Source organism: Melampsora larici-populina, assembly GCF_000204055.1.
Source record: "Melampsora larici-populina 98AG31 unplaced genomic scaffold MELLAscaffold_8, whole genome shotgun sequence".
In the NCBI taxonomy this organism is placed as follows: domain Eukaryota; kingdom Fungi; phylum Basidiomycota; class Pucciniomycetes; order Pucciniales; family Melampsoraceae; genus Melampsora; species Melampsora laricis-populina.
Genome location: NW_006768772.1, coordinates 1,635,000 through 1,705,920, shown reverse-complemented (window position 1 = coordinate 1,705,920; position 70,921 = coordinate 1,635,000). Strand labels below are relative to the sequence as shown.

Below are 70,921 nucleotides of genomic sequence, written 5' to 3'. Positions count from 1 at the left end.
AGTAACACTTTCCTGCGTAATTTCTCCAATCTCTCATCCTCATCCTCGCTTTTATCTTCGCTACCTCCAACAACCTAATAGGGATTGGGCGAAAGTTCGACTGAGTTGTAGCCAGCGGTTCTGGTGCCACAGAACTTGTAGGAATCCAGCTGAATTCCGCTGAATCATATCAACAAGATGTCACAGATTCTCTTTGCTGAGCTACCCGGGGCCAAAATAATGATTTATGGTGTGTCGGGAATTGTTGGAACCAGGAATCCAACACCTCAGACCACCGTTCATCACCTTCAACAATCAAAACCCCCCAGATCACCCCAATTCACTCTCACCGCATAACTCCAACACCCTTCATATACAGTAAGTAATACGCTATGATTGATCATAATACAAACTGACATTTCAAGTGTTCCTGTTGTTGATCTAGGTGTCTAGCAGTGTTATCGAAGTGGTTCCACTTCATTGTATTTGAAGATCACATATGTATGTATTCAAAACCTATCACAAGCAAATGAATTGTGTGAACTGAAGTTTTGTTTTAAAAAATCTCAGGACCTTCCAGCGTTTATCCCGTAAAGGCATTTTTCGAACCACTGGAAACCCCGCCAACCCTCTCCCAAGGCTTTCCAAATGGCTTTCAATGTTGGTTATGGCTCAGGCATTTCTGACCCATCAACTCGAGAAGGATGCCTTGCAACAACGCATCTCCTATGATGGTTGTATCCCAATTGATGTTCACAATTGGTCGCCGCGTGTCTGTTACCTGACGACTAGATTCTGGCCAACCGAGATTGTTGAAATGCACCAGCTTCTAGGGTTCCCCGATAGAATTCGACTGGACAATGGATGTGTAGAAGTCGGCCTCACTGCACTTGCCATCCTCCTGGCACGTCTGGCTGTACCAAGTCAACATTTTGACTTAGCTGGGGTTTTTGGGCGCGATCGGAGCATCATCGGCCGTATTGTTAGGTTTACTCAACGTTGGATCAAATTACATTGGTGTCATCTACTCAAATGGAGCCCCCAGCGATTGACTGCTCTTCGTCTCGAGGAACACGCGGCTTCTTTAATGGACTCACGAGGGTGTCAGTTGAACAACTGTGTGGGCTATATCGATGGCGAGTTCAAATACATCTATTCAAAAAGATTGGAACTTACACACTTATGACTTTATTTATATTGTAGGGACTGTCTGGAAGATCTCACGGCCACAACACAATCAGAGACTATTTTACAATGGACATAAGCACTGTCATGCTTTGAAATTTCAGGCAGTGACTACCCCCAAGTAAGTTCTTTATTTGCTTTCATTTGCAGTACATAGACCTGATATTTTGATTGTCTTCTGTTGTTTCAGTGGGATCACTGTGGACCTCAGTGAGGCTTATGTAGGCTCGCGTCATGACCAGGCAATGCTCAAAGATTCACAGCTTGAAGCGACACTCAGAATGCATGCCAAAGGTAATGGTGGTCGCCAAATGATCCTCTATGGTGATAAAGGATACTCAGCCAACGATGTAATTATGACACCATACCCTGGAAACAAAGACCGAATGCCAGAAGAACATGTTGAATTCAACAAAATTATGAGTCGCTGCCGAATAGGCGTTGAGCACGAGTTCGGTCGAGTGCGAAATGTATTTAGACTGACACAGTATGAGGGTAAGCTAGCCTTTTCTGCCTTTTCTGCCTTCTCACCGATCTCTGACTTTTTGATCTTATTGATTATAGACAACCTCATGTTCTATAAGAACGAACTCAATGAAACTTACCATGTAGCTGTATTTGTGAAGAATTGTTTGATATGTCTCGGTCGAGGCCCAGGAAATTCCCCCCTTCCTCCCCCCTCTTTAGCACAATATCTTGACCGAGCACATTTGTAACTAGATTTTTGGCTGAGAGATGTGATTATGCCTGCTTAGACTCAAGTTGTTGATTGGAAGCTTTGTGATAGGAGACTCAGTCTGATTCCACGGTCATACACTTGATGAAATCAAAGGCTCTAGAAAGTGTTGTTGGTTCATAAACGATCAAAAAATCGTAATTTACATTGAGTTAAAAGGATGGAAGATTTCACTAATCTTCACTCGTATCCGAAGCTTTCAAGCATCATTGATCTAATGGATCAATCATTAGATCGATGTTTCTCTTACTCTAGAGTCTCTACAAAACGCTGATAAGCTTCATTCATTCCAAAGCGTCAAACACCTCCAGTCTTTGATTTGCAACTGTTTCAATATCTCAAACGATTTGAACTTCTCAAGGTTTTTGTTACAAAGAGTCAAACACCTCCACAGTCTTCAATTTGGAATTGTTTGAAGATGAATTTTTCAAGGTTTTTGTTTTAAAAATGATCGATCGTTCCAAAGACTTGTGAGAATGGGAAGACTGTTATTCTCATCAAGCAATGAATCCTCAAGATTTGCGAAGATCTTTAAATTTGTGAAATGGTAAAAAAGAAAAGTTTTCATTTCTAATAAAGGATCAAAGATTGTAAATCAAACTCGAGCCTGAGGATCAAAGATAGGGATGATTGTAAGATCAGGCAATTGTTTTGTATGTGAGTATGTCTTTTAAAGATTGACCGAAGATAGTTAAAAATAGACCAGGCAGGAATGAGAGAAATTACAAAAAAAGAGAACATCATTGCACACACGAGGAAAGTTGAGTCATGATTGCTGCCAAGGCGTCATTGATTGAGGTCATTTTTGAGTCTACTTTAGCGTCAAGAGCTTCTAAGGTGAGGTTTGTGGTTTTTGATTGCTCAGATGCCAACTCGAATTTTTTTTGTTCAAGGGCCAGTTCTGCCTTGCAATGTGCTTCTAGAGATCTAGCCGCCGCGGCAGCTATGGTGAGCTCACGTTCGTAAAGGAGGTTTATTTTGTTGTTTTGCTCTGCTTGAGCGGTCAAAGCGGCTTCATTCATCTTACTCATCTCGCCACTAAAAGCACTCAGCTCCTCCATGACCGCGTTTGCATGGGATGCAGCTGAGTTGCGGGCCTTCTTGGGTTTCCTGCTAATCAATCTGCCATTGTCGTCGGTTTCTGAGGGGGTTTCTGAGCGCTTACGTACTTCCCCTCTTGCAGCCCGATCACGGTAATCCTCTGCCAGCATAGATTGGTTCTTGAGTGTCTCACGTTCCTCCTTGGAAGCTAGTTTGAGAGCTAGGCCGTTCTGGGTTAAAGGAGTGTTCAGGGTATCAGCAAAAGATTACAGGGAAGAAAGAAGCCAGATTGAGTGATCTGGATTTGGGGAAAGGAAAAATCACATACCTCTTCCTCATGCTCGACTGTGTGGATCAATTCACGCAGCTCCTTGTCATCTTCGACGGTCCCACTGTCCATCTTACTCCACCCTTCAGCGGCTTTAAGCCAAGTCTTCAATTGGCAGTATCGTGTTGTAAGGACTTTGCTGTGGGTACTATCTGAAAGTTCTCGAAAATATCTTTGAGTTCCAGGTTCGGTCTGGAGAGAAGTGTATCAGTTAGTAAAAGCAGTGAAAAAAGTAGAAAATTATTTACAGACCTTCAACAACGTTGCACACTGTTTGAATACTTTCAACTTTTTACCCGGTGTACCAAAAGGACTGAGTTCTGCAAGGCATCGCATGAACAAGAGATTGAGTTGGCTGGGACAGGTGCCGTTGAATTTGAATTTCGCTGAGTCACTACCATCAAAGTCCGGCTCATCCAAGTCGTCTTCTGCTTTTTTCAACGCTTGATTGAAGTAATCCTGGACACTATGATCCTGAATATCTACCATCCTTTGCCATTCATACAAGTGACTAACCGGGAGGTTCCAAAAGTCTGGGCATTGATCGACACGAGTGATTACTTTCTTGCAACCCTGTGCCAGCAACGCAACGCGCCGCAGCACACCCGTTTTTTGATGCGTTGCTCCGCAACACGCAACACCAACAAGCAGCAGACGCTGTGTTAAGTACCGCAACAACAAAAGTCAAGGCTAGGCTGCGCGGCGCCTCGACAGTTGCACAACGCAACAGGCGCAACAGCCCCAAAAAAACGGCAATTTGTAAGTTTTTGAGGGCAGCAACGCAACAAACGTTGTTGCGGCCCAAAAAAAACACCAATCTGAGTGATCTTGTTGCACTGCGGGTCAGGCCGCAACCTAAAAATTTATTCTACGGTGCGGTGCGGTCAGAAAAACCGCAACGCAACCGCAGCGCAGCACGCAACACCTGCGTTGCTGGCTCAGGGTTGTTTCTTGTTGGTTGAAGAGACGGCTCCATTGGAAAGGGAAGATAGGCCAGGTGTACCAATATCCCTAATAATACAGATCATACAACTCAGGATCAAATCTCCAGATAAAGAAGAAAACTACATACCAGATTTGAGCCGACCTATTTGAGTGAACAAAAAAGATCAGACCCAACTGTATGTCATCAAAGAAACAAGGAGAGACTTCTCACGAATTTGGAATAAGGTTAGAACCTGAGTTCACCGCAGAACCAAGAATTGATCCAGACATTGGACCGGTTGATCTGACCTCGCATGTCTGAGTTGGTGGGAGACGTGGAAGACCGGTTGCTGGAAAGGACTGCTGAGGTGGCCATCGGGATTGCTGAACATTGTTAGTCATATCATAACCATTTTGTTGAATGTTTCCCACAGTGTAATAGGTTTCTGACCCAATCCGAACAACTACAAGCCATGAAAAGATTAGATCATAAAAAGGATAAAACATAAACTACTACACGTACTATTGTTTTCTGGATGACGCAAACCAGGAGTGAAGGATGATGATGAGTTTTCCAACTACAATCAAAAACAAATCTATATATCAGTGCTTATGGACCAAGTTTGGCTGATCAACTGATTGACTCACCCGACCTCCAGTTGGATTAAAGCTACCACTGTGATGTGCAAGAAAGTTATTGGCTTGATGTTGATTCATTGTAAGAGTTTGAAAATAAATCCAAGTGAGAGGATTTGACTGTTATCAGGGGAATCTAACTGCCGTAATCCGAGGAGAGAGACCCTTATAAGCAATTGAATCTGTCAGCCAAGATGGGCATAACAGACCAAAAAGTGAAAACTCAACTGCAAGCTGCCAATCCAAACACAGGTGTCCACGCGTGCTGTGCAGAGTACCATACCTGAACCCAATGGAGGCTAAAATTGATTGATGCCAAACAGGATATGACCGGTGAGGATCTTGTTCAGGATAAATGCACCATGAGAGCCAATGTAATGATCCTTATATTGAGAACTATGCTTATAGGGGAGGAAGGGGCTTTTCATCCCTCTCGTTGTATTACTGTTGACCTCACACTGCAATCTCGTTAGCATTAGGACAGCACCTTGTCATCCCATTCCGTGTCCCCGCTGTGTTCTGGATCATAACATATTGCAGTGTCTCACTACCTGCAGCGGACGACTAAACCAAATCTCGAATCGGAATACGGGATCGAACTAGAAACTTAAAATTAGAACTGAAAGCTTAAATTGATTGATTGAAACTTTATCTGAAGAAATAGCAAGAAGACCAGAAATATATTATATCACCGCAAAAACGGCGAACTTTATAGCTCCTGCAGAAGGACAAGAATCGGATAACTCAACTGAATTTGAAACTGTATCAGCGCAAGAATTAACTTTAGAAGAATCCGAAGCTATGGACGATCTAGCATCCAATATAGCCAATATACTCCAGCAGCTTACAAACTTAAACTCTAAGCTGGAAGAAGAAACTGCTCAGCGTAAGGCCACTCAAGAAGAATTAGCCGCCGTACAACAGCAATTGAAAAATATCCCCCAGACGTCATCGCAAACCACTCCTACCACCCAGCAACCACCATCTCACATCGACAACCTCATGGCTAGCGACGCTAAGGAACCTCTCACGGCCGCGGACTTTAAATCGCTTATTGGTTCAACCCGAGGTCCGAAAGTGGGAACGCCAGACAAATTTGACGGAACCAAGGGCGATCTCGCCGAAGCTTTTGTCAATCAGGTTGGCCTGTACTTACTAGCGAACTCGCACGCCTTCCCGGACGACAAAACAAAAGTCATCTTTACATTATCGTACTTGACAGGAGAAGCGAACCAATGGGCGGCTCCGTTCTACAAACGACTGTTACGTCCCGACAACGATGCACCACTTAGTTGGGAAGAATTCGCAGCTACGTTTGAGGCCACGTATTTCGACTCAGACCGTCAAAGCAGAGCACAACGCGATCTTCGAGCACTGCAACAAACAGGATCTGTGGCAGAATATACAACAAAATTCATGTCTTTGGCAGCTAGGACTGGTTGGGGTGAGATGGAACACGTTAGTCACTACAAGTTAGGTTTAAAGCAAGAAGTTCGAGTCAATATGATATTAAAAACTTTTACATCATTGCCTGAGATAACGGCTTATGCGCTGGCAATCGATAACGAGCTTCATCCGGGTGCAAATCGCACAGTTAATCGCAGCACTTCAATCACACCAACCCCGGCTCGAGACCCTGACGCAATGGATTTATCTAGCGCTAGATTCTCAGTCTCAAAGGAGGAGATGGCAAGACGTAGTGAACGGGGATTGTGTTTTAAATGTGGCAGAGGTAGACATAGGGCAGCTGATTGTGGAAGGAAAGATGAGAGGGGTAATTGGGTTAGAAGTGGAGGAGGAAATGCAAGAATTGCAGAATTAGAAGCTCAATTAGCGGAATTGAAAGGAAAGGGGAGAGCTGATGAATCAAAAAATGGAGGGACTCGGGATTGATAGATGTGCCTATCCCGAGTAATGAGGAGGAGATTATTGGATTTGGAGCTGTCAATTATTTGAAACGCAATGCACGCGATCCGCGCCTTTTTATAAGGTTACCATTGTCCCAGTCCCAAATCCTACCCTCCCTTGCCACATCAGACTCACCAATCGCGCTTTGCCTCCTTGACTGTGGAGCTACGCACGAGGCAATTAGTGAAGCCTTTGTCAGAAAGCACGGAATTCACACAAGCAAGATGAACACTCCTTGCACTGTTAGTGCTTTCGACGGTCAAACCAAACAACTCACTGAAGAAGCTCATCTCATCATCAACGACGACACGACACCGACCCGATTCATTGTAACACAACTGAAGAACTCGTACGACGCTCTGTTAGGCATGCCGTGGTTTCAGAAGCATGGTAATCAGATCGATTGGACAAATGGAACCTTCACCTCAAGTTCACCCACTGATATTGCAACCGTAGAGACGGTTTCGCTGCTACCGACAACACCCTCAACACCCAAGGAGGACCAGAGGGACGCTAGGAATAGTAGCGAGGGGGTATGTATTGGCGCTGATGTCAGCAATAATACACTAATACCCCCGCAATGTGAGTTTGTTAATGTATTAAATCCTACTCACCCCGAGACAGCTGGCAAGTGTGATCTTTTTCAGAACAGATTTTCACCAACGGCAATCCTACCCGAATTATGTACGGCAAAGGCTGCTTGGTCAACAGCAGCGAGGATAGCAGCTGAAGGACACAAGGACGTTAGCAAAACACCGGTCAAGGAACTCGTGCCAACTAGATACCACAAGTATATCAACATGTTCACCAAATCCAAAGCTCAGGGACTTCCACCAAGAAGGAAATACGATTTCCGAGTCAACCTTATACCCGGAGCTACTCCACAGGCAAGTAAGATAATACCACTATCTCCAGCTGAGAACGAGGTACTCGACGCTATGGTGGAGGAAGGACTGGCAAACGGAACCATCCGCCGCACTAAATCTCCGTGGGCGGCTCCTGTATTATTCACAGGCAAAAAGGATGGTAAACTTCGGCCATGTTTTGATTATAGAAGACTTAACGCTCTCACCGTCAAGAATAAATATCCTCTACCCCTTACTATGGACCTTATTGATAGTTTACTTAATTCTGAAAGGTACACTAAATTAGATCTAAGGAACGCCTATGGTAACATACGAGTGGCGGAGGAGGACGAGGACATATTAGCGTTCATATGCCGAGCTGGTCAATTCGCTCCATTAACTATGCCCTTTGGACCAACAGGCGCGCCAGGATGTTTCCAATATTTCATTCAGGATATCTTACTGGGTAGAATAGGAAAAGATGTGGAAGCTTTCATTGACGACATCATGATTCACACCAAGGAAGGAGTTGACCACGAGCAAGCGGTAGAAAGTGTACTCGAAATCCTTAGCAAGCACTCACTATGGTTGAAGCCGGAGAAGTGTGAGTTTTCACGACCTGAAGTCGAATACTTGGGACTTATTATATCGAAAAACAAGATCAGAATGGACCCAGCTAAAGTACAAGCTGTGACGGATTGGCCAACACCAAAGAACACGTCTGACGTATTACGTTTTATTGGATTCTCAAACTTTTATCGACGGTTTATCGGACAGTTTTCAAAAATGGCAAGACCTCTTCATGATTTAACGCGAAAGGATGTCAATTTCACTTGGAACGAAGAGCGGCAGAAGGCATTTGACGACCTGAAACAAGCCTTTACATCGGCGCCGGTACTCAAAATTGCTGATCCATACCAGCCATTCATTCTTGAATGTGACTGTTCTGATTTTGCTCTGGGCGCTGTATTGTCACAGAAAGGTAGCGATGGGGAAATCCACCCGGTAGCCTATTTGTCACGATCACTCATCCCTGCCGAGCGAAATTACGAAATATTCGACAAAGAGCTCCTGGCACTCGTAGCTTCGTTCAAAGAATGGCGTCAGTACTTAGAGGGAAACCCAAATCGATTAGATGTAGTGGTTTACACTGACCATAAGAACCTTGAAAGTTTTATGACGACCAAACAACTTACTAGACGACAGGCACGTTGGGCCGAAACACTTGGGTGTTTCGATTTCGTAATCAAATTCCGTCCAGGCCGTCATTCGACACAACCAGACGCATTATCTAGACGGCCCGATCTCCAACCTTCACAGGAGGACAAACTGACGTTTGGTCAGCTGTTGAGGCCTTCGAACATCACTCACGACACTTTCTCTGAGATCGACGCATTCGACGCCCAGTTTGATCTCGAAGAGACGGTAGAGCACCCACAAGCTTCTGAGTGGTTTCAATTGGACGTGCTAGGCATGGAGGCTACTGACGAGCAGGATGATCAAATGGAATTTAAATCAGACCAGCAATTGATGAATGACATCCGTACAGCCATGAAAGAAGACTTGGACCTACAAGAATTGAAAACAGCGGTCTTAAACCCGGTCTCGTCAAAGGTAAAGGCAGCATTAACCGAATACCAGATTGTCGATGGTTTACTGTACAAAGGTGGAAGGGTAGTAGTGCCAGAAAATGAGTCCTTACGAGCTGATATCCTTCGCACCTACCATGATAGCAAGCTAGCCGGACACCCAGGGAGGACCAAGACCTTAAACCTTGTGAAAAGAAATTACACCTGGCCAAGCATGAAGAACTTCGTGAACAGATATGTTGAAGGTTGCACGTCATGTCAAAGAGTCAAACCATCGCTAATGAAACCCTTTGGCGCACTCGAGCCGTTACCAATTCCAGCAGGTCCATGGACCGATATTAGTTACGATTTAATCACTGGACTACCGGTATCGCAAGGGAAGGATAGCATATTGACAATCATCGACCGACTCACGAAGATGGCCCATTTTGTACCATGTAAGGAGACGGATGGCGCCGAGCAACTGGCCGACATTATGATGAGAGAGGTGTGGAGGCTTCACGGCACACCAAAGACTATCATATCAGATAGAGGTAGTATTTTTGTATCAAAGATTACATCTCAGCTGAACAAACGCCTAGGCATCAAATTACTTCCTTCGACAGCATATCATCCACGAACGGATGGGCAGTCTGAGATAGCAAATAAAGTAGTGGAACAATACTTACGTCACTTTGTCTCGTACCACCAGGATGATTGGGCTGCATTACTCCCACCGGCCGAGTTCGCGTACAACAACAGCACACACACCTCAACAGGTGTATCACCATTTAAGGCAAATTACGGCTATGATCTCAACCTCGGACCAATACCTTCAGAGGAGCAGTGCGTACCAGCCGTGGAAGAGCGACTGCAACGATTAGCTGAAGTACAGATGGAGCTACAATGTTGCATAGCGGGAGCGCAGGAGTCCATGAAACTTCAATTCGACAAACACGTAAGGGCAACACCGACATGGCAAGTTGGGGATAAGGTGTGGCTCAGTAGCCGCAACATCTCGACAACACGGCCAAGCCCGAAGTTGGACCATCGTTGGCTAGGACCTTTCAGTATCGTTAAACAAATTTCCAAGTCTGCTTATAAGCTAAAACTACCGCTGACAATGAAGGGAGTCCACCCTGTTTTCCATGTCTCTGTTTTAAGGAAGTTCGAGCAAGACACCATTCAATCACGGAAGACCGTACCACCACCTCCAATTGAGATACAAGGAGAAGAAGAATGGGAGGTAGATACAATTTTAGATTCTAGAAAACGCTACAACAAATTGGAGTATTTAGTGAGCTGGAAGGGGTATGGGAAGGAAGATGATTCGTGGGAACCGGCAAGTAATTTAAGCAACGCACAAGACATGATTACTGAATTTAATCACAGATTTCCGAACGCCTCAAGTAAGCACAAAAGGTCGAGGAGAAGATAAGTGTGGGTCAAGCTTTTTCCCACTGGGTTTTTTAACGCTGACCCAGGGAAAGAAGGCAGGACGACAAGAGGAGTCTGGGCCTTAAAGGGGGAGTACTGTAATGATCCTTATATTGAGAACTATGCTTATAGGGGAGGAAGGGGCTTTTCATCCCTCTCGTTGTATTACTGTTGACCTCACACTGCAATCTCGTTAGCATTAGGACAGCACCTTGTCATCCCATTCCGTGTCCCCGCTGTGTTCTGGATCATAACAGCCAAACAAACTCACCCGGACACATCCTAGCATCTAACACCCGGAGAGGATGGAGGTCGAGGGCCAACGGATACCTGTGACAGGGATCAAGCCAGCCAAACAAAGAGGCTTTCAAAAAGCCTGTTTGTTTGGTCAGACAGGTGTTTTTGAGCTGGTAGGCGGGTACGTTCCAGAAAGATGCTGGCCTTAGTGTCACGCCACACAGTTTTTTTTTCTTCCATTTTTTTCTAAAAAAAAAATGCTGGCTTTGATACTGTTTGAACAGTGGCTGATATTCAGTCACTTTTGAATTGAATTACATTTGAACTGCGGCTTGGGTCACCATCAAGCAGAGTCCGCCCAATCCCTATTGACTCTTCTTAAGAGAAGTTTAAATTCAAGGATAAACTTGGTTATGCGCCGGCTCTGAGCGTACTTGACTCATTTCGAATCATGCATCTATGCAAGCCTCTTTGAATTCGGCAATAGCTCGGATATGCTCATTTCCCAAATGTCCTCAGCTCGAAGCGCGTAATCCAACTCATACGTGATCAAAGACTCCTCAACAACATACGTTGTGATTGTATGGCAAGCAAATTGTATGCTTTCGGTGGACGTCTGCTTCCAGCCGGCTCGGAGAGATTTATCAGGAAATGATAAGAACTTGATGATGATTGGATGCAATTCAGTTGATGGAATTCCTAGAATCTCTAATGTTCTTCTGAGAATATATCTTTTTGTTGAATTCTCTTTATTGAGATATGTAACCATAAATTCATTTGGCTCCTTTAGCGTAAGACTGGGTGGTTGGACTTGGCACGAGGGAATAAAACTTCCTATAGGTAGGACATCAATCTAGTGTTCTCAGGGCAATACGAGAGTGAGCGCAATCAATCCTTGCATATATATTGAGGTACAATGCAACAACTCGCCTGTGACTTCAAGGGTTGTTTCCCTCTTGTCTTTCTGATTGAGCTCTCATTTTCATCATCGTTCAACAAAACCACACATGTGGTCATCAGAAAATCTACCAGGAATCCAGGATGAATGCATTGTCAATTGAGCATACAATTTTACGCCCCTCTCTGTTCTCTACGGTTGTTATCTCCCCACCGAATAAAGTGATACAGAAGACTATGTAATTTGGGTCTGTGCCTTTTGTTGTTGCGGTAAACGCAGCGTCTGCTGCTGGGTATTGTTGCGTGTTGCGGACCGATACACCAAAAAACACACTTGCTGGGGCGCGGTGCGTTGCTGGCACAGAGTTGGTCTCACTTGACCCAATTAACAGATGTTAATTGCGAGTTGGCTATGAGGCTGAAGAGGTTGCTAAGTTAGCAACTGAAGAGATTACTATCTCTGTGACCGATGAGAGCAGTATGACAATACCTGCTCGAAATAAAGGTAGAAATTGGTGAAGAAAAAGAGACAACAAGTAGTCAAGAGTTAACACCAATTTATACCAATGAGAGTAGCAGAACAATCACAGCAATACACAGCACATATCAATGACATCATATGATTAGTAAAAGGATGATATCATAGATATCAGACGAGAAACAAAATAAGAAAGGAATAGATCTTTAGATTAGATAACCCCAAATAGTAATACTTCAATTATGTGGACATGTCACCACCTGTTCAGTTGAATGTTGCCTCATCCTGTTGCATTGTTCGGACCCACACCCACATAATTTTTCATTTTGGCAAACTTTGGTGTGATTGATGGTGCTGGCATCTTCCATATCAGACATTTTGGTTCCACAGTGAAAGCTTCACAACATCTTGAATTTACTTTTAATGGGTTTTGGAATTCTTGTGGAAGTGATAACTTCGCTAGATTATAAGACACAAAACCAATGGACAATTTCATGACATGGTGGAAGAATGAGGGTTGATTGAAAAAGTGAGGTGAATTGATTGATTTGGAACATTGGCAAAAGTGGATCTGTATACTCAACTGATCAACAAGTTGGTAGCAAACCTTTATTGGAAGGGCAAGGTGTCAAGGGTTGTGAAATGTTCTAAATCTAATGTTTGTGAATGTTTCTCAATCTCATGCGCGTATGATGAGTTCAAGTGTTTGAGCATTTACATGATTGGATGAACCGAGGTCAGGCAATGTGTGGCCAACACTGGGTGAGCGTATCAGCTATGTGCGGAAGATGTCTTTGTGTTGCATGTTTTTGGAAATATAAGCTGGGAGCGGCGATCAAGTCCCTTGAGCCTTTGTGATTCTCACGTTCATCTGATGATGTGCTCTTTGCTGTGTCAGACCCGACAAATGTAATGTTTAGCCCCTGGGGTGTGGAATAGTCCGTTGTGCACGTGCATTCGCCCAAAAACCCTTTAAGTGAAAATCCATATCATTCTGAATGGTACAAGTTGTTTCGGATAGCTTTTTTGATTCTGGCTGATCCTCTGAATCGCATGACACTGTGTTTAGCTGTCCACAAGAGGAGCGCTCGCGGTGCTGAACTGGTGGGGCTGTGCTTTTGTCCATGTTATACATCATGAAATAACATATGACATACAGTTCAATCAGGTTCAATCCAACAAGCTCAAACAAGCTTACGGTCCGGCAAAACTGAAGCAAATCAGCTCGGAATTGTGGTCAAGCTTTAGAAAGCCTTTTGTATTCTTGTCCACAGTGACCGACCCATGTGAGCTGTTGCCCTCAGAAGATCGAACCAATTAGTGGGGATTTTGAGTTAAGCCATATGAAACCTGCTGTTTCGAAAAGAAACATTTCTGATAGCTCCCAGTTTGCCAGCCTGACGCGCTCTTCATACAAATCAAATCTTTGTCGATTCTCCAATCTCAACAAAGTGATTCAGGATTTCGGTTCATTAAAATAATCCACATCACATCAAAGGACACTCGGAACTCATCTCATCAAAACTACTGATTTTTAACAATGATCTTAATCAAATCTATGCTCCTTGTAGCGATCGAGATTTTTCTCGTTAGCCAAGTTACTGCATATATGGGATGGGGAGATCCAGTTTGCTATGGATCTTCTGAGGTAAAAGGAGAAGATTGTTTCAAGTAAGTACATTTCAATCTGACAATCACTCCACACCAATAAGAAAACTCAATTATACGCCTTCTTTCAACAAACAGCGCACTGAGTCAATTCTTTGATACGTCGGACGTTTATACTTCTGAGAAAAACTTTACTGATTCTGAAGCAAAAAGTTGCGGTACTTGTACTGTAAGTCATAAGAACAAAAGGGAAACTCGCACCCTTGAAGTCAAGATGGAAATAAACTCAATATCTCATTTCATCATAATCCTAAATAGGTCGTTCTTCGAACAAATACTGAGAATTGTAAAGTGTAAGTTCTATAACAAGACAGGAATAAAATGCTTCTTGAATACGTAGTACTTACACCAATTTTTTTGGATCTTTTGTATTACAAAAATGTAGACATCAAGCTCATTTGATCGATGGTATGAGTCCGCGAATGGAGGAACTATCACCACCCAGAGGTGGAATGGACTATTTGGTACAAAAATGTGCTTCTCACGGAAAGGTAAAGTTCAACCAACCTATCAGTCCAATCATTTTTGAAACTTGCACAATGTCTCTCCAGCAAGAATACTGTTTTTGATTTGTAATTGCTTTGTTTTCATTCGTGTATAGAATGGAGATGTACTGATATTTGAAGACCCGGAGTTTACCAACCCTACTGCTATCTCGTGCAACTGGAAAATCAAAATATCAGAAAACAAGCAACAGAATTCAACCCCATAATTTGATTTTTCCGCCTATTTAGTTCCATTTCCTTCAATCCTTCATTCAACGAAATCCTTCTGATACGATGTCCTTTAACTCATTTGATTGCTTGATTTATAATCCAACGGACATGTAATTTCTTTCAATTTTTCTCTTACAGACACTCCTCCCTTGTATTTCCATATATACAGGCTTGTTGCAGTCAATGCATTAAAAGACTTTTTATCCATTTCAATGCTTCAAGTGTCATCAGAGCTTTGAGGCTGTTTGATACTTTGCATACAATACCTTGCTCCATTTTGTTGCATGTTATGATAAGCGTTTACGTCCACATATAGCCCTCTTGAACTGCAACATACATTGATTCCATTGAAGTGTGCCAGATCAACAACAACCGGTCCCGTCATCACATGGGCGGCACTTTGGGTTTCTAGGTGCAGGACCAGGTCCAGGACCAGAGTCACGAGTTTTGAGGAGTCTTGAGTTAGTGAGATTGGTTTTGTGCAGGCAGGTATCGTATCAATCAGTCAAACGATGTACAAGGGTAGAGTAACAAGAGTTGATGGTCGTGACGTTCACTTACGATCTCTTTTCGATGAAGGGACTAAACTCTACAAATCGTCGTTGTAGGACGTCACGAGTGACACTGAGATCAAGCAAATCATGTGTTAGGTAAAGTTTCTGAGAGCACTTGCAGCAACACAAAGAAAGTCATTAAGGCTTTGCTCACGGTTGGTCAACTTGAACAAGGGTGGCGGAGATTGTGGCTATAAGAATAAATAGAGGATTGAGTAAGATTGAGTATGAATAGAGATATGAATTAGTGTGGATTCACTGACCAGCTAGAACAGCAGCAATGACAACTTTTAAGAACAGCATAGCAAATTCTTTGATTCTTGAGGCAGGTCTGATGGGATAGTCCAAGATGTAAGGTCTGGAGGATATCTAGTAAGTTTTGGTGTGAGAGGGAATGAACGACAGTACAGCGAGCGACAGCGTGGGACTCTGATGAGTTTATAGAAAATCACTCAACCAACCATAACACAAATCTCTCCGTGATGGAAATATCATCCAACAGCTCAACTACAGTGTGACCAAGTGGACCCTCACCCCCCTCAATCCGTCTCCCACCTCCCTCCCTCTTTCATCAGTCGATGTTGGATTTTTTTCATTTCCCAATTAGCCAATTCCTCTTTATTTTTCTGGATGCCTCAAACTGATCATTTCATCAATTGCACGTAAGTCATCTTATCAGACTTCTATTGCATCTATTTAATATTGATTTTGAATCTTTTTCTTTTTCTTTTTTTGACTTGATCTTGATTTTTCTTCTTTTTTTTGACCGTATAGATCAAAGACTACCCCAATTCAAACTGAGACCGTCACATGACCAGATTTACTATACCAATGCCAATGCCACAATCCTTAAGAAGAGATGGGCATTTGATTGAGATTCATCTGATTCAATTGAATTTTTTATTATCCAGTTATAGAAAATGATTTCTGTTGATTGGATTGATATTACCATTTCTTCTATAACCAATGTATCTTTGTAATTGAGTTCCTTTGATACTCTTACAGCCATTCCTAGAATCATCGGTGGCTTTTTAATTTCTTGTGTTGTGTCGGGATTTAATCCAAAACCGGCAAAAACTAAAAAAAAAGGATTTTGACCAAATGTACCGTGGGATACAGTTCTGACGTTTGACATTTCCCCGAGTCGACCTATTTCTTGGCTCTCACGCTTAGCCTGATACAGCCTGGAAAAAAGGGTGGTATTGTCACCCTCCTCTCTCTCTCTCTCTCTCTCTCGCCCTCTTGCTTACTTCCTCACCTCTTCCACCCCCGTTTTCCTCTTTTCATTTTCTCTCATTACCACGAAGAAAAGATTCGTGATTTCTCAAATCATTTTTTCCTCCATTATTTCGCATTATTTCGTTCACCGAAGGCCAACAAGCTCTCCATTCCCATAATCATCATGCCCAAAAATCTTTACAGCTCCGATATCAAGTTGGTCGTGGTCCGCATGGTTTTACGAGGAATGACCTTTCCTGAGATTGTACGGTCAACCGGAGTCGATCTCTCTCTCACCACCGTTTGCCGTTGGTTCAATCTTTACCGCGCCACTCGAGCTGTGGTCACCAATCCTTTGGATCACATGCAAGCTGGCGCGCCAACAGCTCTAGGAGAACCCGAGAAAGAATTCATATTGCAAGCGCTCGAGGTAGATCCAACTCTTTATCTTGATGAACTCCAAGCAAAGATTCAAGATGCCTTTGGAAGAACTGTCTCGGTGAATACTCTGTCAAGCAAACTTCGAACTCGCCTTGGTTGGACTCGAAAAAAACCCCAAACAGTGCATCCAAACCAGTCAGCTATTGCGCGGGGTGCTTATATAGCGGAGATCTCGGAAATTGATCCACGATGTCTTGTATTTGTTGGTATGTGTGGTTTTCGCTGGTCTTGTGTCTGCTCAAAAGTTACACAAAGACTAACATGCTGCATTTCAGATGAAAGTGCAATCTCAGAACGTCGATTGTTTCGGACCCATGCGCGGGCACCTATTGGGCAACGTACTCCTCGCCTCCAGCGCGCCACTCAGGCCTTCCGATGGTCAGTGTTGCCTGCGATATCCATGGATGGGATCGTGGCCGTGTCCGTTCAGCCGGGTGGCTATTCCCAGCTGGATTTTGAGTCGTACTTGGAACACGGCCTGGTACATCAAATTTTTGTTTTTCTACTCCTTGAGATTGGTATCTGAAAATCTAATTACTTCTTTGTCTGGTCTGGTCTGGTTCAGCTTCCAGCCATGAACCCTTTTCCAGCTCGAAACAGCGTCCTCGTGATGGATAACGCTCCTATCCACCACGGGGGCCGAGTTGAGGAGCTATGCGCTGCGCGAGGGGTTAGGTTAGTCTATCTACCGGCCTACAGTCCAGACTTCAACCCTATCGAAAAGGGCTTCTCTGTATTAAAGTCCAGACTCAGGCAATCTCAAGCCTTGCAGCACGCTTTGGATGCGGATGATGAAAGAGCAAGTATTTTTGTGGCTTGTATGGAGTTGTTTACGGAAGAGGTCTGTCAAGGTTTTTATAGAGGGAGTGGTTATTTATAATCTCAATTTGCAAGTTATTTGAAGTTTGTTTTGGAAGAGTCTGAATTATTACAATTGCCGTATATTTCTTTACTTACAAAGAAGATAATAAATCAAGCGATAAAATCCAATGTGTAGATGCAAATACAAAAAAATTTCACCCTTTAGTTACATCTCAGAGGATATTTGTTACAGTTTTTCGGTTATTACAAATTAAAATCTTTTTTTTTTAGGGGATTGTCTTTGAAATGAATATTATCAGTGTGGTTATTATTTTTTATTTATGTTTGAGTGAGCAAAAACATAAAAGCGAGTCATGAAAGAAAAGGCACATATAGCTAACCTTTCAAAAATGGTTAGGCCTAAAAATTTCTCTATAACGAAATTTGATAGAGACCAAATTTCTTAGTGATGAACCCCTTGAGATCAATTCAATTGAAAAAAACATTAATGATATATTAATTATATTTCATTAAAGATTAAACTTTTGATCTAATCAAAACATTAAAAACTACTCATCAAGAGTCGTGATGAGTACTTAAAAGTTAAACAAACTTTGGATTTGGACCAGTTGGATGATCACTGGGTCTTACTTCTCAGGTTTCAGGAGGTGGCTCAAATGTCATCACGAGACAGAAGAATCAGAGGCTGAAATTGCGTCACCAAACAAATAAGGAGGAAAAAATTGAAAACAGTTGAAGCACGAGTCACATATAAGGTGGAAACCTTTCATTCACAAGAAGCACGAGTCACAAGCAAGGTCACGAGACGGAACAATCCAAGGCGGTATTTGCGTCGCCATACAAAAAAACAGGAGGAAATATTGGAATCACGAGAAGCACGAGTCACAAACAAGTGGGAAACATTTGAGTGCCGAGTCAAAAAAATGATTTTGGGAAATAAGGAGGGATCTTTTGATAGATCTGCAAGGCAAGAGCAATCTTTGCGCGATGGGGATAGTAACAATTCTGATAGGTGGAAAATAACGTCGGATTCATGTCCGGAAGTCAATACTCTGGGGAAGGAGCCACTTGTTGGACAGATGAGGCAGGGCTGGAGGCCTGAACTAGATCGTGAAGAACTTTGTCATCATCTTTGAGCTCGTCAATGTCGATCTTGAGATCATTGGCACGATCCATCGCTTCAAACATCGAGGCCATACTAGGGTGCATGCCTCGCGCAGTGAGAGAACTCTCGGTGAATTGGACACTGGGAATGAGGTCGGTCCAAGATTTGACGCCGGCACAGTTGAGGATAGTTCTGGTGGTGTGGTCGTCTTTTGGAACATTGCAGTGGAGCAAAAATTGTTCTAGAGCTTCTGCATGAGCACGGACATCTTTGTCTGAGTTGACTGGGGCAAGGTCCATCGTACCAGCTGATAATCAAAGAATGACATCAAAGAACGTGTAAGTGATTCGTCAGTGACACAAACCACAATAAAAATATGTACCTGGCTCATTTTGAATGTTGTTCTTAACCGTAACTTGAGACGAGAAGATTTTGGGTTTAGGTGAGTCCGATGACAGCATAATGGCCATGCCATTTCCATATCCGGAGGGCGAGCCTACCAAATGACGGTGAATTAAACAATGAGGAGGAAAGGAAGATGACATGTTGATCTCAGAATAGGTTCAATAGATGATGACGAGAACATGTGACATACCTGGCTCTCGTTTGATGATAGGTGAAGGAGAGGGTGGATCGGAGGACAACACGATGGTGATCCTTTTGGCTACCCAAGTGAGAGATTAGAATGAAACAAATGATCGGTGGTCAAATAAGGAAAAGGGTAACAAAATATCGGTGGTCAAATAAGGAAAAGGGTAACAAAATATCGGTGGTCAAATAAGGAAAAGGGTGGATAAGGCAAAGTGTGAAATGGAGTCTTACTTGGCTTGATTCCTCTTTTTTCATCTTCAAAGCCTACAAAAAAGTTCGATAATCAAAATCTGAGCAAAAGAGTATTCAAGATATTGAGAGATGGTGAGCGTACCAGGTTCAACCTTGATTTTTTTCTTATCATTTCTCTCACCATCATCGGAGGTACTGAAGATCGCAGATCTCTTGGAGCCACCAGCCATTGGTTTTTGAAATAATAATTTTGCTGGTGGTTCGAAAAAAGACTGATGAGAACCGCCAGCCTTGTTAAAGGTAGGAGAAAGGTCCAAGTGCAAATCGCCGCTTCGCATCTTCACTCGATCGTCTACTTTCATAGCCTTGTGGTAGACACGGGACTTCTTCATAATCGCGAGGTACTCATAAGTGCGAGGAGGGATTTCACGAGTCGCCATTCCCGCTTGCTGAGATGGAAAGGGAAAAGGAGATGAGAAAAGGGAAAGAGTAGATCGAAATGGTGAGGATGAGAAGTAGTTGAAACTTATGAGGACGAGAATCAGAAAGCTCACCACCACTTTGGCCCAAACCCAAGCCCCGCTCCATGTTAACCGGTAAAGGATCTTAGGATCCCATGGGCAAACCAAGACAACCCCGTCTCCGGAGTTCCCCTTTTGAGCATGATCATGGAAGAGCTGCGCAGTCAGTTCGTGGAGCGCGATCCGCTTACGGGCGTCCTGTCAAATTGGCGGAGTTAGGAGGATATCGAAAAAAAAAGAGGAGGATATCAAAAAAAAACGAGGAGGATATCAAAAAGCAAATAAAGGGACAAACAAAAACACAATACAAACCTCTAATTCCTTGGTAAGAACCCGAACCTCCGATTCGGATGCAGATGGGCCTCTGGCTGATGTGATCAGTTCTTTCGCAGCGCAAGCCTAAGGAGCGTCATTAAAGTCAGAAAAAAAAATGAACACCGGAAAAAAAAGAGACTACGTACCTGAGCCACCTTTCTGGCTTTTTCCTTTTGACTTTCACTGAAGATTGTCACGCAACCCTTGTGCTTGGTTGCCTTCAAAAGTAAATCCACAAAGGTTTGCCACGTTTGAGAATCGACAAGAAAGACTTTGGCACGGCCAACCTGGCCCATCCATCTGAGTCAAGGCGCAATATTGCTTTGGAGAACCATGTGTCGCATGCCTTTTTGATACTCCTCGCATATGTCAGCACACATACCTTTGAAGTCATTTAAAGACTTTCCAAATAGACACTGCACGAGTTCAATGATGTTCCCATCATTGAACAACTTGGAATCAATTAAGTTGTAGGACGCCGCAGAGCTCGCAGCAGCTTTGCGGCCCCTGCTAGCTACCTTGATACATGCGGGCTGGTTGTCGACTTCGACTTCCTTATCACTATGTAATTTAAATTTGACCTGCACGGTCATCTCGTTTCTTTTATCGAATTGAACCCGAGGTGCCGTGCCGATCCGGTACAGTGGATTTTGAAGACCACAGGTAGCAGGAGCGTCGTTGCCCGTTTTGTTAGAACTAACTTCAAAAACTTAAAAAGAAAGTTAATCAGATTATGAAATAGAACACTGTACCCATGTAGAAAGATATACTGACGCGCATTCATGTGTCCTTCGACAGCGGGCACTTCGGAGGCATTTGGGTTTGGTGAAGGTTGGTGAGACATGTTGATTGTTTTTGCCAAGCTGATCAAGATATTATATGTGAAAAATAATGAGCAAGAAGAAAAAAAGGAGCGTGAGGGAAATAGAACGGACCAAATAGAAGATACTGGTGTTAAACTGGGATAATAAGTTGGAGTTGAGAGACAGAAGTTCGATATCACTGCCAGCATTAAAGAGGTTCCCAGATGGGAATATGGGTCCTAGTGATCAGATTCCCATTCTGCTACTGTTACACAGTTCCATCAATATTTCCTGAGTAGCCATTGTGATATATGTAGTCAATATTTTGAAATGTGTGTCTCAATCTGAACAAAGTTACAGCATGTATTACACATGATTTTCTTATCTAGATGAGCAGATAACTGAGCGGACCTGTATGTAGCTGATAGCTAAGGATTTATTCAGATGTTTGCACATATGTAGTGTATGCTTTATGGCTCAGATGTGCAGTGCAAGATGATTTGATGCTCCATTCTTCTCTCAATGATATTCCCAGCCTAGGTCATGTTCCGACCAGGGAACCTATTTAATGCTGGCAGTGTATCTGGGGATTGACGGAATTTAAAGATAAAAGATATCAGGATATGATTGAGCAGAAACAAGCACAAACAAAATTTAACAAAAATATGATATCTCTTACGGGCTTAGATTGATGAGGGGAAAGGATAATCTCCGCAAAAGGACCGGTATTTATACCTTTTGGCCATATCAAGATGTAGAAAGTCGGTGTTGTTGGAACCCCCAAAAAGAGTGACCTCATATCCCCATTCCATATGATGTCATTGCCTTGATTTCCATTTCATTTTGAACATTATGAGGAGGAAAAACAAAGTCAATTACATGATTGAAACTTCGGCAAAGTAGAATGGGATACAAAATCTTACTTCGTTTGCTAGAGTTCTTTGGTAGACACACCCTGTTTCTTCGGTAGAAATCAAGTGTTTGTTGTTGGATGGTCTGGCTATGATCGCAAACTTTGAATTAAATCACCACATACCCTTCTTTCTGCATTGACACAATCGTCTTCGGTTGTTCCTTCTTCATAGTGACGCTACCATACATTACAAAAAGGGGGAATCAAAGTCGTATTCAAATTAACGTGGTGAGCTTCGATGGCCGAAAGTGAGATCAGGATCCGTTGAGTGCGCCTATAACGATAGAGATCGAAATGATGAATCAAAACATCATGGATTGAGTATCGTGGTAGAAATCTTTGGCAGACCAGGTTGAATTTTACGTACCTCATTTGATGAAAAGAATATTGAGCCGGTTGAAGCTGGTGGACGCCAGAGAACAGGTGGAAGGACGAAGGCAGCTTCTTTCTGGGGGGGCAGACCAGGCACCCCCAGAGAGTGCGTTGTTCAAAAATGACAGCAATGATGCTCTAAAATTTTAAAGTTAGACGGAGCCAAAATAAGATTTAGGCTAGTCTTGAGGTGCAAAACTGACTTTTGGACCTCAGATTAAACCTGAGTTAAATCCGTGCAACACACAGAACGTCGAAATTTACCAATGATTCTAGGAATGGCTGTAAATGCCTTTTAAATGTTGTGTTGCCTGACTCTAATAAATTAATGCAGAAAGGGAGAAATGGCCAAATTCGGTTGATTTTCCATACACATCAAGTCATCATTCTTTTTAATTCAGATTCAAATATAACCATTATTGAGATTTCTTTGAATAACTTTTCAGATTCCCGTTGGATTTTTGTTAATAGAATTTTTGTTTAATAAAGAATTGTTTATATCTGAGAGCAATTTTTGAGATTTCAGTCCAGATTTTTGGGTGAACAACATAAGTATTGACTTCTTTGTTTTATTGAGATTTGATTGAAAAAGTAATGAGATTGTAAGTTTAGTTGAATATTTTTGGTCGATTTGAAAAAGATAATGAAAAAAACAGTAATGTGAATCACATTCTGCTCGATTAACTATTAGTCGTTTGGGGTCAACTTATGTTGGATCATGAGGGATATTGATGAGGCTTTCTCAGTTTGTAGGCTCATAATTTCAAAACACATTGACCTTGCATGAATCAAGACAAAAACAAAGGGTAAGAGACGTCACAACCACAAATAGAAAATGCAAGAACAGATACTAGCATAAGCCTCAATCACTACAACTTTATAAGTCATAGACAGAAACTATGAGTTATGATATCATAAAGCAAAACATATCACAAGGACACTTGAAAAAAAGGAAGCACTGGTCTGGTGCAAGAGATAGCTCAAGTATGAGACCTCCCTAAATCACTCATAATCATTTCAAAAGTGAGTATCATCATTGCTGTGACAGTGTCCGTTTGCACAAGGAGTGGAGGTAGTCTCACAGTGCCCGTGGTGAGGGCCCCCGACGTCTGGGGCTCCAGCAAGTACAAAGGCTTGCCTTTGAACTCTTGAAGGCCTCCGACGTCGGGGGCGTCCTTCACGGGCACTGTGTCTTTGATCTATATGGTCAAAAAAAAGAAGAAAAACAAGATCAAGTCAAAAAAAGAACAAGAAAAAAGCCTCAAAATCAACATTAAATAGATGCGATAGAAGGACGATAAGATGACTTACGTGTGATTGATGAAATGATCAGTTTGAGGCATCCAGAAAAATAACAAGGAATTGGCGAATTGGGAAATGAAAAAAATCCAAAATCGACTGATGAAAGAGGGAGGGAGGTGGGAGAGGGATTGAGGAGGGTGAGGGTCCACTTGGTCACACTGTAGTTGAGCTGTTGGATGATATTTCCATCACGGAGAGATTTGTGATGGAAGAAAGTTCAGAAAAAAAGAAAAAAAAAGTCAAATCCAAACTTTTTATAGCCGAGCGCACGGATCAGGTGTGAGGCAGAGGCTTGACCAATCTGGCAAGCTTTCTGCAATCGACTGTAGTTTTTTTTCCACAAGTCCACAAAGCCAGAACACAGCCAAAAATTTCTTTTCTGGCTTTGTGGAAAAGTGTTCTGGAACCTTTGTGGAAAAGTTCCAGAACCACTTTGTGTAGGACAATTCAACTTGCAGGTTTACTAGGATTGTGACTTAACTGTCAGCTACACTCTGTTAGAATATTTATGTGTATGTAGCTTAGGCCACAAGATGAAATCAGAACTGGGTCACCAATAGGTGCAGTTGTATTCATAAAAACTACCTGGTTCAACTCCAACAGGTTTGGAACCACATTTCTTTTTCTATTTGTGTTTGGAAACAAGTTTGATTTCTTCACAGTTGAATGAATGATGCATGAACAAATTACCAGCTCATACATTTTACAGTCAATCCAAAAAAGCTTGGCCCGCCCAGTTTTTGTAAAATAATATTTTGGCCTGTATTGGCCAAAATATGCTTGTATTGAGCCTTCAATCGAGATAGCAATATCTCGATTGAATTTGGCCAGTTGACCGCTCTTGAGTGTAGCTCAACCATCCTCATCGCCTACAAACATCATCGCCTTTGTTCTTCCAGTTTTGTCAGATTCGAATTCACTACAGAATCAAACTTAACATACAGAATGCCGTTCATCAAGTATAGCCCTCAACTCAAAGTGATTGCCCTTAACAAATGGCTTCTAGGACAACCCATTTCAGCGATCAACAACAAGATTCTCACCGATCACTGTGAACATCATTCAACTTCCCCAAGTTGGAAGAGGAAAATGATTAATAGTACAGTTTGTCATAAAAGGATCCAATACTGCACACCTGAGACATAACACCCACACTACATATGTGCAGCAAGCTAAATAGATAGTTATCTATCATGTACATACAGGTCTGCTCAGTTTTTTGCCCATCAGAATGAATAAATCACATGTTATACCACATGAAACTTTTTTGACCTTGAAAAAATTGTTGCAAAAATTCACTACATAGAATTCTGTAGCTGCTCAGGCAATATTACTGAAGCTGTTTCATAGTAACAGAAAGGGTGTTACATGCAGTTGAGTTGATGAGATCACACCAAAACACTGGGTGGGTGTATGTAGTCAATCTTTTGAATACTTTTGTCAATCTGAAAAAAGTTACAGCATGTATTACATATGAATAACTTACGCTGATGAGCAGATAACTGAGCAGAACTGTATGTACATGATAACCACCTATTCACTGAGCCTGTTGCACATATGTAGTGTGTGTGTTCTGGCTTAGGTGTGGAGTGATAGATCATTTTATGACAAATCATACTCCCAATCATTTTTTCCTGCCCACTTGGGGAAGCCGAATAATGTTTGCAGTGCGATATATCTGCAAAGTCCTTCAGACAATGGAGGAATATTTACGAACTCACTCACTGTGTCATCAGAAACACCATGACCTACAAGAAACGAGGCCGCCCGACTTTGTACTCTAAGGAGGACCGCAAGTTCATGATCGAGCTTATCGAAGACGATCCGACCCTTTTCCTGGATGAAGTTCAAGAGGCGATGTATGATCACACTGATCTACTCGCATGTCGCCAGACTATCGCAAACGATTTGAAGGAGAGGCTCTTCTTAACGGTTCACACAGTTTCAAAGGTCGATCCCAACCAATCAGCGGAACGACGGGCAGCTTATTCCATCCGGATTGCTAATGTTGATCCCAAATGCCTTGTTTTTTTTGGTAAGTTCAATCTCTTTACTTATCTTCAATTGAGGATTCAGTAACTGACTTGCTTTTCTCTTTCAGACGAGACCGGTCTAACATAACAAGAAGTCATGTGAAACAAAGTCAGATCAAAGAAAGGTGAACGACCTGCAAAGTTGAAGCAAAGAAGATGTGGACCCCATTACAGCATGCTTGCAGCCATATGCGAAATGGGGTTACTCGCAGTACACTCAAAGGTCAACGCATACCTTTGAAAGGATTTTGAAGCGTTCCTCAAGCACATCTTGGTAAGTTCCTCTCATTCCTTTCTTCTCTCTTTGTGTACATTCGATGAAACTGATGGTTATGCATCCATATATTCCAGCTGCCTGTCATGAACCGATACCCAGCTCGAAATTCGGTATTAGTGCTGGACAACTGCACCATCCATCATGGTGGAGCAATCAAACGCCTGTGCGCATCTTTGGGCATCCTTGTCCGTTATCTACCACCGTACTCACCGGATTTTAACCCGATCAAGCGAATTTTCAAGGTCTTCAAAGATTGACTCAGAAGAAATCGGACTTTAGAGGATGCAATCAATAAACTACGATGTTTGATGGTGATCATGAGTGAAGTATCCACGAGTACCCTGACACTACACAAAATGTAATCTTTACCGGGCGGTAAAGAAAACTACTGACATAGAAAAATCCTGAGGCAACAGGAAGAGAGCTAAAAATCTGAAAAAATATGCACCTTGTTCCTAGATGTTGGGGTGTGATGATGAGTATTTTTTTGTATTTTACACACAGATATTGGTTAGTCTACTAACAATAAAGGCTGAGAATCATCAAAATCCCACCTGTAACAATACCTGAAATTTGGCCCATGATCTTGAAGAGAGGATTTTGAAATCTTCAAACATCAATACCTTTTGCAGTTCTAAATCAAATCACTCGATTTTAAGTTTATCAAAAAGGTGAGTCTTTCCTTTACATTTATCATTGAGACATCACATCTGTAGCCGGTCTACAAAAGATCCTACAGAGCAATTCATGCAGAACTGTTTGAGCATATGTAGAGCGTTTACATGACTAAATAACACCTTACTGCCTTTATTAAGTGTAAAGGAGAATGGTTCAGCTTTTGACTGAGCCAAAAATTGAGTTGTTTGGAGCAGAATTGCAGAAGTTGTTGTAGTTTTTAGACCACAAAATATTGTCTTCATGATCATGACCCAAATTTCAGGTATTGTTACAGGTGGGTTTTTGATGATTTTCAGCCTTTATTGTTAGTACACTAACCAATATCTGTGTGTAAAATACAAAAAAATACTCATCATCACACCCCAACATCTAGGAACAAGGTGCATATTTTTCCAGATTTTTAGCTCTCTTCCTGTTGCCTCAGGAGTTTTCTATGTCAGTAGTTTTCTTTACCGCCCGGTAAAGATTACATTTTGTGTAGTGTGATTGAGAAACTTTATGAGACATGTGGGTATTATTGATATGATCTGGACGAGCTCAAAAAGTTTCACTCTACGAAGAAGTTTTTGATTATGGTTTCTCATCTCAAACCTAAAGAAAAGTCATGTTGTATCATCTCACCAAAAGAAATTTCTCTGTATGCGCCTGAGTAATAAAAAGGGTTCTCATACCCATTGTTGTTTTTTTGATTACCTTGATTAAAAATGAGCCATAACCCATTGCTTTAAGAGCTTATCTCAAAAACTTCCATAATAAGTTTGTGCAATTCATCAATTGTGAGATGATGAAGTCAATAATCATGATAACCAAAAGTGTGTTGAGATACAAGTTGAATACAATTGGGATGAACCAATATGAAAGAGTTACCTCAATAAGTCTTCAATTTTACTCGAGTATTTTTTTAAAAATCTTACTATGGCAAAAGGCTAATGGTCTTATAGACCAGGTTTTCACAGGTTCATACATAAATTTTCATTTCAGCAGTAGCAGTCAAACAGTCGATCTTTTACAAGGATTAAGAATGGATACAATATTTGCTAAGCTACACAAGTGCTTGCTACAATAACATTTTTTATGGATTTTGATCTTGTTAGACTGGATCAATCCCAAAAGCCGGGATTCTTGCGTCTCTTGAGTTCAGCTTGATAAAGTGGGGCTTGATCATGTAAACGTACTGCGGTTCCATACGCGAATCCCAACGCAGCAAGGGTTGTAACATTTAAAGAGGGCGAAAGGAATGCTTTGTAATCAATGATGTCGAGCTTCTTGAGAAGGGCACGGGTGTTTTCATCGTCTGGTGAAATCTTGGCCCAAGTAAGGAAGTCTTTGAGAGGTGGAGGAGGACCTGGAATAGGTGACTCGGTACGATTGTTGGGAATTTGTGAAGTAGTTTGAACGTTATCGGCAGGGGCAGCAGGTTGTCCATGAGGATGACCAGGTTGGTTGGAAATGCGGCAAAATCGGAATTCAGGTAGCTTGGGAGGCACCATCTCGGTTGCTCCAGGTTTGCGTTTGAACTGGTTCAAAGAAGGAAATTGGTCAATGAAAGATGATCAAGATGATGAAAAAGAAAGTACTTACCAATGCAGTTGCCCAAGTATCCATCATCAAATGGCTCAAGTGGACTGCCTCGTTGGTATTTTCTGGGTTGATAAGCCCCATACACTCCCAACCGCCAATTGAGACACATCCATAGTCCTGCATGAGCTTGACTCGGATACGCTGCCATTCTGGATTAACATCAATATCCTGTAATCAAACAGGGATCAGTAGAGGTTTATGATGAGGCCAAGATGAAGTCAGTACTTATGTGCATTTCTAATTCATCGATTCGATGAGGAGCCAATGAATTTGGATGACTGTCAAGAGTGGCTCGATCAAAAGTGTCCTCCTGTTCAGTATTTTTGGAAAAAGAACATCATCAGCAAATGAGATTTCAGAAAAGGAATTGAAAAGTAAAAAACTAACTTACCTTTGATTTTAGACGATTGGCAGTCTTTGGATTATCAATGAAAAGTTTGAAATCAACTTCTTTACCCTTGTTGGCCTTCATGGTTTCCTTGAACTGGTCAAGGACCACCTCCGATGCAATCATTTTCAAGGCCGACTTGAGAAACGGTCCACGGCCAGCCACGTAGCCTTTGAATGCCAACTTACCATCTAGATCAGCCTCTCTGAGAAGCGATCCACATACCGCTTTGACTTCAGCACAAGCATCAAAGACGGCCTCTTTGACATCGACGAGTGTAGCCCCGTGGATTTGAATGACAGAGTTGAAAGCCGGCTCACTTGTGAGATCGATGTACTTCTGGGCGGTTCCGGCTTGTTTTTCAGCCTTGGTCTTCGGGATCGGAGTATAGACGTGGAACCATAGCTTGACAAGGCTTGGTTTGGCCTCGTCAGCTTCCAAGCTAGGTTGAATGGCCACTTCAGGGTATCGTGGCGGTGGTGTAACAGTTAAGTTGATGTCAACATGTGTTTCTGAATCAGAATCACATCAGTTCAATTGATGAAAACTGTTTTCAACGGAGGGATGAAAGTACTTACCGCTCACAGCTCGAGGTTGACCTTGAATATTGTGATTCCCAAGCATTGGGTTGACGTGAGCCTCATTGATAAAGGCGTTGAAAGACATCGGTGGGGCTGGAACTGAATGATTGGAGAAACGGACAGAGAAAGAAAGAGAATACAAAAGAGCGAGATGAGTGTTTGGAAATGAGAAATTCTGAGATGGGTGGAAAAACTCACCTGGAGGCGGTCCACGAAGTCAACACTCAAATTCCTGGAAGCCTGGTTTGCGTTTCGGATCCAAATGGATCAATTCGTTATCTTGATATTGACGTGGGCCGCCGGTAACGTCTTCAAAATGATGGCCACGTCTGCGGAGAGAAATTAAACACAAAGGTAAGCAGCTGAACAACTTTGATCAAGTGACATAGAATCGAAGAAAGAAGCTTACTTGTACATTTGATAAGGGGTACCTTCCCTACCACGTTCAGGGCTAAGGCCTTCAGGTCCAGCTTGTCTTGCTTGCCGAATCGCACTAAAAAAACCATGGGTCAGTGAATCATTGTTGATAAGAATTGGGTTTTGAATACTTACAGTTCTTCACGTCTTCTCTGTTCAGCTTCTAAGAGAAGTTGCTTTTTGGTTGGTTTTTTGACCATCGTGGATTTGGAATAGTTTGTTGGAATAGTTGTGGTGGGATCGAGGGTATGGAGGGTATGGAGTCGAGTGGTCAACAGCAGTCAACTGGCCAAATTCAATCGAGATATCGCTATCTCAATTGAAGGCTATGCTTGTATTTTGGCCTGTATTGGGCAAAATATTATTTTACGAAAACTGGGCGGGCCCAAACTTATATAAGTCCCACTCGCTTCGGCCCCGTCGGTACAAGTACCACGTACCTCCGAGCGCCAGCGAGGGACTTATGCGCTATCCCAAATTTCTGGCGTGAGACTAGACAGGGCTTTCGCCAAAAACCTGTCATCTCACGTGCTCACGTATTCACCTTATCAACTCATGAAAAGGTGATAATGAAACAAAAGCGCAAGATCTCCATCTATCATTTGCCACCCTCCATACCTTCACGGCCCCATATCTTCAAAAGATATGAGCAATCAAGCTCTTGGCTCACAACTCGGGGCCGTACATGACCAATTCATGACTGCGGCGGCAAAAACCCTGGCAGGGTGGACATAACGGACAAAACCTGCTAGACAAACTGAAGTTTGCCTGCCGGCTCTGATTTTTCGCCAAGTTCACAAATCAGGCACCCTCGTCACACCACAACTCACCGCATACAACCAGTTCACTTGCACATCTATCTCAACCCAAACCCGTCGGAATGCTACGAAGGAGTGTATCCGCCGCCAATGCGCAGAAACTAGCACTCGGAGTAGCCAAATCCCTAAGTGCACCGGCCAAACTGCGTGTCGAGCTACTTGGAATCAGCGAGGACGAACAAGCCAAGATCATCGGCGACTTGTTTCAGGCCAAATACGGATTCCCGGCACGAGCTCAGCAAGTCCAAGCTGTGGTACACCTCATCAATGTTCGTACCAACTTTTTATTAGCGGGGACAGGTTTTGGCAAGAGCCGAGTGCCCAAATTGGTCTACCTGGCCTTCGACGATAGCTATGCTCCTATTTTGCTGAGCATCAACCCGTTGGACGCTCCAGGCGATGACCAGGTATGTTCGCAGCGGTCAAGTAGTCCAACTTGCCACACCTGACTGACCTTTGATCCCACCATGGTTCCAGGTCAGCGAAAAAGACAGAGTTAATTTGAACGGCGTGAACTTGACCGGGCCAAATTGTACACCGGATATGTGTAATGCGATTATTCAAGGGAAATATAACTTTGTTTACGTGGTAATTACAATCGTTTATATGTGGCTCCCATTGGCCAAACGGACAGTTTGAAACTGAGACTTTTGGATTTTTGGTATGGCTAGAGCCCAGAAGTCGCATTAACTAGCGAAGTTTTTGACCAAATGTGGATGGATCCTCGGTTTCAGTCGAGGTTGGTTCACGTGGTGGGCGCGGGTTTTGAATTTTGGGCAGGCCCAGGCGCGGATTTTGACTGTTCCAAAGGCACGCCTATAGTGGGGGCGCAGAGGCGTGCCTCTGAGGTGTCAAAATCCCCCCAAAAATCAAAAAAAGGCAAAAAAACCCGCTCAACAACATCAGAAAGGACTTTTTTGTATTTCATAACAGTTCTGCTGTACACCTCATGAACATTCATTGAAGTAAACCATCGAAAAGATTCTCCTCATCCCAGTCTTCATTGTCAGATCCCTCATCTAAAACAATAGTAACAGCTTGTTCTGCTTCAACTCTAATATTGAATAATGTTAAATCAAAGAGAGTGTCTATAAAACCACTCTCAGTAATATCCTCTCGTTCTTCTCCCTGATCCACCTCATCTTCACCATGAATTCCATTTTCAAACTCTTGAACTTGATCAAGATCTTCAAATTGAGGATCTAGATCTTGTGAATCATCAGCAGCAGCAGTTTGATCGTTATTTTTGATCGATTTGGCCACACGATTCGATTGCTCGGATTCGAGATCCATCTCGATTTGAGACATCATCTTTAATGTTGAGACATCCATTCGAGCGCGCGACTTAGTCTTTTGAGAACCCATCCGCGAAAAGAGGCTTTCAACACCCGCAGCGTGGGGTACAATTTCTAAGAGCTTGATGGTGAACGACTTGAGCTCTTGAGTCTGTGGATTAGCTGGTACCTTCAACCAGTAATTCATGGCAGATGAACCTAAACAATAATCAAGATTAGTTACATTATCACATCCGATATGATAATGAGAAATCACAACTTGCCATCTGGAGGTATACGAAATGGACCCTCGGAGTTGTAGTATTGTAAGACTTGTGTGATCAGGTTTTTACATTCAATCTGTTTGAACTTCCAAACTTTTGCGATTTTGACAATAGCTCGCGTGAAGTAATTGATATCGTATTTTTGAGACGCAGCGATTTGACGAAACTGAGGTGTCAGGAAAAATCCAAGGATGTAGGCCGGTTTGTCAAAGACTTTGCATCACTTGTTGATTATTTGAATACTGTGAGACTTGAAAGTTGAATATTGAGATTCAACTTTCATATCTTTGAGCTTCATGTACAACACAATCACCTCACTCCAAACTTCACCAACGGTAGTATTCGTGCGTTCTAATTTTGCAATCGTATCAACAACTGGCTGGAGTACTCGGACTAAGACATCATTCGAACTTCGAAGCAAAGTGAAGACGATTGAAAACAATGTCCCTGATACTCTTCTTGATTGAAGGCGCATCGGTTGATCGATCGATCGAAGTCTCGACACATTTTCGAAAACCGAGTTCGTGTGATTGAACAGACAGACAGACCTTGGCAAAAGAGAACCATCGAGTCTCGGAGAACGTTTTGATTCCGTGTCCGACTTTCTCAGTAACTCGCCAACTCTCTAACCATTGAATCCAATAATGAGCTTTGGTAAAAAAATTGACTAGTTCTTTGTTGTTGGAGACAACCTCTCTCATGCTTGGATGCGACAGAATGTCTTCAGTAACTAAGTTGATGACATGAAGACAGCAAGGTAAGGTGATGATCGCTGGATGTTCCTCAGTAATGATTTTCTATCATTTGACAAAGGAGATAAATGTTCGAATCAGATTACAAGACAGTGAGAAGAAAAAAGAAGCCTTGACAAGTTGACTTACACAAAACTTTATCATAACTGCTGGAGAATCAGTGACAACAGCACTGATCTGATCCCATCGAAGACCCTGAGCCTTGAGAGTGTCATTTAAAGCGGAAAAGGTGTTTTCAGAGGTATGTCGCTTTTGATTCAATTCGAGAACATCAATGAATTGCTTGACTTCAGTGCCTCGTAAGACTAAAACTGCGTATATGCTGTTTTTTGATACGTCAGTCCAGCCATCTAAAGTGATAGTCAAGTTCGACTGTTTCGCTAACTTCTCCTTGATTGCTATCTCGTGTTTAGCATGTAACATTGGAAGTACATTTTCAATCATCCGATAACGAGTAGGAGGCTTGAATACACATACAGCTAGCATTTTTTGATAGTTCAAGAAAAAATTGTTGTGAAGGAATCTAAAGGCTACCTTCCCCGAGATGAGGGATTTCAAAAGCTCCTCGTCAAGGTCAGCTAACTTGGCCTTGTCGTACGTTCTGAAGTGATGCAGTGAGCTGAAATCATGGATGAGTTTTGACTTTGGAACCAGTGAGGGAGCGCCATCATCACTTGAGCCAGTTTCTGTTGCAGGTTGAGAGTTTGATCGCCCAGTCTTCTCATTATGCTCAGCAAGTATGAGCTGTTTGTATTCTGACTTTTTTGAGATTGAGATTGACGGACATTTCTTGGTGATATGATTGTATAATCCACTTGGCTTTCCATCCAACGTAGCCTTACAGTGCTGACATTGAGCCCGGCGGCGGTTTGATGATGTGTTCAGTTCAGCAGACATCAAGAATCCTGTCCATCGCTTTCCAAATCCGGCGGTAGGTTGGTTCCACTTGGCTGAGGCGGACTTTGACAAGGAGGATTTGACTTTTGGCATGATATGGAAGTATTATATTGCTGACGGTGGCTTTGAGATTGAGGATATTTTGTAAGGTGAGTACTTTGAAGTGTGATTTGAATTTTTTTCACACGGTAACTTGGTGGAATAGACCTAAGTCTAACTTGGGCACGCCACCCCCAAAATCGGCTCCAAAAGGCCTGCCCTAGAGGCCTGCCCCTGGGGCAGGCCAATTGCGCCCCGCCCACCACGTGAAGGTTGGTACTTAACGTTGTCGACGAGGCACACATGGTGTATACATGGGGCCTCGTCGAGAGCGGGCAAGCCAAAAGACTTGCCAGCTGGACCCGTGTTCATGATGGTGGGGCGTTCCGACCTTCCTATGGGCAGCTAGCCCGTCGATTTCTTTGTTCAGACAGGGTACCGCTGTTGTTGATGTCAGCTACTTGTACACCACAAGCGGTTCAAGCGATCTTGGTCAACCTTAAGTTGGATTCTAGAGATGTTCAATTTGTGCGTGCGGAGCTCAGTCGCCCTGAATTACGCCTGATACGAAGGACTTTCAAACGCCCCCTTCAATCATCCTTACGCGGCCTCTTCTCGCATCACACCGTGGTTCCAAACGAGTCGATACCGCCGACACTGATTTACTCGGACACTCAGAACGCAACCTTAGCGTACTTAGAGTTGATCAACATGGCACGAGGTCACGCGTCCAAAGCTGGAAATGGCCAGTCAGCCTTTGCTCGCCAGTATCACGCTACCACCGGCGAAAACGCTAAACAGGCCGCGGTAGCGGCGTACGTGGCAGGATCCCTGGCGGTGATTTGCTGCACCCTTGCCTTGGGTTTAGGCCAAAACTGGCATAGGGTCCGCCGCGTCGTCATTGTTGGACGCCAAGACCCTTGCAGTTTTATTCAGATGTCTGGCAGATGCGGGCGTGACAAGCGACGTGGCCTTGGATTTCTCTTGGTCGAGCACTGTCAAACCAATGGGAAAAATAAGATTGAAGACTTTGACACACCAACCGAAATGTCAGATGACGACCGGATGGATGCGTTAGCAATCACTCCAGTCTGTCTGAGGGTGGCTCTCGCAGTTGACCTAGAGTGAGTCAAAAGGTTTCACCTGACTCAGCTTGGTGAATGCTGACTGACGATGTTCGGGCACAGGAACGGATACATACCCCTTGATCCGGATAGCGACATCGTACACGAGGAGGAGGACCGTCAGCGCGAAGCACACATGCCTATCTGTGACTGTTCCAACTGCCAACCCGAGGAAGCTGAAGCCCTCTGGCTAGCTCAAGCGAGCCTAACTAACGATAATTTTGATAGCGCGCTCAAAATGGGGGAGGACGAGCTCTTCGAACTCATCAATAGCCTACCCGACCCTCCTGCACCTCCTGTGAAAGATATGCGAAACATTCCCATGCTCTGTGGAACCGACGATCCGATTGTCGAGTGCCCAACCCTCTCTAGGCTAGTTAGCCTGTGGGATCAGGCCTTCACCGAATTCTGGCACTCTCAGTTCACTCATCCGTGCCATCTAGGCCCGGACAATCATTTCGGGCGGGATTTGGGATGGGACCTAGCCAAAAATGTCGATTTATTCTTGCAACCCGAAGACTTAGGTGTGGTCCTTGCTAGCGAGTCCATACCTGGACAATTCACCTGCCTGTTCAATGCATTCTTACAGTGGAAAGAACATCCCAACGCGGCTTCCACGGTTGTCAAAGCAGCGGAGCGACGAAAGGCGGCTGCTCGGCCTCCTAGCAAACCCATTCAATCGGTTGAAGGAGCAAGAATTGCACAAACACGTGCTGAAGCTAATAAAATCGCGACCAAGGAGGCCAAGCTGGTGGAAAAGCAACGAGAAGCCCAGGCAAAAGCTGCCGAGAAGGTAGCAGCGGCTGAACAAAAGGCGCAAGCAAAGCTAGACGCGGACTTACGCCGATTGGCCCTGAAGGAGACGGCTCAAAATGAACGAGCTCGAAAGCGCGAACTGGCCAAACAGGAACGGGCTGAAGTCAGAGCGGCGAAGAAAGAGGCGGCCGCTGCACATAAGAAACAGCCTAATACCGCCCCAGCCGGTAAAATAGGCGGTGTCACAGTCCCCCGCCGGCCGTTGTCCCAAAGGGCCAAGCGAGGGGCAGTGGAACTCCCATACTCGTCCCCCAACAAGAAAACGGACAACAGGCGAGGTCAGCACGGGTATTTCTTGTGGACAACTGTCCAGTCACGTCATATGTACCAATATTCTGATTTATTTCACTCCTCGCCAGGAAACTCCCCACTCTGACTGTCCCAAGACGACAACACGTCGGCTGCGCCCCACCAAAACCTCAAAGAGCGACCAGCAATCTGGTCAGCACGAATAAGTTTAATCATATTCCGGTGACCAAGTTTCAAGATGTTTGCGACCTGCGGCGATGGACGTCTAGCACGCACCTCGCCTAAGTGATCTTTGGCGTAAGCAAGGAAAGCCAACAGGCTGGGGCCAGTAATCGAGTTTAGGTTGGGTTGAAATAGCAAAGTGTGTCCAGAGTGTATTTTGAAGAGCTGCAGGAGTTTTCGTAGCTGCCCGTGTATGCAATGCATGTTCAACAAACGGTATAACTCCACGATCAGATGCCTGCGAGCTATGCAAGCCACGTACCATGGGAATGAGGTTTGAGAGTAGCTGAGTGAGTCTTTGAATGTCCGTGCCGTGCCCCTGAACGGCCACGCCCCAATGGTCAGCGAGGACTTCAACCTAAGCGAAGTGAACATGTTTAACTGCTCGTGTAATATGACTCACAGTATTATTGTATACTCGCTTGAGGTAGAATATACTAATTTCTAGGAACTCATCAATTGGAAGCCAGTGGTCCGGACGTTTGTTGGATGGTATAAGGAGGGAATGCTTGATTGCGCGGGCAAGGTCCTTTGGTAGGTCTTCCTCTAACAGTAACACGATTCGCGGAATATGGCGCGAATAATGTGATAGACCCTGGATGCCTTGGGCCATTATAGCCCATTGCTTCCACATCAGCATGAGGCGGCCGATATCACCCGCCCAAGTTGCTTTGTGGGCCTCGACTACCGTGGCAAAGTCTCGGAGACGCAACATCAAATTATAACGAGTGGTATCCGCCTGCAACCTTGCCGCTTCTAAAGCGGCAGCGTCAAAGTAAGTATCCCATACCTTGTCGATGACATGCTCACAGTCCTCGGCCTGAGTCAAATGAAGATCCTTATCGCTTCCCATGATTTGGCTGACACGGGCAAACAGTGGTCAGTCCGCACTCTTATGAAAACTCACCGTTAGTATAATTAACATGTTTGAACATACCTTATCGAATGAACCAGGTTAGCTTTGTGGAGCATTCGAGCAGACCACATCAAGGTGTTGAAGTCTTGTGACGCAGGCGGTTTCTTATATTCGCATCCCAACGCAAACAAAGACCTCCAGGCACCTGAGTCATCACCGTTGTCCGCCTTACCCCAATGGTGAGTTAATAGTGCTTTTGTGAAGTTCCACATAGTGTGGGCCCCGCCGAAAATTGATAGGACCCATTGCATACCTTCAACTGAATCAATCGGAGGGAATCTCTTCACTCTAAGACTCTCCAACAATTGATTCGAGCCAACATCGCCTCCAGCCACCAAAAGACTCTGGGCATATTCAGATTTGTCCAGACCAATCTGAGCAATGACAGCGTCGATAACGCGCAATACTCCTTCAGCGGACGAATCCGGCGCATCCATCATACGTAGGAAATGGATATTAGGTTGGTGCATCTCGATTTGGTCGACTGGCGGAGGTCTAGTCTGCAGCTGCGGGAGGAGTCTGGGGTCAGGCGACCCTGGTAGGTAAGTGGCGTATTCCTTGAGGGCTGTGGCTATTTGACACTTCACCACTGATTTCCAATGCTCCGCTTCGGCAGGGGTCGAACAAAATGATGACATCGTAACAGCTTTGCGGTCCGCTCTTGACATTGCATCGCAAAAGGCGGCGAGGCTGACAGCATCCTTGCTGCATTTAGCCTGTAGGCATGCACGAACTACTATATAAAATCCCCATGTGCCGTGAAACAGACGCGATGACGTCTCGACCCGAGTGTTATGAATCTTCAATTGGATGTCGATGTTGTCATAAACCAGTAAAGGTAAAAGTTTGTGGTTGACTTTGAACAAGTCCATCATTCTATCTTCTTGTAAGTGACGCAGATGGTCCATTGCTGATAGTGAGCTCCTTCGAGACGTTGTGATACCGTGACAATGTAACCATTCGTTGACGCGACAGGATACACCTCCCGCGTAAGTCATCAAACTATTCGCCATGGGTATAGCATTCGCTCTGCGATTGCAGCTGACAGCTATCATCGCACATATGAAAATAGGCAGCTAGGTCGGACGCATTTATGGTACATAGGATCAGTACAATGATACGCCTCGCCGGAAGCATGGGTTGGGAAATACCTTGGTCAGTTTCAGAACCGCCTGGTCCGCGGGGGTGGCCTTGACATAAACTAAATTCTCCATTGAGAGTACCGTTTCTTCATCCAGCGAGCGATCCAAGTTCGTATCTCTATCTGCAGGAGCCTCCGTGTCCTGCAGATACGACTCAGTGGATTGTTGACTAAGCATCTCGGGGCCAGTTCCACCATCGTCATTGTCTTCGGCCTCCGGTTGATTTATATTCAAACTGATCGCGAGTTTCCCATGAATCAGTGAATGAAGGAAATTCATTCCGGTCTTGATCTGCGTTTCACGAATACTTTCCGCACTTTGGCCAAAATAGTCCGGTGTGATTCTATTCGAACTGATGTACGCACCGCTAGGGAAGTGACCTCGAGGCACTTCCTGCGCATTCACGATTTCCGACGCCTTCATCATGCGGTTCGTGAGACAACAGTTGTAATCGAAATTGGTGAAATAACGACACTGTACTAACTTCCTCCAAAATCAACTTCTCCCAATCCGTGCGACCTTGTTCGCAAGATCTTGACAGCTTGCCCATATTTCGAACTATGGAGCGGGTCTGTTTGAACGCGAGGCCAATCTTCATGAGACGTCTTCGCCCGACCAAAGCATCATCCTTTGATGACAGAAATGTCACCATGAATTGCTTTGGGGTCAAGTCGAGCTTTGTGAGGTAGTCACACACGAGGAGGGTTCGAGCGAGGGTGCTGGTATCATCGGAGCTGGGCACAATGCGGTGGGTAGAGGCCATGGATAGTTAAAATGTAGGTATGGAAAATGGTAGTCGACTAAGACACTTGTAGGCAACGGTTCCTTCAGATATTGCTTTATCTCACACTCTACTGGCGTGGTCTTAAAAACCTACCGTCGAGAAATGTGGATTGATGATGAACATATCAACCTTTGTTTAGGAGTACAGCAGGTATTCTGGCTCAACATGGCTGTGACTTGCAATATGGGAGAGTGAAACAAGCAAAGCACGTGCAAGTGCTCCCAAACCACAAACCGAGTCACTGTCACTCTGTTTGGCCCAACACGGTGAACTGAATGGCCGCGAGCGATTGCTTGGTCATGCTTAGTGCGAGAGGATCATTTGCCCAGATGTCAAGACCTCTTGGGAGGTCAAGGCTACTCAACAACATGACCATTTCCAGAATGATAGATCAATATATCGGTCCACCTCGTTGAGTTCCCTGGGGAAGTTTCAGCAGGGAGACGATACTTAGCTCGATCAATCCAGCCAGGCGATTATCTGGATTGATCAAGCTGATACATCATGATCCGGCTAGGCGATATGCCATTGCTTCTCTCGAAACAATGCCACTTTTGAATGGTACAGCTGACATGCCCCAATTCCAAAGCGGTTGGTGCGCTTATGAACAATCTTTTGCGATTGCAAGACTAGCGTTTCAGACCACGCAAGACCGGACCGCTTTTGCCTTCGCGAGAGGCTTCGATAAGCCTCTTGTGCGGTTGGGGAACATCTGCATTATCGGTGTATCAACACGCATCTTTTCACATCAAGCATTTCCAAACCTTTACAATCCAACCGCAATCAAAATCGGCCTTCAACCCTTATTGATACATCGCCTAATGAATCCGTACGTAGAACCTCTTCTCGACTTGGAGGGTGCGGTCGGCAGGATTACTGGGGCTATTGAAGAGGAAGGGTTAAGTGTGGAATCGTTCATCGACGCCGTCGGTGGTCCCTACCCCACCTCAGTGGAGGAACAGCGCGCAATGTTGACCATGCCCCACAGCGTCTATCGACAGACAGTGGAAATCATTCGGTTCATTGAGGCCAGTACATTGGGGGTTTGGGATTTCATTTTCAACTTCCTCGACCATCGTTTTATTCGGCGACGTCCCCAAAGACATGATTTGCGGGGGGGAACCCCCGAGTCCAGGACTTTGATCAGGAACATCCTTTTGGGCATAAGAGATGTAATATATGAAGCTGGGAATGGCAAAGGTGTCTGGCGCGCCTTTATACAGGAGCAGGTGAGTCTTTCCGTGATTAGCACTCGCATGATCGCCACTCGTATTGAACCTTTTTGTGTGGTATGGCTCAGGCAGATGCACTCCAAATCAATGCCGACGAGCTGGCCACCGACACCGATGACTCTACGTGAATATGGGAGGGGAGTGCTCGAGAACGCCTCATGAAGGGATTGTGAGTTACCATGCCTTGCCAAAGGTGATACCTATTATTGTGTCCTAAATCATGAAATGCATTCCAGGCTCAGCATCCCAATCGGATTCCAGGTCCTTGATTACCGTCATGAAATGCATTCTCCATTACGTTGCCCAACGTGAACTGCTGTTTAAACTGTAAAGATTTAATCTCGCGAGAACGAAGCTTTCTGACGCGCAGCATTGGAAACACATGTAGACAAACACGGCCCCGAGTTGTGAGCCAAGAGCTTGATTGCTCATATCTTTTGAAGATATGGGGCCGTGAAGGTATGGAGGGTGGCAAATGATAGATGGAGATCTTGCGCTTTTGTTTCATTATCACCTTTTCATGAGTTGATAAGGTGAATACGTGAGCACGTGAGATGACAGGTTTTTGGCGAAAGCCCTGTCTAGTCTCACGCCAGAAATTTGGGATAGCGCATAAGTCCCTCGCTGGCGCTCGGAGGTACGTGGTACTTGTACCGACGGGGCCGAAGCGAGTGGGACTTATATAAGTTTGGGGCGGGCCAAGCTTTTTTGGATTGACTGTAGTAGTAACTTCATCATCCATGTTCATTTTTCAAAACACTTAAACATTTCTAAACCAATCATCTATCAAACACCTTAACTCACTCCAAGCTAAAAAAGACTAGACTGAAGAGTTAAAAAACAAATGTAAGATTTCAATCACCTAAACAAAAAAATGTTGTTCAACAAATCTTACCATCAAAAGAAGTTAATCAAAGTCCAAAATGTATGCAGAAAATCATGGAATTGAATTGATTAAATCTGTGTTCAATATCTTTCTCTTCTTTTCTTTCTTTACAGCTATTCTTGTACATATGTCTCTCCCAACAATTGCAAACCAGAAAAAAGTGAGCAGTCAACTCAATCAACATTTCCATTGTTGTATGGCTTCTGAAATTAGCGGAATCAGTTACATGGTCAGGCTTTTACAGACTTGTAGGATATTTACCATGTAGAATATCAAGTCAACTGTTGTCAGTATAGTCACAAACCTGGACAAAAATAGCTGTTCAAGTTTTTCAAAAAAAATAATGATTAAAGTTTCAATTACTTTACTTAAAAAAACTTCAAAAAAAATCAAAATATGAATTATTCACAAAAAGAAAAAGAAATCAAATTTTTTGATTTATTTCAAACAAAGACACACACCACAAACACACACTCAGACATTTAACATTTCATTTTGAATTACACAAAACAAAACAAAAACAAAAAAAAGAGGGAAAATATGATTTGAAATGAAATAAAAAATAAAGAATAAAGAATTGTAATTTTACTAATCCAAAAGAAAGAAGGTAGAAAAATAAAACTTGAGGATAAGAAAAATGCTATTATGAAAAAAAGAAAAATTATAATCACACCCATCTTCACACATCCCGACCCACACACACACACAAAATACTAAATACCAAATACCAAATACCAAAAAAAAATTGGAAAAAAAAACTCAAGAAAAGATAAATGAACAAAATATGGATATATATATATAAATAAAAAAAATTGAAATTGAAAAAAAATCATTCACACTTTTCTAATTTTGATTTGATCTTTGGATTTCATTCTTCATCAACTTTCCTCATTAACAAAAATAAAAGTCCCTAAGTATGCGTTTTCATTAACCTAAGAAAGAGAAAAATAACAGGAAAAGAATCAAGACTGTCCAAAAGAAAAGGAAAACCTTGATCATCTATGAAATGAAAAACCCTATCGATCATCAAATTAACCTCAACTAGATTTCTTCACCACTTTCATTTCGACTTCTCTTACGATAAATCATTGATCATGAATCAGCATTTTCTAATAAGGATCGTACCAATCTTTTCGTTCTCTTTTCATTCTTTTGATGAATTCCACATTCTAATGCATCAATATAAGTTGTATACTTGATAATTTCCGCTAAGAGGTATTGTGATTTCTTTTCCCAATTATTAGTAGCTTTTTGGAAATTCAAAGATCTAGTCGGATACTATATGAAAAAAATTCAAAAGAAAATCCAATCCAATTAGTCAAATCAAGTCTCTTGGTGGGATGTTCGGAAAAATGTCGTTCAAGAAATCAAAAATTCAAACTTACCAAACTCATCATCGGTTTTCTTAAATAATTATGTTTTTCTAATTCTAATTGCATATAAATCGAATGTTTTCTTAAATTGTCTAATTGATTTTCTTCCGTCAAGGTACTAGTCGAATTAGGTGGTATAGGTGCACTCCAGTCATTAATCATCACATTACTATTGATTTGATTTGGTGGTTGTTGTGCTTGTGGTAATTGTACGTGGTGTTGATGTTGGTTATGGGTTAATCTCAAATCAGCTACTGATCCTTTAACACTTTCAGATCCTGACATTGAGTACATATTTCCTGATGAATTAGGTTTAATGATCTTCTGTCTTAATTTTTTACTTCTAGTGGGTTGTGATTCTACTTTTCCTTCTGATTCTTCGTCTCCTTTATAATCATTTGATTTTCTACTTATACTTGACATTCGAATCGCTGCTAAATCGGCAACTTGATTCCAACCATATTCCATATTCGAAACTCCACCCGTCAACGGTTCTTTACTCAATCTGGCTGACCAATAATTACATGTAGATACCCATTCATTTACCAAGTCGGCAGTACCTGCTTGAAAAAAGTAAGAAGATTCGTTGGCGAGTGTAAGAACAAAAGCGCAAGGTCGGTCTCGGTTATATCCTGAAGGTAATGCACTCGAAAGTGAATGAGTGAGAGTGAGTTCTCCCATAGGTTGCGCATTCGATAACCAATTCCCACCACCCACGGTTGGGCCATCACCTGATGCTTGATTACTCGAACTCATGCTTGGACCAGTTGCTCCAAACTGAAACATCTTCAATTGACCCTTATGAATCACCACAAAGAGTTGTGCCCAACCTTTGTCCTTGTGTCGTTTCCCTTTCGCATCCCAATACTGTTTACGCTGAAGTAAGCCCTCCTTAGCCCAAGGAGCACCCAGCAGCGCTAACTCTTCGTCTGACATCAACGTTGGAGGCTCTTGTGGGTCTTCCTTCGATTCTTCTTCCGTTTGCTCTCGAATGATAGATTGCGAGAGATTAGAAGCAAATCCAATTGAAGGAGAAGTCATGTTCGTGTACCGATGCGAACCCGTCGAGCTGTTAGATTGAGCCTGTGTGAACGGTTATCAATTTGCAATCAGTCTTCTTAATTATACGTTTTGAAATAGAGTGACTGATATAAAGTGACATCAAATAAAAGCCGTCTCTCACTCACCAATCCACCCGGGCCACTAGTCCCTGACATAGTCGATGGTGCCGTACTCGATGTCGGACTACTTGACCTGGGACCATACATCTCTGCTCCATGCGCTGCCAAAAGGCCACCAAATCCTGGAAGTCCCCTCAAACTATTACGTTTGAAAGGTGGCTGAGGACGTTCAGCGCCCAAAGCACCTGGGCTTCGAGTTCCGCCAATGCCCGGAGTGCGCGGTTGACCATCAGTGTTCAGACCTTGGAAGATTGGCTGAGTCTTAATGGCAGTATAGATATCCTACATCGCCTCAAAAAGTAGTAAGCAAGTGTTGAAAATGAAGAAGGGTTCATGCCACGTGCTTACCTTCAACAGTCCCTCAATCTCTTTCTCAAACAAAGCTCTTGAGAATTGACTAGGTTTGATCATGCCTTCCTGTGGAGCCATAGAGGCCGCAGGCGAAGCCAGTTCATTAGATCCTCTCCGAGAAGCGTCACCAGGGAGTTCTGGCGGCCCATTGACCATGACGAAAGGATGTGCACTCGACGCAACACTACCGCTCCTTCGAGGTAATCTCGAGGCTGCCGTGCCGGGATTACTACCATTCCTAAAGGGTCCTCGCCATTTATCGATTGATGGTCTCCCAATCGCGCTATGGGGTGGCTTAGTATGCGAGTCTACAAATGAATCTACATCTGTAGATGACTTCTTTGATGCTTGAGAGCCACGTCCAATCGTGCCTGTCCTCAGGCTAGGTGAACTGGGTCGACTGTAAGATATGAAATCGCTCATGCTCATTGGGGTGTCTCTTTCAGCAGAATCAATCACATGCTCGACGTCACCCAGATCTTCAAAGGCCGAGAGCTGGGCAGTCAAAGTCTCCAACGTATTCCTAACAAACTGAGACCTTGACATTCTACTAGTTGTATCGACAATATGTAAATCGGTATTCAGTAGTAGGATTGAGTATGATAGCGCATGTACCACATCTATTGGTTCCATGAAGCAAGACATGAGAAAAATCAGTTTTGAAGCAGAATGAGGTGAAATCGAAAAGACACTGACCAGTACTAAAGTACAAGTTCGAAAAGTTTTGTTGCCAAAACCTTTGACTAAACTCTACCAAGATCCGATCAATCTGTTGAGTTTCACCCTTAAGATGGAGTTTCTGACAAAGCTTCCTAAATGCCATATCAATCCTCAGTTGATGGAAAGCAAAACAATTCATGTAATGTTTCAAAGTCAAGACTGGCAATTGATTTTCACCCGTATCAGGACTTCCAAGCCACTCTGCCAGCTTATCACGTCTGATAAAGCTTTCATCTTCGTCCCAACATCTTCGAGCCAGCATCTTGGCATTCTCATCTACAGAAAGTGTTGGATCCACAAAGTCATTGGGATGAACTGAAGTATGCGCAGTGGAGCGGGTGTCGTTGGACCGCTTCGTAGAGTTCATCGTACTGGTAGTAGAAACGGTGCGTTGTTTACTTATCACAGGCCCCAAACTGCATCCATCGTTATCTTCTTGACCTGTATGTGGTCGGGTGCTGGGACCAGAAGCTCGAAGCGGCATTGTCGATGGCGAGGAGGAGGTGATAGAGGAAGAAGCGAGACTGCGTGACAGTGAAGATGTGCGATCAAGGCCAGTCCTACTGACGCGTTTCTTTTGCTCCTCTTGATCGTTTGCAGGTGTTGGAGGATCAAGTTCGCTAGCATCTGGAGATCGTTCAAGTTTGAGGCCTAAACCAACTGGAGTGGTATCTTTAGGCAAAGGCACGGTTTGTCCACTCCAATTGGGCGAAAACGGATTTCTGTGATGTTCCGGAAGCATGGGCGAGGGAGATTCGTAGCCGGAATAGGTCGAAGACTGTTGTGAGTATGGGCTCCCTAGATGGGAGGGCGCCATACTCGAGGGTGTGGCGCCATCAGTAGCATTTGCAGCTGTCTCTGGGGCGCTGACCAGCCTGATACTTGGAGTATGATTCAATTGGAGGTCTGCTTCAGAAGTATCGTCAAATTGCTGAGACGCGTCTGGTACCCGTCCACCATGTCCATCGCCAGTTGCCCGCCTAGAGTCTTGTAAGGCATGAATGTTGAGGGTCTTATTAGACATGGTCGATTCCTCAGTCTCGGTTCTGAGCCGATTGGTGAGACCAGGAGTGCCGGTCAGCTTGGAATCAAGGTAAGGGTGTGGACTTCGTTGTCTACCGGACCATGGCGAGTCGGATAAGGTAGGTGAGAGGGGATTATGAACCGGAAGATCGGAAGGAACGGATGCTGGACAGGATTCGGCGCTGGCTGAACGCGCAGATGTCCAGACTGGTAAAGAAAGGTCCCTCGCCATCGCGGCTCTGTGGTTTGATGAATGGTCGATCCTCATGTCATTCAATGACTCGGCACGAGAGTTCCTATTCGATTCGGGTGGACGATGGGCAGAGCGACCAGTAACAGCTGAGGAAGTATCCAAATTGGGTAACACATGTGGATGCCCACTTCGTGGAAGTGGCGATTGGAAACGTGTAGGACCACCGATTGGTGGAGTGTGAGGTACAGAGTTTTGACGATGGAATGGATTCTTGGGGGTAACCTCGGTGACTCTCGCCTTTCCTTCTTCTCCATTTTCCGACATAGTGGAAAAAAATGAGGCAGTCGAACCAGCCGAAGGTAAGTTAGAGTGTGTCTTCGAGACTCCAAAATCCGTGTTAACTTGGATGAGAGGATTTGTGCCTTGAGTAGATTGATCAACCGGTAGACTCAGAGGATCATGTGATATGACGCCCGACAAGAGACTATCACTCCTAGGACTCAGGTCAGAATCACGTTGGGGATCGTGCGCTTCTGTTGGATAAGGTTTGAGAGGTCGCTTGAAGGGGTTCGACTCGCTTTGGATGGGTGATGTGATATCGCGACCAGTTTCATTCGATTTATTTGACTTTGGCGTCACAGAGCCAGGCGGTTGATGAAGAAACGGCGAGGCTCCTGTTACACTGTAAAGCTGAGAGGCGGGGGTTGAAAGCTTGGTTGGTTGTGAGCTGTGAGGAAAAGAAGCTGAACAGAAAGCTAAGGAAGTTAGGACTAACCTGTGGGGATGGTTTTGTGGCCGCAGAGTCAAAAGGTTGGAGACTCGCGACTGCAGCTGACAAGGATGACATTGATGTCCTTTGCCTTGGCGAGTTCTGCGAATTCAGCTCGATATTGGAGGCATATCGATGAAAGGTCAAAGCGTGCGGATCTTCTGGATTAGCGGCCGGATGACTATAATGGTTTCTAGCAGGTTTGAAAGATGAAAGCTTAGCAAACGCGGCATCATGTCTGGGAGGTGAAGCTGAGCGTGAACGATTGAGGTTTGTGATGGCGGGGTCAGGCCCAAGATCGTCGGTACGTTCTCGTGCTTTGCGCTGAGATGGAGAGGGAGAGAGAGGACTAGGCGATGATCGGGTGGATTGAGCTGCAGATTTGACGTTACTTCTTTTGTCAGACTGCGTTGGAGAGAGGGTAGCTGGGGGGTTATTTTGGATGTACGAAGATGGAATGGTAGGCACAGGTGGTGGCGGCGGAGTCGGACGTTGTAAATGCAATGAATGAGGTAATGCAGGCGATGAAGGACACGACTCTGTGCCTGGCTGAGATAGATGGTGATCAGATTGTGATGAAAAATGTCGAGAGTGTTGGACATTGACTAGATCACTCAGATTGTTTGTGGACTCTGATGCGCCGGGTGTCGAACCAAATCTACGTTTGAAGAATCCGCTAGTCTTTTTCATGGTGCTAGACCACGACTTTACCAGCGAAACCACGGAGTAGACAATGAAGATGATTTGCACGGTGAAGATTGATTGGGATCACGTAGGACGGTTGGAATGACGCGAGGATATACGAGGAGAAGTTGAGGCGTGACGAAAGCAAGCAGAAAATAAAATTGTGAATTGAAGATGTTGAATGGGATGTCGCGTAGTGAGAATGGGCCAATTATGCGTGTGACGTCAGACCAAAAGGCAAGAAGAAAGCATAAATGGTGAATGGTTGTTCATGAAAGAGGTTGACCGCGGCGGTCGGTCAACAAAGGAGATCGTCGGGTGGTTGAGAATCCGTACGGTTTTCATGAGGAAAGGAAGGTACGGGTGATGGCAAACGACATTGTTGACAGTAGTCGAGGGGCGATAAACAAAAGGAGGATGTCATGATAGGGAGGTAAAGGGGAAAAGCAAAAGACACGGTCAGTTCATCAATTCATTTGGGTTTGTAGGTTGTTTAACCCTGCATTGAAAAGTCTCCGACCCTTGCAGCGGTGCCATGAGAGCCATAGGCCGAGGCAAGGGTGATGACCAAGGTTATGAGAATACACAGTGCACCACAGGGGTGTATGAATCTCCATCATTTCTCCAACAGATGTTTGAGTGGTAAAGATGACCAATCAGAAAGACTGATCCGACTTGATGACGACGCGCGTTCATGGCTCGAGGCGAGAGTTGACAAATCATGAAGATAGAAGTGAGGCAGGAGGGAGTGTGATAGATAGGACAACTTACGTTTGCTTGCGCGTCTTCCTCACGAGAAGGATGAGATGAGGTAGGTGGATTTGGTTTTGAAATTGATCTATTGCGCAAGTTGAGCTTTGCTGACTTGGCCATGTCAACAGGTGTGAGAGTAACAGGAGAATTGAGGGTAGTATGGAACAAGCTATGTTGGTCGAGAGGTTCGGTGTGGTTGTCATTTTGTCCACCCCAAGCCCATTGACCGTTAAGATTCAAGGCGGCATGAGATGCAGAGCGATCCATGACAACGGATCTGCTGGGTTCTTGAGAATAATCAACGTTTATAGCTGAGCTAGTTGGCAAAAGTCGATGAAAGTATTGGAAGGCTGCAGGAGGTACTGGTTCGAGTGTTCTCCGTATGTGTCGTGTATCTTCACCCTCTTCGTCTGTTTCGTCGGCGGTGTCTGAAGCTGTACTACGAGCAGTGCTACGCTTAGGAGGATGAGTGGATCTGAGGAAATCATAGATCGACTGCTGCCCGCTAGATGACTTGCACTTCAGGAAGATAGAGTCGGTATCAGAATTGATAGATCGAGAAGAAGAGCTATCCTTGGCTTTACGACGCTCCTTATGAGCTGCGACCAATCCAGCCAAACCGGTACCACCAGTACCCGAAGTGAATGCCAAAGGTGGATCAAGTGAGGGTGATAAACTTGGAGGAGAATAAGGAGACTCAGTAGGAAGGCTTGCAAGTTGACTGTTAAGAGTACTTTGACTGGTGTGGTCGGTACCAGGATCGTCGGAATAGGAGATACTGTAGCACCTACTTGATCCTGTTGAAGCTCGAGCGAGTCGAACTGGTTGAAGAGAGACGACGGAAGGATGTGAAGAAGTGGTGATAGGAGCGCTATTCCGACAACCAGGACCAGATGGAGATTGACTGTAAGGATTGAAATCGTCTGGAGAGTTCAAACTGTTGAATTGATGACAGGATGCGTTATTTGGTAAGATAGCTCTGATGGGTGATGAAGGAGCTTGTTTAGGTTTAGGTAATGGAGTTACGCGGGGAGCAATGGTAGTAGAAGAGAGATTAGAACTAGAAGGAAGATGAGCCGAATAATGAAATGTACTTGTAGACGGATTAGGATTCTCAGATGGAGGTTGAAGTGATGAATCCGGTTGAGTGATCAATGTCTTTGATCGTTTACGGGCTACTCTAACTAAGCTAGCTAAATCAGGATGACTAGCCGTACCAGCATGTCTTAATTTTTGAATGGGATGAGACTGACTTGATGGTGCTTGAAGTTGAATGTTAGTAGTGTGACCCTGATGATTGGAGACTGAAGCTGATGATGATGGTTTGATTGGTAAAGAAGGTCTACTTGTAGTTTTATTATTAGCGAACAGTGTAGCATTCAATTTAGAAAGTTGAAAATCTAATGGAATCCTAGATGGACGTGGTTGATTGACAGATTGAGATGAATTCTTCAATCCTGGATTAAAATCAGCAGGAGCAGTAGTACGAAGAAAGTCAGCTAATGTTAACCTCTCCTTGCCAGGTGCTCTACGCTGAGGTCCTAATTCGAGTGAATCAGAAGATGATGATTGAGTGGCATCGTATTCCATGGTGGGTGGGTGTGTACTTGAAGATTGATATATAAAAAAGTAAAATAACCAATCAGTTCATATAGTATATTCACTGTAAATCTTCTTTTGTATATATCGTTCACAGTTTCCTAGTTAAATCAAAATTCTTGGTCAAACAAAAAAAGGTACAGTTCTAGTACATTCAATATGATATATCGTAGTTGATCAGATCAGATGGTGGCACCAGTGGAAGACTCTCGAAGTTGAATGTCGAAAAGCTCGAAAACTGGAGGCGGTGAAGTTGTGAACTGCTGAAGGAAAGCCTGATGATGGTGATGAAATGTGTGTAGGCTGAAGTTTGAAGACTCGAAGGAGCGAGTGACTCGAGTCAGAAATGAGATGAAGGAAGGAACACGCCTAGCAGTGAGCACTGGACCTCACTCAACTGGACACTCAAGATCAGGTAAGAATCAAATGAAATCACAAAATGAGATACATACAACTGAGACAGATCTCTCAAGCTTAAAAAGACTGATCCTAATATCTTTCAATTGACAAATTCTACTGTTTTGTAGTTTTGAAGTTTCTATCCAAAACCAACTCAAACATTTCAACTTCAAATTCTTGTATTTAAAACAACTTTGAGTTTGACTAAAATTGACAGATTTGACAACCAAGTTGTAGCCTTCAATAGCTGTCATTTTAGCAAGCAATAAAATTGTACAAATCATCTCAACTTGATCGATCATTGAACCATAAACTCAACAAAGTCCCACGCTGCGTCTCGCACGCTTCGAGCGCAGCGAGGGACTTATGACAACGAGGCACACTTTTGCCTGTGAGGGGAACCAGTTTTTGCAGGAGAAATTTGCCTTCCTTATAAAACTTTTTCCCCTATTTGTGAAAAATCGAGATGCAAAGAAATGAAATGTTCGCCTCTATGAGGCTCATCGATTGATCCAAAAAAATCCCGAGGAAGCCGAGGAATGTCCTTTCAGATTCCTTCTGAAGTTCAGGATTTTGGAGTGTTTTCGAGTGTTTTGACCTGTATTTGACCCTCGAGAGTGGTTTATACATACGAATACAAGGCAATTTCATCAAAAACTTCAAACTTCAGAAGCCAGTAGAGGAGGAATTCCTCGGCTTCCTCGGGATTTTGTTTGATCAATCGATGCGCCTCAGAGAGGCGAACATTTCATTTCTTTGCATCTCGATTTTTCACAAATAGGGGAAAAAGTTTTATAAGGAAGGCAAATTTCTCCTGCAAAAACTGGTTCCCCTCACAGGCAAAAGTGTGCCTCGTTGTCATAAGTCCCTCGCTGCGCTCGAAGCGTGCGAGACGCAGCGTGGGACTTTGTTGAGTTTAATTGAACCACAACTTCCGCATTCCTTTGGGACTGACTTTCCAAAACCAATACATGCAGCAGGTGCCCAAAGGAACGACGGCACCTGCGTAGTTCCATGAAAGAGGAAAAGGCGAGCAAGGCTCGGGCAGACTCGGTACCAGAGGAAATGAGTACCGAGACGGGTTGGGGAAAGGATTTCCCCAACGGAAACTAATTTTGAAGAATGTAATAATTCCATTATCAAAATTCTTTCCCTCTGAATAACTCACTCACATCATCGCATCAAAAGAAGGAAGAGTAAGAAAGTCTCACAATTCCTTATAAAATTTTTCTTTTCAAGATTACTATCATCTAAATAACCAACAAGATATAGTCAAACCTATATTACCACATACAATATAATTCATATTTCATAAGACAAGTGATTAAAAGTAAAAAGAAAAGAAAAATCACTGAGACTCAGTAGCACCAATTCCCTGATACACATTAAACTGTACAATTCATCGTTTTATTCCAATCCAGTTCATCTTAGTTCTTCCTTCGATTCTTCCAGAGTAATCAATTACCCCAAGACTATCTATTAACTTTATCGAAATGTCAAACACGAACTCGGCATCAGTACCGGATAGTATTCCTCCAAGAGAATCGACACCTGGCCAACTGACCGAGACTGTGAAGGGTAGGACTAGGAGCGGAAAGAAAAACAAAGCCATGAATGTGATGAACGAAGGAGGTAGCGGTGAAGGGAAAGGAAGAGGTGAAGGAGGTAACTCAACTATCAACCCGATCGATCAATCATCAAGTGGTCAAACTGGCAATCCAAGCAATCAAACAGAAGGAAACCTGACGGAAGATCAAAACCGAAGGTCAAGGAAGTAGTGGTGGAAATGAGGAGAATAATCGAGGTGAAAACATAACAGGTTTAGGTTAGTGATCCATAAAGCATTCTTTAGAAATTTTTCATTCAGAACTATACCAGTCGTAAACAGTTGTGGTCATGGTATCTATATAAGTCCTCTCCACAATAATCTCCAACTTCAGATAATTAAAAACATGACTCACAAGCAGAATTAAGTTACGAACCCACCGTATCCCGGGTGATAACTGAGACAATGTCTCCTGTACGTGAGAATTCCCCCCCAGTGTGGCCAGAAGATACAATGAAAAAGTGTGGCCTGAAAGATGATTTAGTGTGGCCTGAATGATAATCACGTGTAGCCTGAATAATATATCCCAGTGTGGCCTACAGAAATCTCTAGTGTGGCCGGAAAGAAAAAAAAAAAAAAAAAAAAAAAAAAAAAAGAGAAGTCACTGTATGAACAACCTTAAACAAAGACGTTTGATAATCCAAATAATAAAACTCAATAATAAAACTCCAAAAAAAAAAAAAAAAAAAACAATGTACTTACCAAAGTGATCCTTCTCTCAAAAACTTGATAATGATTTGGTGCAGGTCCTGATATAGAGAATATGCTAGAGCCTGTCCATATCGAACACGGCCACGCTAAATGGCTTGCGAACATTCGAGAAGCGTTCGAGAGAGACATCGGCCAGTATAGAGTCTTTTGGGAAGAATACCAACACTGGTGTCAAAATGAAGACACTGAACCACGTGATATAGGCATGATCAATTATACCTATAGAGTGAAGACCGCTACAGAACCAGTTCAACCTGAAACCGTCAAAGAAAAATCAAAATCCAAGATTGAAACAAACACTAAAATGACATTAGGCTCCTTACCATCTAATAACATGCCAGGTTTATCACAGTACTTCCATGATATAATGCTTAATAAAAACATCCACATGCCAGTTTCAATTTTTGACCCGACTTGGATTATACAAGACTCTATCTTCATGAAAAGTAGATCATTAAAGACCAGCTGTTCGACAAATATCATTTCTTATGTGGGATTACCCTATGTAAACGAACATAGATTAACGCCAATGCAGTGGTCAACTCGTTACGATTTAATGGTCAAATATCAAGAGGAGAAGTACGATGTATTAGATTCTCAAAAAGACTCACCAATAGCACCAAGATTGAAAGTTCATAAAGAGAATGTTCTAGCTATCCAAGCAAAATGCTATGGGAAGTGGACTCCTGCTATGCGTTATGATATCGCACATCGTCGCAATGTCTGGGAGAATCGGTTACCAGATGGCTCAATGGCCGATGTCGGAATGCTGAATGAAGAATTGGCTGATCGAGCGAAAGAAGATGCGAAACATTTCAACGATTATAAGTACATCGATAACCCATATGCCTTTGGAAATGTCATGCAACACATAAGCCCTATTAACGGGGAGACTTACCCGGAGAATGCCTCGTGGGACTCCAATACTGCTTTAATTGACACTCAAGCGGATATGTTGACAGGAAGGAGTTTATCGTCAATCACTAACCAACCGGTGTCGCAACCTTTAGCAAGAATGTCAGCGTCGGGTAAAGTAGGAGGTAATGGATTTAAGGGTAGACATTACAACCCGGCCTTTGACCGTACTAGCCCACTTTATGACCGAAATGCTACTCATCCTGCGCCGTATTATAATCCGAACCACTATACAAATCCAAGTCCGACAATCTACCAAAATGACTTTTATCAGAATACTAGAGGAGGTCGAGGAGGTGGTAGAGGCAGTGCGCAAAGGGGAGGTAGAGGATGGACAGCTGGCCGAGGTGGAGGCACTTGTCCTGCAATAGGCCCTGGGAGTCATGACAAATCGATGGCAAATAAAGGTGGAGAGAAATCTGTCGAAGGTGCAGCATCAGGTTCAACGTGAGTTGTATTAGACAGTTGGAAACAACAGTTCAAAAAAAAAAAAAAAAAAATGATGCATGTATAGATGTTTATCTTACTTGTTTTAGTTATTCCTCTGATCTTCTGTTTGTTCAAGTTGTCTCCCTATTTTGTTTGAATTTGCCCTATTTCAATTTTAAAAAAAAAAAAAAAATGTTGGACCTTATAAATAGCTAATCAAATGTGTTGTTCTCTTGTTTTCCTTTTCTGTTTAATTGAATCTGAGAAAATCTAACAGATCATTTGAGTTAAAAATTCGTACCGCGCCGCATGTTGAGAATCAAGTACATGAACCAAAACTTCCAGATGCCGACGAAGACGACAGAGTTGACACACCTGAATCTCTGAGTAACTGGCCAACGGAAGCAAAGAATGAAATGAACTTAAATGAGTGGAAGGCTTTATTGACTGAATATGAGCTACTAGAGAAATGGGAGAAAGTGTGGGAAGGACTGACCGGTGGATTTAACCAAGGTATCCCTACACATACCTGGAAAGAAGAGAAATGGTTTACCCCCGATAACCATAAATCAGCAACAGCGGTTCAAGACAAGATAATGAAAAATCTATATAAAGAGAGAAGATTCGGACGAATCTTTGGGCCTTTTACTCATGAAGAAGTATTTAAGAGGTTCGGCTTCTTTCGTTCTAATCCAATGGGGAGCGTGACGAATAACGATGGATCACTTCGGATGATAAATGATCTATCTTACCCCAAGGCAAAAGTTGTAATCAAGAAGAAAAGGAAGGAGATCTCAGGAAGTGATGATGAAACGGAGTCAGAGGATGAAGATGTAAACTCACGGACAGATGTAGCAGTGAAGTGGACGCGGACGGCTAGATACAATTCACAAGAATACGATATACCTTCAGTAAATTCTTTTGTAAATAAACATGATTTCGACACCACTTGGCACTACGCCAGATTGCAAATTTACCGCTGAGTTTAAAGAATTAAAAAGACATAGAAAATTATACACAAGGCAGAAGGGGTCAAAAAAATATGGAAAAATAAGGGTTGCATTCCCCTGTGTGTGCCCATCATTTTGCATATTTTTAAAGATTTTTACGGCAGCAGTGTATATTCGGTCAGAGACTCAGTTTATGTCCAAAGCTGGCATTCATGGAGGCATTAACCTTGTGAGACCAATCAAATTGTCAATTTTGTGTCAACATCTGGAATGTCTGCACATTCTGAAAGCTGCATTTTTAATTTACCAGATACACATTAGAATGAGTGGTGTGTATCCAAAAATGAAGAAGGTACAGCAATCAACATCCCCAACAGCAAAGCTAGAAAACCTTATAAATCTGTCCCGCAAGGGTTTTAGCATCCAAATGGAAACTGTAGATCCAGTATGCGGCCTCTCATAATCTGCAACTGCCAGTTTGATTGAAAGAAAATTGTTGTATTTGTGATTGTTGAAAAGTTTCTGCCCAAGCCTGGGTAGTTTTGGCCAAAATTTGAGTTTCTGACCAAATACACCCCAAAATCATTTTTCTATGTAACATCTTCAAAACTCAAGGTAAAAATATGAAAAAATATGCAACATGATGGGATATCAAAGACTGATTCAACCATATTTTCTTCGAATTTTTCCTACCTCTCATGCATTGCTGAGAATTTTCTACATCTTGACTTTTCTAAACTCCATGGTATATTATTGATTTGGCGTAGTGTGGGATGATTTCAACCAGGTAGCGAATTACTTTAAGGCGAATCTGAAAAAGAAGATCTTGTTAGCAATTGTCGATTGGTTGAAAGCGTATAGGCAGGGGTCAACTCAACCATCGCAGTGGAGGTACCTAACAATCAAAGACTTTCAAGGCCGGATTTGGGTAGACACTCGGATACCTTTTGGAGGTGTCGCCGGCTGTGGGACATTTGGGTGGATGGCAGACGCATGGAGAGATATAATAAAAGCAAAGTTCAACATTGATGTGGTGTTCCGTTGGGTTGATGACAATATGTTCGCAAAAATTGAAGGTGACTTACTTGAAATGAGAGATGTGATACAAGTTAGTAAGGATTTAGGAGTCCAGTCCAACGAAGAAAAGTTTTGTGATTGGAACACCGAGCAAAAATACCTAGGGTTTATATGGAACGGGGAAGACAAGTCAGTTAGGCTACCTGAAGAAAAATTGTTGGAACGGATTGAAAAGATAAAAGACTTACTTCAGCCCGCACGGAAGTGCTCAAAGAAAGAGGTTGAGAAAATTGTCGGGCAGCTCAGTCACTTAATATACTTGTTACCTTTCATGAGGTGTTATCTTTGGAATCTGTACTGGTGGGATAAGTCGTGGTATAATCATAGTGCGCTGAGAGAAGTGCCTGAAGGAGCGAAAGAAGAATTGAAAGAGTGGTTGCGGGGTCTTGAGAACTTTGACAGGTTGATATTTACCGAAGATATTGAACCTACCGAGATAGAGTGGGTCGGAGACGCGAGTACAGGTTACGGGATCGGCGTGCTAATTGGAAGCCGGTGGTCAAGTTTCACTTTAGCTGACAGTTGGAAGACAGAAGGTATATCACAGGGATGTCAGAAGCGTGATATCGCATGGCTAGAGACTGTCGCAGTACGTTTAGGCTTACTCATGATAGAACAACTGCGTCCAACCAACAACCAAAAGTTTATCGTCTATACCGACAACACTACAACAGAGGCAGTGATAACAAAATTTAAGTCAAAACACAAATTAGTTAACGAAGAGTGGAAGGAAATCCAGAAGGTACTTACTCGTTTGAACTGTTCGATCGTAGCACGAAGAGTCACGTCAGGAGACAACAACGCTGACAAATTGTCAAGAGGGTTAGAAAAGAACAAAGATCTTCACCAGCAAGTACGGATCGACCTACCAAGGAACTTGCTCAATATATTGAAGCGAGATTAGTTGAAAATGATGACGAGTGAGAAGAAGATTATGGTTTTCTTGAAGAATAGGGAAGGGTAAGTGATTGATTGTTCAAAGATAGTTGAATTAGATAACATTGAAGTCTTGCTCATTTGAATCCTTCTCCCTGCTTCATTGAACCTTCATTGTACAAATAGAATTATAGATTGGAGATCGGATAAAATAAAAACTAGGTTGTTGAATGGGAGTTGGTCGCAAGCAACGCTGCAGAACTATAGTACAGCGATGGCAAAGTTAGAGAAGTTCGGTGAGGCGGAAAAATTAAGCCGATGTGAATTGTTACCTTTATCTCAAGACTTGATGTGGTCATTCATCGTATGGGGTGGTAGAGAATTCAATATCGATTTTGATGATGAAGACATAATAGATGAGATGAACGCAAAACATAAAGTGACAGCAGAAACATTAGTGAAGTACATATCGGGAATACGATCGTGGCACTTATTCCATAACGAACCATTCCCACATGAAAATGATAGAGTATCTAAATTGCTACTGAAATCGGCGAGTGTGGCAGACGCGAGGTGTAAGGAAGTCGGTAATAATGTTAGGAAGCCAGTACAATTGAGACACTTGGCCGAACTGGTAATTGAACTAGATAAAAGAGGCAAGAAAGAACATTTAGCGTTAGCAATCGCATTAATGGCATTCTGGGGTATGGCTCGATTGGGAGAATTAGTCTCAGATGAAAAGGGGAAGGCATTGGTGTTAAGAAGAGATGTAATTTACTCACCAGACCATTCCTACTTAAAGTTAGCGTTACATAATGCTAAAACCGCCAGACCCGGGGAACTCCAATATTTGCATCTTCGACGTATACCTTCGCATCTATGTCCAGTCAGGGCGTTGGAACGGGTGTTCGCAGAGAGCCCGAGTAATGACTTAACCGATCGATTGCTATCCTACACAGACGGGAAAGGAAAGCGCTTGACTCTAACGAAGGCCGTGACATTGAATATTTACAAAAGAGTCTGGAGTAAAAATCAAACAAACCATCAATTATCAGGTCACTCGTTTAGGATTGGAGGAGCCACACTTAAATGGAACGATAAAATACCTTTGGATGATATTGTGAGAGCTGGACGTTGGGAGTCGAAGGCGTACCAATTATATCTGAGGAAGTACAGCAAAGGAGACGTGAAAGATGCCAAGATGGTTTGGGAGAGAATGAAGATAGAGTCGAACTAAATGGGACTAAGTCAAGGATGAAAGCTGGGTTTCTTGTTGTGGTATCAAATGTTGTTGTTCAGTAGCTGTGAGTTAGAGGACGTCTGTGAAATAGCAGAAACAGAGATGAGCGTTATCGACAAAGAAAAAGGAGCGAAACGTTGTTTGACGTTGATATACGTTTGAGTTTGAAAGGGGAGGTCGTGACTAATCTGGCCTCGGGCCATACCGAGTAGGCTCTCCGCAGGCTCCGGACGATATGTCCCGAGAATAGGTAGCAGAGAGCCTACCCGGTCAGAAAACCCGCGGCCTATTGGCCCCCCCCAAACACGTAAAGAGACTTAGAGATATCTAAGCCTCATTACTCACGGTATTTTGACCATGGTAGGAGAAAGTATATGAAGTGGAAATTACAGATGAGAAACATAACCACGAAATAAAGTAATAAGATACATAAAAAAGAAAACATTTGCCCCACTAATAATTGTGAGACTCTGGTTAATGGAAAATCAAAGTCTATGTTCTCCTACACCGGACTTAAAAGTTAGCCCGGCCCCCCTCTCTCGCAGGCCGGTAGACCGAAGAAGCGGGGGATAGCCTGGGACTAGCTCGCAGGCTCACTCGCCGAGAGGGACCTTGTTAGGGTAGGGACTTAGCCAGGGTTCCGCCTTATGTACGCACTGAACTTTTCCTCTCAGAAAAAATTGTCTACAATTGTTGAAAAAATGCGGAGCTAAACCCATTCAATCACATCTGTCAACCTCGAGGAATAGGGCCAGATTGTCAACTTTCAAAGGAGAAGACAGGACGGAACCGGCTCTTATATCATCCGGGTCACCTTTTTGTCATCAAGTCAACTGAGAGTCAGTCTGAGAGAGTAAGGACAAGGCGCAGAATCGCAGGTCTTCGTAGTACCAAAACCACTCATTTTCCACGTTCGTTCACATACGCGTCTCAGATTGGGGTTATTTTTCAATCTGAGACGCAATACACCATGGGATTAGCGATTCAGTAGTCTTCGTGAAGTCGTGCCTCAGATAATTTCAGTGAGGCACGTCTTCTACCATTCACGAATTATGATTCTTTGATGTTGCTCTTTGCCAGACCCCAGATTGGTGGCATTGCGTAGTAAGGAAATAAAAAGTTCGACTTTCATGATCTTTTTATTTCCCTACTAAATGACGAATTTGACGTCCAACACGCGATTGGATGTCCATTTGTAAGTGGTTGATCTTGCACTCTGTTGCAATTCTGTCCGGTTGGCCTCGTCTGGTCAACCTTCGTGAGGTTCTCTCGCAGCAAATAGGTATGGGTTTTGAAATAACCTTTCTGTGAAAGGTCGCAGGTGTACAGGATATATGCACACATATATATATGTGTGCATATATCCTACCTGCACTCCGAACTCCTCAGTCATAAGTTCTTTGAAATCCGTATCTGTGCGGTTAGTTTATTTCCTTTTGTTCCGGCAGTGGTTTTGGAATCTTTTTCGTAGCTGAAATCCTTCCTCGTAGCTACCGGAAACAATCACAAACTCTCCAAATCTTTATTCGCTTCAGTGAGTTTCATCGTCTTTGGTTAGATAGTTGGGGGTGTCATGGGTCGCTTACATGATTTCTTCTGGCTAGGAACACACTCATATATAAAATCAAGTGTGTTCCTACCCTCCGTTACCTCGTCTCAAAGTACTACGAAAAGCTAATTAATTGAACTTTGATATATATCAGTTTATTATGTCGCTACCACACTCTCGAGCTAACTGGTCACCGTTAAGCGGTCTGAACGTGACCACCACGTTGCCTGTTCAGGTGAGTGTTACGTTTAGATGTTGTTTGTTATGGGTAATGTGAGATTTAAGGCTGGCACTCACTCGATTTGCTGATATCTACACACCGCCAGGCTGGCAATGTGGATCCGCGTAACCAGTCTGGGGGGAGCCATTCTTCCGCTAGGTCTCCAGTTCCCACGTCCAATATGGGAACACCTGGCGGAACTGCTGGCGGGCTTGGAAACACGGTGGTGTTCGGTTCGCTCGAGTTTGAACGGAAGGAAAACTCACCAATCTTGCCTGTGAGCGTTTTGTCTTGTTTCACATCGAATGCTTAAGAGCAAGTTTCACGTATTCTAACATCTTTTTGCCCACTTTGCACAGAGAGTTGGTCCTCCAACTCTGGCTTCAAATAGGTCGCCGGCCCAAGTGACAGTCGGCAGTGGGACACGCCATGTGCCTGCCCTTCAACCGCAAGTAAGTCAGGTCGTTTACATAGTGTAACGCAAGCGGATGCCTTTGGAAACCTCATGCCGTTCTGTCTTTGCAGGTTCCAATACCTTCTAGCGCAGGTCACAGTGACGTGCTGCCGAACGCGAATGAGGCACCGCCAAGCCAAGCTGAGCTGTTACAGGCGGCTCCAGGCGCCGTGTGGGTTCCTAGCGGTCCCAGGTCAGTTATTCTGTGACTCCATTTGGCATATCGGCCGCTGACACTGAGCGTTGGGGATGCTCACCTGTAGACCTGGACGAATCCCTGCTGATTCGTTCACACACGACACCTCTCATCCGAGATGGCGGTCACGCGAGGACTACGCCGATATTGTGGACTGGCGCTCGACCAGAGTTATCTCAGATGATAAGATAGCGGTATCTTTCAACAGCGTGTGTAATGCTGCCAGATCAATGAATGGTTTGGATCATCAGTCGGATCCCCTGCCTTGGTCCCGGGATGGCCTCACCCCCAGCCGCGAGGCAGCTGCCTCAGCACGATATAACCTTGACGTGCTTCGACCTGAACGGCCATCTTCCTCTTCAGGCGAAGACGAGGTCATGCGAGACCTTTTAGTTGATTCGGAAGGAGAACAGGCCCAGCTGTCACCTGGGCCTTCAGGTCCGTTTATGAAACCTCCCAAGCTAATCCTTATATTTGACACTGACCGATATGCTGGTTACGTTGTAGCTGCCTGATTGGCCTCATCTCGCAAGCAGGGACATGGTCCCTTGCGTCCCTCTATGTTATCCACCCCGACCCCGTCTTCTTCTACGCCAATGGGTCAAGTGGGTGAAAAGCCCCTGGTGAGGAAGGTGTCACCAGTGAAACATGCTGGGGAAGACCCCGGGCTTCCTAACACACGTGCACGGCGCCAAGTTTCACCTCCCAGACCAGTCACAGGTCAAGCTCCTCGTGTTCGTAAGCCACCTCGCAGTGCTCCTCAATCTCAACCAACGGCCTCTCTTCCGGCGCAAGGCCCAGTGCCAACAGTGGCGCCTGCGTCTCGTTTGAACGCAGGCCACATCAACCCTACGGTTCAATATCGACCGTTCGGACGCCTTTTGTCTACGGCGCCAGGCCTTCAGCAATTGACTCCTCTCCAGAACCCCTCAGCTGACCGTGCCATTTTGGGAACCCGTGACATGAACCGTAACGTTCATAACACCCCGGATGTCGCACTAGCTCTGGTTCCCCCAGGCCAAGTCTCTCACTCTGTGCTTTCAAACACGCCGGTGGTGGTCACTCAAGGCCAACAAGGCCCTCGCCACGCTGTGGAAACTCGCCCTGGTAACTCAGATCTGACGACCGATTCTGCACGAAGTGGGATGACTTCGACAGTGGCCAGTTCGATGCTACTCGATCAAGATGCCGCCCCATCGACATGGCCTTTCACTTCGGAAAATGTCTGGCAGGTTGCCCCGAAATCACCCGTCGTGTCGAACAACAAGGTTCCAACTCCCGGTCGTATGCGCTGGGGCCCGCCGGGCAACGTGGATCTCTTCTGGCTCTTGCATTTGGCGCATTTCCGACCGTTTGCAGTCCACAAAGAGCAAAACGATCGGTTCCACCGGTGTACTGAATACATCAAGGTAATTAAATAAATCTATCTAAATCCAATTGGTACCCTGGGTCCCGGTGGGTCTAACTGGCCTCGTTTCTTTGCAGACACTCCCTGAAGCTGGGAGAATGTTTGATAATTTGTCAGCCAACCCAAAGACCACTACGTTGCAAAACCGGTACGACTTTCTATCGAAGACGTGGCTGCCCCAGGTCGAGGCCGCTTCGGCACGCGCAAGTGGGACGCAGGAGAACGATGAAGAACTCCGTGAAATAATCAAGGCCTTTCTTTCTCAAGAAAACGTACGTCTATGATTCAAGGTTGTGTAACCTTTGTCAACGATTGACGATCTAAACCGTGCTCATCTCACCTGTAGGACATGATCGCCACGGTTCAAGAGGCCAAGGCGTCCAAGGAGGCTGCCGCCAAGGCCATCGCTCGTGCCAATGCACTCCGTGACGAACGGGCGATCCGACCTCGGTCTGCGCCTCCTTGGGCGCAAGTGGAGCTTGATGAAGACCCTGCCTCAGACGATCCCGAAGGAGGGCCAAGACCTCGTAATTCTTTAAAGGTCATAAGGAACACTTTACTTAAAAAACTCAAAGGTGATGACTCGGTTGGTCATATGGTCAATGTAACCCTCAAAAGCAGCCAAGCGGCTGAAAAAGCCAATGAGCTCACCTCACAAGCGCTCAAACAACATCTGGAACAGGCCAAGGTATCTAACCTCCAGCGGGAGCGGGAGTTAGGGCAATTTCAGGCTCGTCTGGACCTTGACTCGGAATTGGCGCGCGAAACCCTCCGGTTGCGACGTGAAGAGCTTCAAGAGGCTCGCAAAGACAAGGAAGCCAACGGTCTTGAGATCAACGAGCTCAAGACGTCTATGGCCAGTGTTCAAGGATCTCTCAATGAGATGGGTTCTGTACTTAAGATGATAGCCGAACGCACAGCTGCGCCAGGCGCCAATTGATGTTACTCACTCGGTAGGTCTAGCGCGACTTGAGTGTTTGATCATACGTTACACAGGGACTGACCACCACTTTTGTCCATGCCAGCGAAGGTCCTCTTTTCTGGTTTTCACAACACATCCAAGGTTATTTATACCATGTCCTCTCGCATGTTGAAATGCTTTTGTCCACATGCCCCAATCAATCGTTCCCCTCCCTTATCTCATTTGAATCCGCCTGTCCAAAAGGCTCTTTGTTGTAATTCGCTGTTGAGTCCACTTGTAACGTATTTCATTATGGTGAATGATATACCAAGATGTTTGAGCCCTCACATCATTTGGAGCGCGGTCACTCTCAGGACATCGTCTGCTATCTGTGCCTTCACGTGCCACCGTGAAATCACAGAGATTCAATCTATTCGAGCCACTCTGTTAATCTGCTCGCTGGATCCTAACAAAGCATCCAGCGAGCAAATGGTCTCCACCATTGTATCGATCTTTGCCATCATCGATGGCAAAGATCGATAGAACATCCAAAGTAGGCGCCCACTTTGGATGTCGTGAACTTGGGCAAAGGTGCGTTCATTAATACACGAGCATGTCATTAACAATCTTTTCATTCAGGAGGGATATGCAGAATCCAATCCCCAAATACCGGTTCTACACATAACAACATTGAAACACACAATTGCAAACCCCCGTATTCCAGAGTCTAAACATCCCTTGGAGGCAGCACCGGAGGCTGAACCAAATACTGCTCCAAAGTAGGTGGAGCAGCGACCCCTCCCAGTGGCCCTCGGCCACAACAAATCAAAAAATTTTTAAGTAAGACCGCGCAGTGATACAAAGGGTTAAGCTCTTGGACATAGAATCGGAGGTTATCTACACAATGCGAAGCAGTGATGTAGATAACATGTGTCTCAGTACTATGTTAGAAAGCAGTAATCTAGCTGGCCGCTTACCTTTGTACTGAGACATCCTGAAGACGTTGTGGAGCCGACCAAATTCGTGTTCCACGGCAATTCGAACGGTTGCCATGATTTGATTGAACCACGCTTGATCGGGTGTCAGATTGATACCCCCATAAGGAGTGAGCATTACAGGTGAGTTTTGATAACCTTGATCTCCAAACAGCATCATTTGACGCCCACCGAACCCCTTCGCATCCCGTGCTAATACCTCGCTCAGGCTGGACATCCTCAAGATGGCACTGTCGTGGCGCGATCCAACAAATGCCTCGGTTAAATCCGCCGTCATTCCACTTTTTAATATTGGAAGCACAACATTAGTCAACGTGCACCATCAACCACTCCAAATTGAAGCACTCACTCCGGTGTTACTACAGCCTGGTATTTCAGGCTGTGAACCCGCTTGTGCCCATTATAAAATGCGCGCTGGTTGTACTTAGGACGTGCGATTCGCCACACCGTACCTGGATGTAGAGTTAGTCAAAACCTAACCTCACACGGTGTCGAGTAAAAGGACTTACCGTCTAAAAAGCCAATACAATTGTCCATGGGGCAATCCTTAGCCTCCACCAAACTCGCCGCGAAACGTTCCAAAACGGCAGGAGGATAACGTTGCGGATCCCATCTCAAGAGATGACCCCAGTGCTCGTACATCCACGCTTGGACCCAACGGCAGATCCGTCCAATGGTTGAAAGATCGCGACCGAACACTTGAGACAGGTCGAAATAGCGAGAAGGCGTAGCCAACCGGGCCATGTAGATAGCGAGAGCGGTACTACCTACCTCTCTAGCTCGGTTCGGCAGCAAGATTGAGTCCGGAAAGCCACCGCGGTGGTGAATTTCCAGAATCTCATCCGGATAAAACCTGGTGGTAAGCTTGGAGATTTGTGGGTGCCAAGTTTCCACATTAACTTGTCTTGCCGAGAGGTTGGGTAGAGGATCACCTCCCAATCGTTCGATCCAGGTCAAATACTGGAGGATATCGCGCAGTTCTTCAAACTGGTAGAGGTACCACCAAGAAAAGATCAGAGTCGAGTTGGATAAAGCCGGGGACCTAGACAGAGGCAGTCCGTTCGAATGGAATAGCAGGGAACCCATTCATGCGAGAAGGAGTGGTTGAAGTGAAAGGGTCAGTCGATGAGTGATCAGGAACAATTTGTATGCCAATCCTACGGAAAGTACTCACCAGGTTCAAGTTTCCACTATTGTGACATCTGGAAGTGGTGCATGGGAATAGATAGGTAAGGCAGGTGACAGCCAGTGGCCTGTCACTCGTTATACAGTGGAACCTAGGCGGTGATCCTAAAGTCAAAGTCACCTCTGATAGTAGAAAACCAGATAAGGAGACGAAAGACTTGGGCTCCCTGCGCCTGGTCCTTAGAGCATCTCCAATCGTTGGATTAACGGGGCGGATTAGTTAAATATTTAACTAAACCCGACCCGAAATTCACAGCCGTGAATCTTTAGGCCGGGGTTAGTTAAATATTCTTTAAAAAATCTTCAAGCGGCGTCAAATTTACTCCCAGCTAACCCCGGCGTTAACTAACTCCACGACCCTTGATTTAACCCCGTCTCACCCTATCAAACCCTGCACCCACCTCACCAACACCCACACCACTCCACATCACTCTCACCACGCCTCATCACACACCTCATCAAACCTTCTCTTGATGGATGGATCCACTCCGAGTACTACACGAGCAGCCAGGACTCGATCACCCAACTGGACCGTTTTAGAAGACGAGCAATTGGCAATTTCGTGGGTCACTGTCAGCGAGAACACGATTCAATCAAATAATCAGTCTGGTGCGATATTCTATGGAAAGGTGGCTGAGCATTACAACGAAGCAGCCAAGAACCACAACTGGATCGAGCGGACAGATAAACAGGTCCAGAACCAGTGAGTTTATATGACTCACCTTTGACTTTGTGACCTTGAACTGATTGGATCTTTAGTTGGAAACCTCTGAACACCGCTACGTTGAAATTCTCCGCCATCTACTGGCCAATTGTCCGGAACCCTCCTAGCGGATCCGCTCCCAGCGACTTCATGGGTATAGCTAAGAAGGAGTACTTTAATCAAACTAAGGAGGTGTTTGAAGATGAGGTGGCGTGGCAGGTGTTGCATCGACATCCTAAATGGGCTCAACCCATCGATCCGCTCAAGAAATCCTCAGTCAACACTTCAGTCTCATCCTCCATCAGCTCGCCTATCATTTCTACACGTTCATCACCACCACCACCTTCTTCCGACCCGTTTGAACGTCCTATTGGCCAAAAAAAAGCCAAACGACAACGCCAAGAGGCTGACTTAGATACAGAGAGGACTGAAGAGCTCAAGCGAGCTTCAGACATTCAGGAACGAAAGCTTGCGGTGCTAGAACAAGGACACAAGCTCGCTGATCGTGCTCTTCAAATCGATGCTGAGGCTAAGAGAAGTCACGCTTATTACGAGGATATGAAAGTGTTAACAACTTCTCCCGACTTATGTCCAGATGAAGAGTCCAAAGCTGTTTTAAAGTTGATGAAAAGTAGATTGTTGAAGAAGTACTCAAATGATGAAGAGGGTCAAGCTGATGATTAGATTAGTAGTTTAAACTTAACCTCAATAGTTTTTATTAGTTGTATCCGATTTAGTGGATCTCATCTCATCTCATGTTTTACACTTTTATTTTTTTTGTTCACTCGATTTTTTTTGTTCTATCGATTTGGCTGCTCAATACTATAGCTGAAATACAAGTCATTTTCATGTATGCTTTTAACAACTTGGCATCTAACAACTTGGCATGTGAGAGAATATGAAAATAAGAAAGATACACAATCCATCTTCATGAGATATGTGAAATCGAGACAAACTACATGATAACAAGTTAGTAAAACTTGTAGGAAGTGATGAGTTCCTAATCATTACGACCAGAGCCCCGTTTCATCCACATCGCCGTCTTGAGATCATTCATCAAGCGTAAGTGTCGATCACGATCTCGTAGTTGTGACATGGTAACATAGTACTCAGCAAGCGTATAAGATAACTGTGGATCGACTCGATTTGGATGGATTCTAAGGCCGTGTTTTGTCCGATAGTCTATGGTGACTTGATCAAGTTCACCACGATCCTCTACAACCATGTTGTGGAGGATGATGCAACATAAGATCACCTCAGTCATTTCCTTGAGACTCCAAAGCCGACATGGTTGAGTTAAGATATGCCATCTCGCTTGAAGCACACCAAAAGCGCGCTCGATATCTTTCCTCAGCGCTTCCTGCAGCTTGCAGAAATGTCGACTCGCTTCATCCAAAGGTTTTTGAATGGATTTGATGAGGACGGGCCAGGGAGGATAGATCCCGTCTGCTAGATAGTATCCACGAGTGTAATGGTTCCCATTCACCTCAAAATGGACTTGATCTTCAGAACCTGGAGGGTAGAATCAGTCAGATCTATCCTACATAATGTAATGCGAAAAACCTACCATTGATGAATGAATCAAACAACGGACTCTTCTGTAAGACATTAATATCATTTAGAGCTCCTGGTGTCCCAAAGAAGGCATGCCAGATACGTAGGTTTTTTGAAGCAACAGCCTCCAGTATAACTGAGGTTCCTTTTTCTTTCCCCTCGTACTGACCAGCCCACGCTTGAGGGCAGTTCTTCCAAAGCCAGTGCATGCCATCTATACTCCCTTTACATCCTGGGAAGCCTCTCATTTCATTTTCCTTCAGTATTACTTCCAGCTCTTCAGAGTTTGGAGGTCGTAGATATTCTTTTCCATAAATCTCGATGATATCGTGTACAAAATGTTTTAAACATTCTACTGCAGTACTTTCTCCAATTTTCAAGTAATCATCTAAACCATCAGCAGCAGTTCCATACGCCAACTGTCTCAGTGCAGCGGTGATCTTCTGGGTTGTTGAAAGTCCTAGTTGCAGACAGCAATCCTATATGAAATGTAGATATTAAATTAGATTGAAGAAACTTTTGGAAGATTTAGATTTGGATAAACTTACACGACGTTGTATCCAGTATATGCTGTGTCCTTGCAGGTCAGTAGCCAGTCTCTGAAATAGTTCTGGACTCATCCGGAACCGTCTTTCAAATAAATGGCGTGGATACAACGGCGATTTGACAAAGTAATCCTCTTGAAGAAGTTTATCGGCAGCAATTCGATCGCGTTGAATCCGTGCACGTGTGTTCTGATGGCTGGGTGTAGATGGATTGTTGATGAGATCCATGATCAACTGATCATAATCTTCATCTTTGAGTTCTTCATCAATTGATTTCAAGTGTTGTTCTAAAACAGACGATGCGTCCATTGAGAAGATGATTTGAGTTTGGGCTTCAAAAAGAATTGTGTAGCCTCAAACTAAAGCCAACGGTTGTGGGCACAGTCTGTATATTTGGATTAACTAGGATTAACTCCATCCTTACAGACAACGACTGTGGGAACTGGCTTTAGTTTAGTTGACCCTGACTAAAGATCTCTAAGTTTACCCACGCTAAAGCCAAATTTGACGCCAACGATTGGAGATGCTCTTAGAGCATCAGCTATCGTTTCGGTAAATGGCTTCGGTACAGTAAATTTTACTGTACCGAAGCCCAAAATCCCCAATCGTGACAAAAACACGACTCGGTATGTAGTGATTCGGTAGAAATTCGGTAGAGGCCCAGTAAATTTACTGGACCTCTACCGAAATCGGTATCTACCCTTCTACCGAAAATACAAACCCACCCGACTCTTCCAGTTCTCGATTTCCCTCTACTACATACCTCATTTCCTACCTTCTACTACCCCTCTTGATCAATCACTTCTTCATCCTCTTCTTCATCTCTTCATCCATTCCATTCCAATCCAAATGGATCCCACTACTCAAGCACCCGAGTCCATTGTCTTCGATCCAAACACTGAAAAGGGTTCATCAAATGATAAAAAAACAGAGACTACAAAAACGAAGTCGAACAACTGGACTCCTGCCGAAGAAGCCAATCTTGCCAAAGCTTGGCTTCACATCAGCCAACAACCTGAACGCGGCACGAATCAGACGGCCGAAACTTTCTTCAAGCGAGTCACTGAGTATCTCAACAAAAACTCACCATTTGAAGAACGCGAAGTTGGTTCGGTACAAATAAAGTAAGATTCATTTGAATGATTCTGTCACTATCATTCAGTTATCTTATTATCAATCTTCTTCATTTTATAGATGGTCTGCTCTGAAGACTGCTTGCCATAAATTCTCAGGCTTCTATGGTAATATCAAACGCAGCCCCCCAAGTGGTACAGTCGAAAATGATTGGGTTGATCTTGCGATCAAGCTTTACGACGAGGTGAACCCAAAAAAAGGCTTCAAATCGCTTCCGGCTTGGAAGATTCTCTCAGCGTCTCCTAAATGGATGGTGCCACAAGCTCCACCCGGTCCTTTGGCAATGTCTATCGCCCAAAGTGCCCAAAACGCCACCTCTAGCGATCCAGCAACCCCAGCCTCCGATTCCAACAACCCTAGTTCCACTCGTGGCCATACCCCGCCTCGTCCAGTTGGCAATAAGAAATCTAAACGCATGCGAATGGAATCTGAAAAGGCTCAAGAGTTGGAATTTGCTTGTCAAGAACAAATCAAACGTAGTAATGATTTAGCTGAAGAACGCATCAAGGCTATTCAAGAAGGAAATGCAGTCACTATGAAGATGGCTCAAGCTGATGCAGAAGCAAAAGCAAGCCTGGTCCAGGTCAACGATCTCAAGGTGCTAATGATGTCAGAGAATGAATGTCACACTGAGCTTGCAAAGGAAACGTTAAGATTGATGCAACAACGTTTAAAAGAGAAATATCAAGGTCCTGATACTACTTCGGGTTCTACTAGTAATAGTAACATTTAAACTTAACCTCAAGATTTGACTCAAGAATCGAGCCATTTCCAGTTTTAAATTTCTTTAAAACAACTTATATTTTCATTTTAAATTCATGCTTTTGTTCTTGAAATACAAGCGATAGTTTCATTTGTCTCCTTCTTATTATTCAAAAAAGTTAAAAGTCCAAAAAAATCATTAAAAAATTGTTTTTCTGTTCTTATTTCTTTGATTCATAACGTTTCAAGTCTATTAAAATCACCAGTTGTCATTTCTGTTTTCTTTTTTGTTTTGATAGTAAGTTTGTTGAAAGCAATGAAAAGAATGAGTTCCAATACGCCACTTATACCACCTGTCCTGCTGTCCCTCGGGTTCCTCGAGCGAGCCAATTATGTATCTTGAGATCATTCATCAAACGCCGATGAATCTCAGCATTTCTTAAGTCAAGGTAATTGCCTACGCGTTCAGCAGGAGATTGTCGAACTCGTGGATCACGTCGATTAGGAATAATCTCAGTTCTAGTAGCAAAGTCCTCGACTTTGGGATCAACCACCTCTCTATCTTCAACAACCATGTTGTGAAGGACTATACTCGCATACATAATCCTGCGGATGTCATGCAATGCCCAAAGTCGACATGGTATAGCAAGTATGTGCCATTTCGCTTGAAGTCCACCAAATGTCCGTTCGATATCTTTGCGAGCTGCCTCTTGTAATAGGGCATAGTAAGCTGATGCATCATCACCAGGATTGTTGATTGTCTTGATTAGTACAGGCCATGATGGGTATATCCCATCGGCGAGGTAGTAGCCACGAGTATATTGGTTGTTATTGACTTCGTATTTCAATAACTCATCGGTTCCTGTTGAATCCATCTTCAGTTTTTTGAACATGAAATATGAAATCTTACAAAACCTACCGGATAAAAAGTCATCAAAGAGGGGGCTTTGATTGAGCACATTAATGTCATTTAGAGACCCTGGAGACCCAAAGAACGCATGCCAAATTCGAGTACTTTGGGATGCCACTGCCTCGAGTACAATGGTTGCCCTCTTCTCTTTCCCTTGAAACTGTCCAGCCCATCCAGCTGGACAGTTTTTCCAAACCCAGTGCATTCCATCGATGGAACCTTTGCAACCTGGAAAACCACGGATTTCATACTCCTTTGTAATTTTCTCGAGTTCATCTTCTCTTGGTGGGCGGAGATATTCAGGTCCAAAGATCTCGATAACACCTTGTACGAATTTCTTCAAACATAAGATAGCAGTAGTTTCACCAATTTCCACATATTCATCAACAAGATCCGCTGAGATGCCATAAGCCAGCTGACGAATGGCACATGTTGCTTTCTGTAGTGTCGAAAGGCCAAGCTGCATACAGCAGTCCTACACACATGGAAGAAAT

At 43.9% G+C, this 70,921-nt stretch overlaps 11 protein-coding genes across 11 annotated transcripts; 4 read left to right on the top strand and 7 right to left on the bottom strand.

Moving 5' to 3' along the window:
- Positions 1-2,640: 2,640 nt before the first annotated feature.
- On the bottom strand, positions 2,641-3,605 carry MELLADRAFT_95972 (uncharacterized protein; the record flags this gene model as incomplete). The annotated part of the gene is made up of 3 exons (XM_007407147.1): positions 2,641-3,171; positions 3,270-3,461; positions 3,522-3,605. 3 exons carry the CDS (start codon positions 3,603-3,605, stop codon positions 2,641-2,643), a joined length of 807 nt encoding a protein of 268 aa, XP_007407209.1.
- Positions 3,606-13,739: 10,134 nt separating this feature from the next.
- Positions 13,740-14,579, top strand: MELLADRAFT_104208 (uncharacterized protein; the record flags this gene model as incomplete). The annotated part of the gene is made up of 5 exons (XM_007407197.1): positions 13,740-13,870; positions 13,946-14,036; positions 14,126-14,160; positions 14,253-14,358; positions 14,469-14,579. The coding sequence occupies 5 exons, from the start codon at positions 13,740-13,742 to the stop codon at positions 14,577-14,579; spliced, it is 474 nt and encodes a 157-aa protein (XP_007407259.1).
- Positions 14,580-14,945: 366 nt separating this feature from the next.
- Positions 14,946-15,440, bottom strand: MELLADRAFT_95971 (uncharacterized protein; the record flags this gene model as incomplete). The annotated part of the gene is made up of 4 exons (XM_007407146.1): positions 14,946-15,039; positions 15,145-15,207; positions 15,292-15,328; positions 15,401-15,440. 4 exons carry the CDS (start codon positions 15,438-15,440, stop codon positions 14,946-14,948), a joined length of 234 nt encoding a protein of 77 aa, XP_007407208.1.
- Positions 15,441-19,161: 3,721 nt separating this feature from the next.
- Positions 19,162-21,186, bottom strand: MELLADRAFT_104207 (uncharacterized protein; the record flags this gene model as incomplete). Its single annotated transcript, XM_007407145.1, has 9 exons — positions 19,162-19,274; positions 19,319-19,387; positions 19,546-19,578; positions 19,649-19,955; positions 20,061-20,225; positions 20,340-20,426; positions 20,489-20,560; positions 20,861-21,051; positions 21,117-21,186. 9 exons carry the CDS (start codon positions 21,184-21,186, stop codon positions 19,162-19,164), a joined length of 1,107 nt encoding a protein of 368 aa, XP_007407207.1.
- A 6,634-nt stretch (positions 21,187-27,820) lies between these two features.
- MELLADRAFT_95969 (uncharacterized protein) lies at positions 27,821-29,313 on the bottom strand (the record flags this gene model as incomplete). The annotated part of the gene is made up of 5 exons (XM_007407144.1): positions 27,821-28,237; positions 28,302-28,450; positions 28,527-28,611; positions 28,693-29,201; positions 29,268-29,313. The coding sequence occupies 5 exons, from the start codon at positions 29,311-29,313 to the stop codon at positions 27,821-27,823; spliced, it is 1,206 nt and encodes a 401-aa protein (XP_007407206.1).
- Positions 29,314-34,924: 5,611 nt separating this feature from the next.
- On the top strand, positions 34,925-36,067 carry MELLADRAFT_61188 (uncharacterized protein; the record flags this gene model as incomplete). Its single annotated transcript, XM_007407198.1, has 1 exon — positions 34,925-36,067. The coding sequence occupies one exon, from the start codon at positions 34,925-34,927 to the stop codon at positions 36,065-36,067; it is 1,143 nt and encodes a 380-aa protein (XP_007407260.1).
- Positions 36,068-36,205: 138 nt separating this feature from the next.
- MELLADRAFT_104204 (uncharacterized protein) lies at positions 36,206-38,983 on the bottom strand (the record flags this gene model as incomplete). Its single annotated transcript, XM_007407143.1, has 8 exons — positions 36,206-36,407; positions 36,909-37,022; positions 37,100-37,121; positions 37,332-37,794; positions 37,936-38,154; positions 38,230-38,637; positions 38,705-38,848; positions 38,918-38,983. The coding sequence occupies 8 exons, from the start codon at positions 38,981-38,983 to the stop codon at positions 36,206-36,208; spliced, it is 1,638 nt and encodes a 545-aa protein (XP_007407205.1).
- A 2,514-nt stretch (positions 38,984-41,497) lies between these two features.
- On the bottom strand, positions 41,498-47,422 carry MELLADRAFT_77145 (uncharacterized protein; the record flags this gene model as incomplete). The annotated part of the gene is made up of 6 exons (XM_007407142.1): positions 41,498-42,400; positions 42,508-43,578; positions 43,683-43,937; positions 44,025-44,647; positions 44,724-46,674; positions 46,739-47,422. The coding sequence occupies 6 exons, from the start codon at positions 47,420-47,422 to the stop codon at positions 42,215-42,217; spliced, it is 4,770 nt and encodes a 1,589-aa protein (XP_007407204.1).
- Positions 47,423-47,989: 567 nt separating this feature from the next.
- On the bottom strand, positions 47,990-49,759 carry MELLADRAFT_61185 (uncharacterized protein; the record flags this gene model as incomplete). The annotated part of the gene is made up of 1 exon (XM_007407141.1): positions 47,990-49,759. One exon carries the CDS (start codon positions 49,757-49,759, stop codon positions 47,990-47,992), a length of 1,770 nt encoding a protein of 589 aa, XP_007407203.1.
- A 2,777-nt stretch (positions 49,760-52,536) lies between these two features.
- MELLADRAFT_95966 (uncharacterized protein) lies at positions 52,537-53,850 on the top strand (the record flags this gene model as incomplete). The annotated part of the gene is made up of 1 exon (XM_007407199.1): positions 52,537-53,850. The coding sequence occupies one exon, from the start codon at positions 52,537-52,539 to the stop codon at positions 53,848-53,850; it is 1,314 nt and encodes a 437-aa protein (XP_007407261.1).
- A 6,071-nt stretch (positions 53,851-59,921) lies between these two features.
- Positions 59,922-61,811, top strand: MELLADRAFT_61184 (uncharacterized protein; the record flags this gene model as incomplete). The annotated part of the gene is made up of 5 exons (XM_007407200.1): positions 59,922-60,017; positions 60,100-60,192; positions 60,266-60,387; positions 60,458-60,893; positions 60,927-61,811. The coding sequence occupies 5 exons, from the start codon at positions 59,922-59,924 to the stop codon at positions 61,809-61,811; spliced, it is 1,632 nt and encodes a 543-aa protein (XP_007407262.1).
- Between the last annotated feature and the right edge of the window lie 9,110 nt (positions 61,812-70,921).